The 72,089-nt window shown below is 40.5% G+C and overlaps 1 protein-coding gene across 3 annotated transcripts; it reads right to left on the reverse strand.

Annotated features, from left to right (window-relative positions):
- Positions 1 to 27,752: 27,752 nt before the first annotated feature.
- Positions 27,753 to 56,230, reverse strand: TFAP2B (transcription factor AP-2 beta). Of its 3 annotated transcripts, XR_001105563.3 has the most exons (8): positions 56,008 to 56,230; positions 51,209 to 51,667; positions 46,469 to 46,529; positions 38,907 to 39,126; positions 37,135 to 37,253; positions 34,909 to 35,050; positions 30,924 to 32,274; positions 27,753 to 29,688 (listed from the first exon to the last, which is right to left on the reverse strand). XR_001105563.3 is itself a non-coding variant. In XM_012441637.3 (7 exons), the coding sequence occupies exons 1-7, from the start codon at positions 56,086 to 56,088 to the stop codon at positions 31,974 to 31,976; spliced, it is 1,383 nt and encodes a 460-aa protein (XP_012297060.1). In that variant the 5' UTR covers positions 56,089 to 56,230; the 3' UTR covers positions 27,753 to 31,973. The 3 variants fall into 3 exon arrangements, 2 of the variants coding, with proteins under 2 accessions (XP_012297060.1, XP_012297061.1); XM_012441637.3 differs by having other exon boundaries at positions 27,753 to 32,274; XM_012441638.3 differs by lacking the exon at positions 56,008 to 56,230 and adding an exon at positions 52,897 to 53,263 and having other exon boundaries at positions 27,753 to 32,274.
- Positions 56,231 to 72,089: the final 15,859 nt, after the last annotated feature.

A 72,089-nucleotide genomic window follows, 5' to 3' on the forward strand; every position in this document is an offset into this window, starting at 1 on the left:
AGAGTACTTATGTATTAAATATTTCTTACAATTATGGGACATTTTGTTTTCTCTGGACATTTCCAAAGCATCCAGAAAGAGCTCTTTCCAACTGCACCAAATTCCATTTGTTTTCCACACCCTGTCCCCACAAGGGGTGCTGCAGAAGCACAAAGGCAGCTGGATGCATGAGCATACCTGGAAGTATAAGGCAAAACATTCCAGGAGCAATTCTGAACCAATACTGGAGCTTAGATGCTGAAGGATATACATTCCTTTCTTTGGTCTAAATTTTGCATAGTATTGATCAGTTCCATAATGCACATTTGGACTATTTTAAAATTATTCTTCGTTTCACTTTTTCTAGTTCTTCACCCCTGTTCTGTGGACTTTCTTCCCAAAATAACCACATCAAGCCCTTGTCTCAGACTCTTCTTTTAGGGGGACCTAGGCTAAGAAAATGTTAGCAAGTTACAGAGTACAACAAACCTACCCTAGGAGTAGGTTTATTATGAGTAATCAAATTATCGTTGTGGCCTCAGGCTGTCCCAGAGAGCTTGGCCTCTAGGCAACTGGATGAAGCCCTAAGGCTCATCACAAGTGGCCAGGTCTTCCAGGTCTGAGATGCTGAGGCTCACAAAGTGTCACTATCCCTTTAAAATATATAGCAAAAAGTCATCACAGTTATATTTCCAACACAGCATTGGTGCTAAAGTCAAACTGCTGCATTATCATATTATAATACAGTTACATCAGTCAAATTTGCATCAAAGGCCTTCAGTTTTCAGCTATTTTAGGTTGTTAACCAAAGTTAAAATAAAAAATAAGAGTTATATCATGAGTGACATTAGTTTGGAAGACCACTAGTCTCAGTAACATGGTATATCTCCCACCTATCACCAAATAAAATCCCTACCCATAAGCTATGTTTAAATGGAGGAAACAGGATGCATAACTATGAAAAACATTAGTATCAATGTAATTTCACAGAAATTAAAGTTTATATATAGTCTCATTTTTATAATTATTAAAATCAAAAGTATATAAATTGCAAACAAAATAAGTAAGTGATCTAAACAATAAAGAATATGACAGTAAAATTAAAGTTTAAGGGCAAAAAAGGTAGAAAAAGAGATAGAGAAAGGGTATAGTCTAAGAGTTCCAAGTTATCCTTGAAGCTCTAACTGAAGGCCACCTGGAAAGAATGGGTCACAGTTCTTTGTAAGCCACAACAAATGGAGTGAAAGTCGTTTACTACTACTCCTTAAGATAGAGATCTATTGTCTTGAGGCAAGAGAACTGAAAGAGGCATGTGCTGATTTAAAAAAAAAAAAAAAAATTGGAGATGTTAGGAGCCCTGCCCAACAACACGAGAGCACCACAGTTCAGCACCCAATACAGCTGCATTGCCAATATGCTGTCTGAGTCAAGGATAGCTGAGAAAAATAACTCCTACAATATATTTCCTTTCATGTGAGTTCGCTTCTTACTGGAGTTGGGGGCAATGAGAGCAGGCGGGATTTGCTAAACTAATATTGATTTGAACTATTTTGAATTATGTAGTTTGCCAGGTTTGTGCTAAGTGATTTACACTCCCTATTCACTTTATCATTTGGAACATTTCAATAAAGCAAATATTATAACTGCATTTTTCAGATGAGAGAACTGAAGCTTAGATTTTAAGCAACTTTCCCAAAACCAAACAAATTAATAAGTGATAGAGTTAGGCAGATTTTTCTGACTCTAAAGCTGTTGTTCTTTTTACAACAGTAGGTTGCTCATCATCCTTTTTGTATGAGTCAAGGCAAATAATTATCAAACTATTAATTTACATCACAGTTTTCATCCATGGAAAAGTAATGTGTTTTCTCTACAAGGATGCCAGAAGTGTCAGAAGCATCTCACTAGCTTAATAATAAGAGCAATTCTTTTTTGTTCCAATATTGATGCTTACATTTAGAAATGTAGAGCTTGTTTTGGAATGGAATGGATTACATAGAAATTGACTGAAATAGACTTAAGAACCATGGAATACAAATAATTTTGGTGGGTATTATATATTAAAACAACTCTGATAGGAATGAATAGCCGGGAATGATATTTTTCTTTTAAAAGAGAAAAAGCAAACACAGAAAAAATAAGTGACATTTCTACACAGACATTCAGCAGAAAGGAAATTTAAGCTCCAGGTCTTCAATGATTCCTTCTAATTCTTAAGACCATTCTCCAGAGAATGATCTGGAGGGCTCTCTGCTCTGAGCAAGTGTCTTTGGGGAAGGCTCTGCATCTTCCTTCCTACTCAGCTTCTTCCCTTTCTAAAAATGTCTCAGGCTTGTCTTTGAACTATTTGTGACATTAAAATGCAATTCTGTCTTTTCTGTTGCCTTTTCTGTGAACAGTAGTATATAATTACTCTTTCTACCACCACTTATAAACCCCTAGAATGTCTGCATGTATAATATATCATGCATGTGCTCAACATAATATGTTTTTTTCTACTTAGAGAAAGCCTTGGACATCTGACAAAGTCTTCAAGTTTCTATAGCTGAATTTTAAGCACAGTGTCTTCTTTTCTGCATTTAATATTGACCTCAGGCATCTGCTGTGGCTTTAAAGTCTACAAAATTATTATTCAACTTACATTCTTAGGGTTACATGAATGCCAGTTCCTTAGAGGCACTGTGGTTGGCTTGTCCTGGGATACTTGAGTTGCCTTATCCCCATTTCTCTTGCAAACTTAGTCAAGACTGAAAATTCATGATTTTTATTAGCCTTTGGATGTCATGTTACGTGAAGTGCCTCATCCATGGCCTGGAGTTCTAAAGAACTCCACAGCCACCTGCCTTGTTGACAGAAGCAGCTTTGCTTAGGGTGTTATGCCACTTGGGAAAGCTCCAGATAGAGAAGAATTTATCACAATAATAATATAGTATGAAGTTATTTGCAATGAAATATATTACCAAATAAATACCCATCATGGATATCAGGGAGGATTATCCCTGAATGCTATTTGGAGAAAGAAAACTACTTTGTAATAGGAAAATTATTTTTATATCTTTGATCTCACCTGCTGCATTTCCCTCCCATTCTGCTGATAATTTCATACACTTTTATGAAGAGCAATTCCAGACTCCATTATTGTCCCAAGCTCTGACATTCTCATAGAAAATGAAAAACTGCCATAACCTTCCCTCCTGCTCATAAAGTCCTAGAAGAGGTGGATCAGACCAGAGAATCTTCTGACTTAGGGTAAATTTTTTATTATTTTACATAAATCCCCCAGGAAGAAATAAGAAAAAAGTATTTCAAACACAATTCTAAATATTTCACTTGGAATTACTCCCTGAGAAGAATGGAGCAGCTGCCAATTAGCATATCTGTAGATTTTCTGAACAAACTCAGGAATATTTTCACTAATAAGTTGACTAAATAGAGTCCCCAGCTGTCACCTGGGTACATACTCCAATAGGAGATTTTCGTAAAAAATAAAGAAGGCTAATTGATTATTATTTCTCAAAATGCCTTCAAAAGGCAAGAAGTTAAAGAATTGATGGAGTCTATAAAGTTCAACTGTCTACCAAAGGCCCCTCATTTTATAAGCAAAGAAACCAAGTCTTAAGGAGGTTAAGAGAAGTAACTAATTACAAGGTCATGTGACTACTTAGTGGTAGAGCCAGCACTGGAACCCAAGTATCATGAACACAGATCTGGAATTCTTCTCACATTGATAAAAATAATCTCTAATATGCTATTTCATTGTTTTCATAGCTTAGAGATTTAATATAATGCTTTATTTTTCTCAAGAGCTTAATTATACCTACTAATCACATATCATTATTCTTTTAGATATCCACTGAAACAATTGTAATGTCATCAAAATATATGTGTTGTGACCCGTAATCCCAGCACTTTGGGAGGCCAAGGCTGGAGGATTGTGTGTGAGGCCAGGAGTTTGAGATGAGCCTAGGCAACACAGCAAGACCCTGTTTCTACAAATAAAATATAATAGAATAAAATAAAATAAAATGTTGTGGTCCCATTCTCCTGAGGAAAAGTTGACACCATAATCATAAGGCTTAGTATATACTCTCAAAAATCCTCACAATAAGGAAATGAAATTACATATCAGACCATAACAGTACCTAGTTTTCACTGTTTTCTATTTTTCTCTGATTTTCTCATGAGTTACAGCATGCCCCTCCTGCTTTGATCAGACCCTCACTTTTATGCTTAGTCCTTGACCTGTAACAGGCTTTTTTTTCTATTGAAATAAACTGAATTCTTATTCAAGACTTCCCCAGATGGCAACAAAAACAAAGCCTTATATTCAAGAACATTTGAGTGTTCTTGAATGTTTAAATATCGGGATAGACAGGAAGGGGCAAACAACAGAGCCATAAAAGTCTTTGGAGTACCCATGAGTTCAGCAGCCCCTACATTAAGCTTCAGAGCAGCCCAATTGGAGAGTTTTATTTCAGATAGACCAGAAATAAAACCAAAATGAAGATGGCTGAATGAAAGAAAAACTACGAGTTAACACAACCTACACTGCTTTGCACTACCATCAAAAGTCTTTGTAAAACAATAATAATAATAATAGTAAAAGGGCTGAAAGCCAAATCAATATAGGATGTACCCAAACTTAAGTAAAAAATAGCTTTTTACTCTAGAGAGTCATAAAATGGTTCTCTGTCCAGAGTTGTCCTGGACACAATGAGTGGCTATTGCTCCCCACGTCCAGAATACCTGTAACAAGAGGGAAAAGACAGCCCACCACAGTATCGAGCTGACTCTCCAGGTACCCTCAATATAGTTCCAGCTCTAATTTCCAGTATTCCTAGGACATCTGAATCTTCTACTGAAATCAAAATTGGTCAATACCACAGATGGTCTTTCTGAGTCCCTTAAAGGAACAGGGAGTTAGGTACAGGTACATAGGATACAATGTCCTGATTCATATTTGCACATACAAGAAAGAAACATCTATTTGGGTTCTGGGTTTAAAAGGATATGGAGTTATCTTGGGGAGTGTTCACACAATTATGACTATATAATATAAAGTATACAAATGCTACAAATGAACTTAACATTATGAGTTTCTTGATCTCTTGAGGGAAAATCTTAGGAATTAAATTATTACTCTTATGGAAGAGAATGTACCATTTAGTATCTCTTTGGATTTTATTAAATTTCTGTTTGTGCACCATACTTCAGTTTTAGAGCATGGCCAGATAGATACACTCTGGCCAGTGTTTGCACACTTCAATCTTCTGATACTTCATACATTGCTCATCAGCTGCACCAATTTGAAATGCCCTTATTTGTACCTATTAGTGTAGATAGAACTCTTTATTGAAAGAAGTTTTGTTTCTTTTCTAAATTCCTTATACCACTAGGATGGGAAGTCTAAAGTATCCTATGAATACCAAAGAAAAATAATGAAATCAAAATACAAAGTGGCAACTACCCTATTACCAAAATCTAGAGAACAGAAGTGTGTTGTATAAAACTCCAACCATTTTACCCTGATATATATTTTTAGATTAAAAAATCACATCTGCAAATTCTAATAGTTTCTGAATTAACCTTTGATGACAGACTTCAGAGACTGAATCAATTGAATTTTAGAAGCAGTAGGTACTGAGATGCTGTGTTAAAAGGAACAGTAAAGTGGTCCCTACTTTTAACAACATCCTCTCCTTTTAACTTAGTGCCAAATAAACACAACTCCTGGAATGAAGATTTAATAGGGGGCAAAAAAAAGGAAAATTTCCCAACAAATAATAGCGGCCGTGTGTAAAACCCATCAGGAATTAAGATACATCTCTGCCACCAGATTAATAATGAATAAATAGAGCTCAGTAATTTTTACTGTGGTTGCAGTAAAACAGACCACACAGGTCTTCTCCTCTGGAATCTGTAAGTAGTGCTTTAAAATCTATACATGGCTTTAGCACCTGTAATGACTTAGGATGTTCAGGGATGTCTAGAGGAAAAGATACTCAGCATTTTCTTACACACACAGTTAAAAATGATTTCCTGACTGTTAGCTACTACGACCCAGAGGACAGCTGCCGGCCCAAACACCAGGGGTACTATTCTCTACTCATCTATTATCTACATTAGCTTTTTTAAAATGTGGCTATCAATTAACCCTATATAAATTCATCCTCTAGCCCTAATGATTGATATAAATGTTCCCCATCTGTTAGAACATAATTTACGATACTAACTTTCTTTCATCTACAACTCTGCATAGGTTTTTGACTTGTATTAAGATCTCACATCACTTTAATTTTTCATATTGAATTCATTTCAAGAGCTGCACTCCAGGATCCTCTTCATGTGGTATTTCATTTCCAGGACAATCTGTAAACATGATGGCAATCTGTAAGCCAACCTGATAGGAAGCTATGTTTATGAAGACCCCAAGGAACTACTGCTGCTGAAGGGAGAATCTCTCTCACTGTGTTGCTGCCCCCACATTTGTGACAGTTCCTGCTAATGGCTATGTTCTGACTGATGCTGCTACAGCACTGACTCAGACACAGCAAGAATCACTCTTTGGTGGAGGCTTGGACAATTGTACAACCCTTAGTTGTCAGGGAAGAAGACAGGGATGAGAAAGTTTATATAGGCAGAAAAAAATATCATGTTCCTCCTTCTCAATCCTAAAGTTTCCACTGCCACCGTACTACCCATCTGTGTCCTATGTTATGATAAAATCTTGACAGTAAAGAATTTCAAGAGAGGCCCACGGGTTCTGTGCTTTTTCACATTTTTTCTTCTAGCTCAATTCTAAACCTGCTACTTTTTAAAACAGGGTGTGTCTTTGAAGATTTTAGTTTAGATCTAGGACCTTTTTCATGGGAAAACCCCATGAAATAACTTGGAGGCATGGGTATATGGCATATTTAAGTGAGCCTGAAACAGTTAAACAGCAAAAGCCTGTCAAGGAATCAGTGAACAGCTTTTAACCAAGGGCTGCTGGTGTCATGGGGGGTTGTTGATAGCAAAACACAGGAAGTAACAATAAAGTAAATTACTTCTGAGTAGTGGGGGAGACGCTTTTTTAACTAGTGCTCAGCCTGAAACTTGTTCTGTTTCCCACCCCTAAAATCCAGGAATATTTTCGGTCTCTCCATAGCTACAATAGCTACAGCAAAAATAAATAAACAAATAGATTTCTAGGCAGCTACAGAATAACCAAACACAGTGGCTGACACCCGTAATCCCAACACTTTGGGAGGCCTAGTCAGGGAGATCACCTGAGGTCAGGAGTTCAAGACCAGCTTGACCAACATGGAGAAACCCCGTCTCTGCTAAAAATATAAAATAAGCCAGGAGTGGGGCATATGCCTGTAATCCTAGCTACTCTGGAGGCCAAGGCAGGAAAATCCTTTGAACTCGGGAGGCGGAGGTTGTGGTGAGTTGAGATCGCGCCATTGCACTCCAGACTGGGCAACAAAAGTGAAACTGTTTCTCAAAAAAAAATAATAATAATAACCAAAAAAAGTACCCAAATGGGAGGCTAATCACATTTCCAGCATTAACATGAATTGACATAGTAGGAGATAGGAAGCAAATAGCTAAAGCCAGCAGATAAGGCTTTATTTACCAGTAAACAGATACCAGTAGATAAGGATTTTGCACTTCAAATGCTAAATTTTGTTGTCACAGGCAGAGAGACAAAGAATTCTACATAATTCATATGTAAGTATGACAGAAGTGTGACAAGGCCTCTATGGACCACTGTAAGATGCAACACATCAACATGGGCACAGACTGATATGGACTCCAGGCAGTAATAGAAAAAATGTGTATCTAGACCTGAACAACAGCAGAGACTTTTTTTTTTTTTTTTTTTTTTTTGTAGGCACATCTGCTGTTGTCTTTGGTGGGAAGAAATGAAGAAATAACCCAGAACTATAATATCACTATTTCCAAATTAGAGTTTGTTTTATCTACAGCTGTGTGTAATTTCATGATTTGTAAGTACATCTATTTCATTCTATTACAAGCATTTGTTCTTAATTTTTTGTATCTTTTTAAAGTGTCTTTATATATATCTTAACTCCATTTGATCATTTTTAAAGAGAGAAAATTCTACTAAAAGGTCACTAATTGTGTTTTCAATCAAGATTTTTGTGTTTGTTTGCATGTTAAACAAAATGATATCTGACCTAAGCCTAGCCCATTGTAGAGTATTTTGCATTATATGTTTATGTTGAGAACATAATATTACGCATTAGAAATGTGTGAGCCATGTTGTTTGACCAGTCTGAACCTTCAACACTGCTAGTTTTTTATATTTAATGCAAAGAAATATGACAGCATCTAAGCCTGTTACTCTCATTCACTAGTGGGAGCTGAAAAGTTACTAGTTGTAGAAACACAGTCCAAATGCACAATTCAATTTTTCTCTCTTTAGCAGCAGGAAATCCTCTCTGAAAAAAAAAAATGCTTTCTCCACTTTTTACAAAATTCTTATATAGAAATATTATCAAACTTACACAAGTGATTTCAGAAGAAACAATTCACATATTCACACAGATTCACCATTTTACTCATTTTGTTACTTTCCTTCCTCTTTCTCCTCTCATGTTCTCCTAAAATATTTAAAAATAAGCTCCACCCTGTGTGTGTATACACATATATATGCATTACATTTTATCCCATAAATACATATGATTATGATTTGTCAATCAAAAGTAATATTAATTTTTCCAGGTGCAGTGGCTCACACCTGTAACCCCAGCACTTTGAAAAGCCAAGGTGGGATAATTGCTTGAGCTCAGGAGTTCAAGACCAACCTGGGCAACATAGCGAGACCTTATCTCTACTAAAAACTTTTAAAATTAGCCAGTTGTGGTAGTACAGGCCTGTAGTCCCAGCTCTTGGCAGGCTGAGGTGGGAGGATGGTTGAGCCCTGGAGATTGAGACTGCAGTGAGCTATAATTGCACCACTGTACTCCAGCCTTGGCAACTAAAAGAAATCCAGTCTCAAAAAAAAGTAATAATTTTAAAAAAGAGTAAGTTGCATCTATCATGTCACCTTTTGATAAGGTATGATTATCAAAACTAGAAAAACATGAATGCAATATTATTTTCTAATATATTGAACATATTTAAATTTCATCAATTTCCCCAATAAATCCTTACAGCAATTTTTTCTTGGATCCAGCTTCTAGTCTGGGATTATAAATTGCATTTAGTTTCAAGTCTTTTTAAATCTGAAAGAAAGAGTTCCTTGGCCATTCTCTTTCACGAGACTGATATTTTTAAAGAGTGAAGGCTACTTGTTTTGTACATTGTCCCTAAATTTGGGTTTTCCTGATGTTTCCTTGTGATTAATTTCAAGTTAATGCATTTTTTGCCAAATCTCAAACAGCAGAGTGACAAGGTAAGTGGCTTCTTCGCAGGGTATCACATAAGGAAGCACACGGTACTTGTTGAGACAGTGGTAGCCAGTGTTTTCTACTAAGATTTTTTTCTCTTACAATTAACAAGTAATCAGTTGGGGACATGCCTTGAGATTATATAAATAATTTGTCATCCATTAAATTGTATTCATTAGTTTTAAGATCCATTGATGACTCTTGTCCAAATCAATTTTTACAATGATGATTTCTAAAACCTCTTATTTCTTTTCCATTTATTACTTGGGATCCTACTACCAGGAAGAGTTTTATTCTATTTTCCTTCTACTTATTTATGAATTAATTGATTGTTAGTATGGAGTTATCGATTTTTGTATTTTCCATGGGTTATAACCCATTACTATGCTTACTTATTTTGATGGGCAAATTGTCCCAGATTTGTCCAATGTGAGTCCCTCAAGCTGTCTCCTTTAACAGTCTTTTCTTAACCCAACAAAATTCTAATAATACATATTTTTTAAAAAACAGTTTTCTGGAGATCACTTATTTTGTGTATTATCCATTAATATTATATGAGAGAGGGAAAACAACCTTCTATTTTCAAATAAATTTCAGTAATTCTTATACAGGGATAAATAGTTTTTGTATTCCGAGACTCTTCAGAGCACTTACTATGCTAACATGCATTTTAAAGCTGTTAAGAGACAAAAAAAAAAAAAAAAAAAAAAAAAAAATGCTGTAAGAGCCGAATATCCTAATAATGGTTTCAAGTCACAGCAAACTTTTTCAAATGTAGCATTTGGCAGGACCATGCACTTCTGAACACAGCTTATTAATGACAAATTAGTTAAATCTGAAAAGAATGTTCTTCCAACAAGTTCTGGTTTCAAGAGTAATAGAAAAGTAACACATTTTGGTCCAAATCTAATATATTTTGTTAGATAGGCATTCTCAAATTAAACCAGAAACTACCCCTAGGATCTATTTATTACCCTATGAATGAAATTATCTGATTTCTAGACCTAATTTCCTTGAAAAGACATTGAAAGTTTTCTTAGCATCATCTGAAGCTAAGTTGGTATCAATCATGCCTAGAGGTAAGGTGAGAATTTTCTATAAAACAACTTGCCAGAAATTAAGTAGAAATAATGAGCTCTAGTTTGGTAAATTTGTTTCCCTCAATGCTCAAGTAGTAGGTCTGGAATTTAGTGCTCATTAGAATCTTTTGGGTGACTTTAAACAACAGAAATTTAGTCTCTTACCTTTCTGATATCTAGAAGCCCGAAAATAATAGGTTGGTAGAGTGATTCCTTTTGGAGGTTCTGAGAGAAAACCTATGCCTCTCTCCTAGCTTCTGGTGACTGTCATCCCTTGGCTTGAAGACACAGCAGTTTAATTTCTGCCTCTGTCTTCTCACAGCTTCTCTTTTTGTGTCTCTGTGTATCTTCTTTTCTGTTTAAGGATACACACCATTGAATTCAGGGCCCACCCAAATCCCAGATGATCTCATTTTAAGATCCTTACCTTAATTATTTCCACGAGACTCTTTTTAAGAGAAAGAAAAAAAAAAAAAAAAAAAAATCATGTCACCTTCACAGGTGCCAAAAGTTAAGATTTAAACATATATTTTGAAGGACAAAATTCAACCTGTTCCAGCTAAGTAAATAAAACATGTAAAGGTTATTTGCTTTCCTGTCTTTGGCTTTTTATGAAACTGTAATCAAAGCAATTTATGTCCCTCTTCTCTCACATACAAAATACAGAATAGGGTTCCTTTTTATTTTTCATTTCACGTGAGGTACTACGTTAATTAATGAAAAAATCCAGGCTCCTACTAAACTAACATTTGTAGCACTGAAACCAAACACTTTTTCATATATTAATTATATTAACCATCATAGCAACTCTAGGAGGCAAGTATAAAATGATACTTCCATTTTATAAATGAATAAACTAAGATACAGTCCCTTAAAGCCACAAGTAGTTAATAATTGAATTAAAGTAAACTCACCTGTCTCTAATTACCCAGTACTACTTACTCAAAGATTCATGCCTTTCCCTTCTTTTACTTGGATACATTGGCATGCATAAACCTGGAATGTTAGGCCTCTGTTTTCATGATTTCATTACAACAACAACAACAAAAATCAGCCTTTCTAGGAACTAAGGATTATCTCTGCCAAGTTGATGAATGCCAGACTTGCTTTGAGTAAAGACAAAGCTGGCACTCAAGGAAACAAATATGTAAGAAGAAATTAAAAAAGGATGAATGAAAGGATGGATGGTAGAGGGAAGAGAAGGAAGAGAGAAGGGAAGGGAAAGTAACTTAGCTTTAAATTACACATTATTTTTTATTTCTATTCAACTTATCCAACTTAAGAAACAGCATTGCCTTCTTTAGCTCAACTCTATGTTATTTTGGATCTACAAAGCTGTGTCTCTTCACCTTGTTATCCTCTACAGAAGCTAGTGCACTGCCCTCTATATAGTAGAGTTTAGTATGTTGAAATTAATTGAATCATTTGCTCAGCTTTATAAAAATATTTACCAGCAAGATATAAAATTTTATGAATCTTTCTCTAGGGTTTGGAATTTCTCTTTTGTTTAGAAAAACCATTGCTCTCTAAATCCATCATCTGACTATATATCTGAGATTTATACCTTTGAGAAAAGATCAGAAAGGCTACTTCAGAGTAGATTATCTTATTACATACATGACATTTACTAAGATACATCTATAAATAACCTGTTTGTTCATATGCAATTACATGAATATAACCAGGTGCAAATTGTAAAATACCTCTTTAGAGTCTTTGGTGACTCCATTCATTTTTGGTTTAGTGGTAACTCCACCACATTATCTAAAACACAAAGAATATTTTATTGTGAATACAGCCCCTATACCCTTTATATTTTTGACAGAAAATTCTTCATACTAAGGTACTGTTTTGCCTGTAGATTTGTGCTTTAAAAATATTTGTAATAGAGAACTGAAAAACTTTGCCTCACATTAAGAGAATTTCTGGCATCAAGAATCAGGTAGAAGAGATATTTAGAGTGAAGGAAACCTTTTCTTGTCTCAAACTCATGTTAAATATCGAATTGAGTCAATTTAAACATAATCTTTTAGGGTCCCAAAATTAGCCTTCAGTCAGAAAAAAGTGGTATTACCAGCTGTTTCACTTACTTTCCCACTTGTTAATCTATTCTTTCCTTTATTTCTCCAATCTGTCCTATCTGCTTTTTTCCCCATCCTCATATTCCCTTCCTACATTCCACATTTGGACAATTGTTTAACATATTATTCGTCTTTTTACGCTCTTAAATCCTGGTGATTAAATGCCAGAAAACAGAAATCTTTCTAAAACTCAATGCCCTCTCTTCATCTTGTAGTACCACCCTTTGCATATATGTGTGTGTGTGTATATATATATACACACAGGCATGCACGAACACACACACACACACACTCCATGCCCAGAAACCAGAGAGTTGGAAACAAACTTACCATTCATCAGAAGACACTGGGTCATCAGGAACACTATAGAAGTAGCATTAGAATTGGGCCCCTTATATATATACCCCTTTAAAAATATGCTATTCATATATACACACCTCTTTAAAATATGTTAATTCATTCTTTCATGATCCACCTAAATTGTTGTAGTCAAACTGATAAATGTGCATTTTCTATCATGATTTAGAGGACTCTGGTATGGCAGGATGTCCAATGGCAATTAGAAGACTTCCAGAGGGTCAGGTTAAATCTCTTTAGTTGCTTATTGCTGAACAAGACTATTAACTTTCCTTAACAGCCCTGTGCTTAACTGATTCTAAGTAGTTCATAATATATTAGATAAATTGTTGTGGGGAATTAAATAAAATATGTGAAGGCACACTATAAACTGTAAAAAAGCTAACAAATTTAAACTATTGTTTTAATTATATTTTTCAACAATAGATTTTTCTTCAAGTTCACTCAAGGACCCAATCAAATATGCAGTTCTGAAAAAATCAATTAGAAAAAAAGATACAGTCTCAAATTGAATGATAAAATTTCAAGATACTAAAAGTTCACTGGATATACTCTATGTATATCCTGGGACCCCTCATCTGAAAATGAAGATCTGGTTGGCTCAGTGATCTTTTTAAAAGGGAGGGAGAGGAAGAAGGAAATGGAGATCTATCTATATATTCAGAGAGAGAGAGAGAGAGAGAGAGAGAGAGAGAGAGAGAGAGAGAGAGAGAGAAAGAGAGACAGAGTGTGTGTCTTGGTTCCACTTACTAAATCTCTATCAAAAAGAAGAGGAGGGGGAGAAGGAAGAGAAGAAAGAAGACTATGAAACACAATACTCCTGCATCTGGCACTACTGACTAAACACTCTCAGGATTTCTCATAAAAGGGACCCAATTCTAATGCTACTTCTACAGTGTTCCTGATGACCCAGTGTCTTCTGATGAATGTTAACTGTTAAGTTGCTTGATTTTTTTTTTCTCCTAAACAAAGAGGCCAAATGCATTGCCAGTGCTTTGCTTTCTTTAATGCCACTATTGTGCAGGGATTCACTCAGCACTAGGGGAATAATGTGGGTGTTGAATACAAAGAGGCAGCAGGTTCCAAATGCAGCCTCCAAAAAAACGAGGCTGTCTCCACACTGCATGGCATGGAATGAAACTGTGTTTTGTCCAAAATTTAAAAGCCTGACCTGTGGGTCCTTAGAGAAGAAAAAGACTTCCTGCAAAGGTGACATCTGGATTCTCTCCTTGCTTCTGCTGCTACTGCTGTTTTTACCATTTTCTATATTCCCATTTATTTGCTGCAACTGTCAAATTTTAAGTTTAAAAATATTTTACTTTGCCCTCTTGCATGAAATAATTGGAGGAAGGAAAAGCTTATGATTTTCAAACAGATATAGTCATCTTATTGTAAAAGGCCCCACCATTTCTTCCAGAAATTTTAATAAGCATTTAGAAATAGCCAGCTGGCTAATCCTAGGAATATCCCTCCTCCCTGTTCATTTTATAGAAAGATCCTGTGGTCAGGAAATATAAAGCTTTCAACACATTGACCACAGCTAGGATTATAGTCTCATATGGTTGAGCTTTTTCCCACTGTCTTTTTTGGGGTGTTGTCAATATCCAGCCGTTCTCTTGGGGGTGTTGAAGTCACCTTCACCCTTCTCACCAGGGAGAACTTCAAGATTGACTGCACTAATGAGGGAGTCTGGAATTGAGACATTACATGTAAATCCATCACTGTGATTAAACTTAGCATGCACACTGTGTGTGCTTGGTAGTTTCAAAGAGCCTGGCTATTAAATGGCTTCATATTTTTATACCTTTTGGCACCCTCATAAAAGGACTTAAGGAAACAGAATTTTTCCTCCACTGCTACAGATGGACTAAGGCAAATCTATGTTAAGAAGCTATAAAATAATTTGAAATGTCTTAGGTTCACTGATAAATCAAGTCAGTAGCTCTGCAGAATACTGTTAAATGTATAAAAACATATATATTAATAAAGTTATACATGTATGTAAAGACAGATATATGGGGCAACACCTATTAAATTGCAAATAAAGTAAAACCTCATTAATTCAGACTCACTTAAATTGAAATTCCTGATCTACTGAAAGTCTGGCTAAGCAGAAGTTTGCCTTTACCATATCAATGGAAAAAAGACTTGCTGAACAAATCCGTAGTGTAAATAAAGTTTACAGGGAGAGTATATAGACTGTTTAAGAGAATACACTGTTGTTAGCATCCTCAAGCACTTGAGGAGCACCCATTTACACACAGATAATTGAGAGTATAATTACAAAGCATTCTTAAGTATTAACCAAAGTAGATACTCTAAGGACCTCTACAAGGAATCTTTAATTATTGCAGGTCCGCTTCTTTTATATACTTGAAAGAGGTAAAGCTTTCATTCTTTTAAAAATATTCAATAGTGCAAATTTCTCACAAATGTGAGCACATCTTTCTCTAGCTAATGCAAATTAATAAGCTGTTAAAACATATATTATTCTATAGTACATTAATGTACTAAATTTTTTGTTTTTCCTTTTCAAGTACTTTAGAAAAACTTGGTATTTGCGTATTTATGTGATGCCTATGGTTGCATACTTAAATTTGTGGCAGCATGGGATGACAGAAAGAGCACTGAACTCATCAGCTCTCCTATTATCTTGCAAGATGAGCTTGAATGTCAACTTAAGCTTAAGTTTTCTCACCTGTAAAATCAAGAGAAGTGCTTTGGTAACCATCCTACATCTCAGACTTGGTACAAGGATCAAATCAGATGATGTTATTTAAACTAATCAAAGTACTTCGTAAAGTGAAAGGCAAGTAAATTATAATTATTTTCTCTACATAATGGGCACTTATTTTTTGATTTAGAAGGAAATGAAGATGATGCATACCATACTGAAATAACCAGATATACATTTTATGTTCATTATTACCCGAAAAGTACACTGTGTTCTACTTGGGGTAAAACTAAAATTGAAGCAATCTACGAACATCTACTCATTCTATTTACCATTTAGAGTGCAGAGGTAGGCATTGAAACCATAAGAATTTTTTAGCAATTTGTAGAAATCTTTTTAGATTTTAAAAATCTTTGTAATTTAATGTGTCAAGAAAGTGGCATTTAAATGAAAATCTTACAAACATACAAGTTTCAGAAAACACAGAATGGGTCAGTCCTAAGGACAGATAAAACAGTATGCCCAAATGGAGACCTCTGCAGCTTGGTTCATCTGCCATCTTGTAGCCGATACGTAGCACAGTGGCTAGCACACAGGAAGCACTTAACAATTATTTGTTCTACTGTGATGCCTCTAGGTAAGCTATTAGTTAACCCTAGATAGATTTGCAAATGCAAGGACAATATACTTACCCTCAAGGACAAATTACTGTAAATTTCATAAGGTAAAGGACTAGGTCTGTCTTATTTTCTGATGTAGCCCCAGATTGTAGAACTTGGTGATTGTTCAGTAGAATGTGTTGGGGATTTTTAAAAATAACTCATTTAATGAGAAAGCAACTCCTACAGGTTATGTCTTATGTAAGTTGACTAAGACTTGGTCTTTATACTCAAAGTTTATCATAAGAAATAACCAGGCTGGGTGCGGTGGCTCACGCCTATAATCCTAGCACTTTGGGAGACTGAGGTGGGTGGATCACCTGAGGTCAGGAGTTTGAGACCAGCCTGGCCAAGATGGTGAAATCCCATCTCTACTAAAAATACAAAAATTAGCCAGGCATGTTGGTGGGCACCTGTAATCCCAGCTATTTGGGAGGCTGAGGTAGGAGAATCACTTGAACCTAGGAGGCAGAGGTTGCAGTGAGACGACATCGTGCCACTGCACCTCATTCTGGGCAACAGAATGAGACTCTATCTCAAGAGGAAAAAAAAAAAGAAAGAAATAACCAGGGAGACAGAATTTTATAGAACTATGGGACAACAGAGTAAGTGTCAAATTATGAAATCAAGTGCTCTGAAACATATAGCACTGTTTTGCAATGCTAGTTGCACATTAGAATCATCTGGGGATTTTTTGAAGCAATATTAGTGTCCCAGATCAAATAAAGCAGAGGATGGGGCTTGGGCATTAGTATTTTTTTTTTAAACTAGGTGATTTTTAATGTGCGACCAGCAATAGAATAGTTGACAGAGAAGTTAAAATGAAGTAATTATAACACGTAAAGGAGTTAGGAAAGGACATTTTCTCAGGTGAAGCCTGTTTGTCTCTATGATTCACGAAGTCCAGAAAAAATGCCAAATTTTTCCCCTTCCAAAATTTCAACAGATCTCTTCTAAATGGATTATAAAGACAAGTTCTTCCAATGTGCTGCTCTTCACAACCCTTTGAGGTTCTAAATCCCAAAGATTTAAAGTGGTATCAGAGAATCTTAAAAGTCCTAGATCACAACTTACTTGGGAACAAGATTCAATATCTGGATCAATTCAAGATATTGAATTGATCAAGATTCAATTCAACCTAGAGCAAGTTTAGAAAAAAAAAGAGAACAAGGACCTTGTGGTTCTCAAGTGGATGAATGTTTGATATATATCTAATTTTCTTCACTTCAAGAGTTCTTCACATGTGAGCAAACCCAAGGGTGTGGAGTTTCATGATTTAATCAGGGCTAGTATGACTTGAGAAATCAAAGCATTATCTTTATCTGTCATAAGTTTCAATTATATTCATACTTAGTTATGATAACTTACACTCACTTATTTATAACAATAGGCAAACAACTTGGTCACCATATTGAAAAGGGAAACAACAGGGTTCTTTAACTTATTACCCTGACTTTCCAATACCAACCAGGTTGGAGGAAAAATTTTTCCCTCTTCTTGCAAGTAATGCCAAAAATTGTGTACCAAAAGAGTATCCTTTGTAAAAGATATGTTTTAAAAATAATGTACTCAGGAGTAAAGAGACAATCGATAGAATGGGAGAAAATATTCACAAATATACATCCAAGAAAGATCCAATATTCAGAATCGATGAGGAACTTAATTTAATAAGCAAAAAATAAATAACCCCATTAAAACTTAGCAAAGGACATGAACAGATACTTCTCAAAGAAGACATACAAGCAGCCAATGAACATATGAAAAAATTCTCAATACCACTAATTATCAGGCACATGCAAATCAAAACCAAAATGAGATATCATCTAATATCAATCAGAATGGGTATTACGAAAAAGTAAAAAAATAACAGATGTTGATGAGGCTATGGAGAAAAGGGAACACTGACACATTGTTGGTGAGAATTTAAATTAGTTCAGCCTCCGTAGAAAGCAGTTTGGAGATTTCTCAAAGAACTAAAAATAGAACTACTATTTGGTCAAGCAATCTCATTACTGGATATGTACCCAAAGGAAAAATAAATCATTCTATGAAAAATACACATGTCCCTGTATGTTCATTACAGCGCATTAATCACAATAGCAAAGACATGGAGTCAACATAGATACCTATCAACAGTGATTGAATAAAGAAGATGTGGTGCATATACACCATGGAATACTATGCAGCAATAAAAAAGAACAAAATCATGTCCTTTGCAGCAACATGGATGCACCTAGAGGCCATTATTCTAACTGAATTAATATAGAAACAGAAAACCAAATACACTTCATATTCTCACAAGTGAGAGCAAAATATTGCGTATACATGTACATAAAGATGAGAACAATAAACATTGGGGACTATAAGAGTGGGGACGGAGGGAAGGCCAGGCATTGTGGCTCCTGGCTATCTATTACTTTTGATGAGTATAAGGTGGATCACTTGAGTTCAGGAGTTTGAGACCAGCCTAGCCAACATATGGAAGCCTGCCTCTACTAAAAATACAAAAATTACCCAGGTGTGGAGGAGGGTGCCTATAATCTTCGCTACTCAGAAGGCTCAAGCAGGAGAATCGTTCGAACTCAGGAAGCAGAAGTTGCAGTGAGCTGAGATTGCACCACTGCACTTTAGCCTAGGTGACAGAGCAACACTCTACCTCAAAAAAAAGGAGTAGGCAGATAAAGGTTGAAAAACTTCCTGCTTACTACCTGGGTGATGGGAATTATGCTTACTACCTGGGTGATGGATTCAGTCATACCCTAAACCTCAGCATTTTGCAATATACCTACATGACAAATCTGTACATTTAACTCATAATCTAAAATAAAAGTTGAAATTTTAAAAATAAAAAATTAAAAGTAAAAACTTCTAAGTTTAAAAATACTGTACTCTAGTCCAATGGGATCAGAATTTTTTTAAGTTCTCTTCCTTCAAAACTACAGATAGATACGTAGGAAAAAAATGACACTAATAACTAAAATAGAAACCTAAGCTCTAACATCTATTGTAGACGAAAGAGCACTTTGAAACTAAAGTTGTATTTGTAGTTCTGCCAAGAGTTACATGTATGAGGTTGGACAAGCCATTCTTTAACATCTTATAATGTTAAAAGAACCCTTTCCAAGGTAATGTTACATACCATTTTAAATTTGACTTATTAACAACATTTTCCAAATGCATCCAAGGCAAATGTATTAGTCTATTCTCACATTGCTAATAAAGATATACCCAAGACTGGGTAATTTATGAAGGAAAGAGGTATAATGGACTCAGTTCAGCATGGCTGAGGAGACCTCACAATCATGGCAGAAGGCAAAGGAGAAGCAAAGGTACATCTTACATTGCAAAGGCAAGAGAGCTTGTGCAGGAGGACTCCCCTTTATAAAACCATCAGATCTTGAGAGACTTATTCACTACCACCAGAACAGTATGGGGAAAACCACCCCCATGATTCAATTATCTCTACCTGGCCCTGCCCTTGACATGTGGGGATCATTACAAAATTCAAAGTGAGATTTGGTGGAAACATAGCCAAACTAAATCAGCAAGCAAGTGAATATCCTGAGGTAAAAAAGGTGAATATCCTGAGGTAAAAAAGGTTAACATCCCTCTAATGCTTTTGACATTTGTTTATAGATGCCAATATTAAAAATCACTTGAAATCTGGTTTCACTGTGACCACCTTTGAACAGGAGCTTTTACAAGTCATTCTAAGTATCTTAGCACCCAGGCCATTCTACCTGGCCAAGTTACAAAGAATCCTGGAAGATCATATGTATTACTTTTTTTTTTATTGAGACAGGGGTATTATTACATTGCCCAGGCTGGTCTTGAACTCTTGGGCTCAAGCAACCCTCCTGCCTCAGTCTCCAGCGTAGTTAGGATTATAGGGGTGTGTCAACATGCCCAGCTATATATTACTTTTGATGGGTATAGGTAACCTGTGTGGACTTTGTTGGTCATCAGAAACCTTTTCTTACACAGCTATTACTCACCTAAATAAAAGAGCCATAGCTCCTGCACTAAGTAAGGCTGTGTGTGGATAAAATGTTACTAGGCAGTGGAAGAAAACATTAAAAGGGTACTGTTATCATTACAGTTTTAAGTTCCATCATATTTATTCAAGAACTATAAAGCAATGGATTAAAAAGATGCATGAGTAGAATGAATGACAGGACAGATCAGTCCTAGAGATATCATACTTTCAGGGCTGCCACCAATAGATCCAACAAGTGTATTCAATTCAACTATACACTTACAGACCTAACCAGAGCCTGAGATCACTGTTGCCTGTGTACATTCAGAAAAGGTGCTTCTACTCCCTCCATCCATATATATTTCATAAGTTCTTCTTTCATATTAATAGGACCTTAACTATTACCTACAGGGCCCATAAACCCCTTGCTATATGTCCTTGTGAGGCATGTGGTGCTTATGGACCCAAAGACTTGTCAAGGAATCAGCTGGATAGAAAAGGAATATAACATGTGTTTGATTGGCATGATGAATTATATTATTAAAATAACCCAGGGTATGGATGATGGCAGGTCCAAAGCAGAATTAAAATCACCCAAATCTTCCCCATAGCTGAGAAGGGCCACAAAGGACTTAACTGATTGTAAGGTTAGAAATTACATTTTCAAGTTCCCATCTGGAGGCATGTTTGTTTCTTGCTGTGTTAAGTTTGCTCCTGAGTTCTTCAATGGCCTGTTTTGAAAGGGTGCGACTGAAACAAATGCCTCTGTCTTAAGGACTTGAAAAAAAAAATCATTGAAAACAATGTAGGGATATAAATGTCTGTGCCCACAGCCAAGATAAAAAATGCAAAGTCTGGGCCACCTTGCCTTTAATTTTCTAACTGCTGTTTTGTAAGGCTGTGTCATGCTTCTCAGTTCAAACACGCTTTGGCTCTTTATTATTCATGGACCTTTTTCTCAGTCAGTGGTGTTGAATAATAAAACAGCCCAGGATCAAATGGGCCAATTCTCCATGCCTGACACCAACTGCTACTGTTCGCTGGGCTCTGCCAAGCGTTGCCTCTGATAATGAGTGGGATTTGGTTAAACAGTAAATTAATGAATAATGAAATATCCAGGTTGATCAGTTAGAGAGCACGCTTGCTTTGCCCTGGGCTAAACGCTTGGGGCAGAAATTACTCTCAAACGGCACTTGCCTGGCTGCTGGTCTGGATAACTATTTTACAGCCTATTGCTTGACAGAATGCTGGGGAGGGGGAGTCAGCGAGGGAGAGAAAAGGAAGGACAATGTTATTAACAGCAAAAAAAAAAAAAAAAAAAAAAAGAAAAAGAAAAAGAGAAAGAAGAAAAGGAGAAAAATGGGAGAGGAAGAATAACCTAGTTATCACCTTGTAGGTTTCCAAACTGCATGTGTAAGAACAAAGTCGCAAATATGATCTGGAGAAGTCAGAGTTCCAAAATTCCCAACACATGTTTAACATCAAGGAGAAATGATGAGTGGAAACAGTCTTCTATGTGTGCACATATGTGATTAAATGTAGAATGATTCAACTGCAAACTCATGTGTCTGTGTCCACCTTAGAGTGATGACATGCAGGGAAGCTATCCAGTATCCAGTTGACAGGAAAACTCTACCCTCATTTTAAGGTTTCACACTCTGGTTACTAGACACATCCCCTTCTACAAATTTTAAACATTAAAAATAGAATGGCTTTTCTAAATGACCTCCATTAGGAAAAAAGTTTCACTGCAATTGTGATTCCAGGAGATACATGTAGAAAGATATAGAGAGATATTTTGTCACTTTTCCACCTAAACTTGGCCCAAAAGTTTCAAATTGTTATGCAGTTTTCTGCATGCATATGTAATAGGTTTGCTTTGGATTATCAAAAATTCACAGCAGAGTGCCATAAGGACAACATGTACTGAGGAAATGTGCTATTTCACTCTTGACATTTATTTTGGAGATAAATTTCTCTAATTGGTTATCTCTGGAATATCTTATTCTTTCAGATCTTTGACCCTTTCAAATGGGCTTGAGATTAGTTGGCTCTACAGTTTTACACACTAAAGATTGAAACACTTTTCAAAAAATTGACAAACGTAAAGTGTTTTGTCAAGGTTGGGGTTTGGTTTGATTTTAGTTTGTTTTTAGGTGGATGAAAGAGGGAAGTGCCTTCACAAAATTGATGAGAGAGTGAGAACGTATTCAGGAACCTAATTTAATAGTCTTCACATCTGAAAGTAACTTCCAAACAAAATTGAAGAGAGGCAGACTTTGTCTTCTGTTCCTGGTGTATAGGTGGCATACGATAGGATTGTTTTTTAAATGCCCACAGATAATAAAGATGGGGAAGAAACATATGAATTACCTAGAGCTTCAGAGTACATCATTAGTACACTCCATTCCTCAGGGCCTGAGAAGCAGCAAGGCTTAGTGGATGTTATTCCACTAGTTTCATCCTGAAAAACAGTGTTATAGACAAGGATTTAACCTCTGCACACTGGCACCCAACTGCCCCTCCCCAAGAAAAAATAAAATGCTCTAATTGTCTTTATTACTTTCAGACATTGGCTCCAAACACAGATGTTCATTACTGAGAATTAAGGAAGGGTAAAAGGTCACAGGGACCAAATCAGCTTGATCCTTCTTTAGATTATTTGGCCCCATTGTCTTGAATGGTCTTCATCTTTGAGGAAGAAAAGAATATTTAGACTGAACATAAAGGTGAGCACATCATTCAGGGGGCTCATTTCATCGGGAGGGCTCATGCCTGTGGCCCCCTCTCCTGCCTCCCTAAACATAGCAAAAGGAAAAGCCCCTGAAACAACCTATTTTTTAAAAGCCTTACTTTTGCCTGAGCCTTGATAGTTCCCCAACTTTAGGATTCCCTGGACAAAAGAATTCTATTGAAACAAGAGAAGCAAGAACCTTAAAACCTAAGCAATGAAAAAAAAAAACCAAACAAAATAATTTCTTCTGTTTGATACATGGGACTCTCATGGTAAAGAAATTTCACATTGGTAAACACTACTTTGTTGTGGTTGAGTTTTATTTAGTCTGGATATTGGGGAGTTCCCATGTTTTGATATTGTGTGTATGAGTGTAAGTAGCCCTAACTACAATCCCCCAAAAGGGCCTTTCACCTAGTCACTTTGCAAATCATGTATCAGAAAGGATAACATTTACATAAAATTCTTCCTGGTCCAAGATTGATGCTTTAATCGCAAAAGTTAGCACTGGCATTTTTTTGTATGTGTGTGTTTTTTATTTGTTTGGCAAGGACTAACTAGTGGAGCACTGAGGTTTGATTTGGCTTTATACTTGTTTTCCTTGCTTTGACTGGTACTTTCTCAGCCATTTCGTACAACACCTACCTGACCCTTTTCAAACTTAGAACAAGCGGCTGACCATTGAAGTAAAATCCAACGCTGTGTAGAAACTGTCTTAAAGATCGGATTTTCTAAATCCGAGAAACTCGAGTTTCAAGTTGCACTCTCTTTGCCCAAGTAACCGCCACCAGCTTTCCTCGTAATCAGATGCTTCTGAGCTGCTGGGCATCTGAGAGTCCGGACGCTGAATTTCCAGTGTTCAGGACCATATGGTTCATATAGCAAGTGCTAGGGCTCAGTGGCTGGACTCGATCCGCCAACCTATTCTACGCAGTAGACCTGTCTGGTTTGGGGAGTTTCCACCCTAGAGAAGACTTGCATGACTTGCATGTTCAGTCCTAGTCCCAGAGAAGCTCCGCTTTCCACATCTCTGTACCCCACTGTTCAGGTGCCAGCTTTTCTCCAGCCATTTGATAAATGTCTGCACAGTTCGGGACATGTGGCTGTTACAGAGAACAAACTGTGACACCTCTCTTTCCCCCAAATTCTACGCCTATACGCTGTGGCCATGCCCTCCTCTCAGTTAGGCAAATGGCTGGGTGAGCAGGCGTTGGCTAATGACATCTGACAGCCACATCCTTAAAACGTTTGCTAATATCTCCGCGAACAGGCACGTTCGGGACGTTAACTGGTCGAGTTACAGATGACTGCCAGAGCTGCCCTCCGTGCAGCCTGGGCAAGTCACGCTTTGTTAAGTTCATTGGCCATTATGCTGATTTAAAAAAAAAAAGTTAAAGAGCATTTTTATGCAGAAGACTCTCTTGGTAGCAGGTGTGACCCCTATTTGGGCCCTGGACGCCTCTTGCCTGAGTCAGCTCCAGAAGGCTGTAGCCCTTCGGAGGGAACAGAAAAAGCGAAGAGCAGGGTGGACAGGAACCAATATGTTTTCGAACAAGTGGGCGAAAAATCACTGACCTTGCTAGCTTGTGACCAGCGTTAAAAGTGTTGAACCTGTATGGTAAAACTGCTTCCTCAATCTGAGTATACGCAGTTTACAAAAAAAATTAAAGGCTTCCCACGCTGCAGCCCCTTCAAACTCCGGTGCCCTGATCCCGAGGGCGCGCACCACAAACTCTAGCGGGCGAGCTGCGCGCCCTGGGCGGTACTGGCGGCTGGGGTTACGCCTGGGGGCGCCACGGCGCGTGCGCCTGCGTGGGCATCCGCGCGTGCGCTCTTGTTGACACCCTGCCTGGCAACCTAGAGAGCGCGCCTAGACGCGGGCAGCCGGCGCAATGTGCGACGTCTCGGCGCAGGCTGGGGCGGCGCACGCGCGATTCGTTACCCCGCGGTTCTTGTGCCCAGAGCGGGTGTATTACCGAGTCTCCCAACTGGTGTCGGCTATTGAGCTCTGGAAACCTGAGGGAAAGACAGTGGGAGTGCGCCAACATGTGACCCAGGGGAGGGGCATGACGGGACCCAAGCGGAGAAAGTGGACCCGGGGAGACGTTTGACTGACCTCATTCTGAGGAAGCCCATAGGGTTATTTATGAGGCCTGATTTAAAGTAGTGGCTGCCAGGAAAGTGAAAAAGGAGCTCACCTCAAGCTATGAGAGGAGCTACAGTCGCAAGAATGCTGTTTATGACGATATAAATCACCGTGGAGCGTGTGATGGGAAATATGGAGACTGCGAGTTTGGGATAGAAACAAGGAAACAAAGTCAAGAAGGAAAAATGAGTTTTCGCCCTCTCTTTTCTATCCACCCCCTCCGCCCGCGCGCAGTTCCTCCCTCCCCTAGGAGGCCGCGATCCCAGCGGGGAGGAACCGGAGGAGACGGCATCCCCCGCCCCCACAGCCCCCCTTCGCGGGTCGGGTCTGCCCGAGTGTTCCCCAAGTTTACACGAAGATCGTTAGAGAGCCAGGGAATACATGTAAATAAACAACTTGGAAGATTTATGGGAAGGAGTTCAATTTTATAGGACTGTATTTATAGAGCAAGCGCTGGCTCACTTATAAATAGATTAATGGGAAGCTAAAATTAATGGACTTGTGAACTGCAGGTTTATTTTCTGAGGCTTCGACATGACAGACAACCGCCCTCGAAGTCCACGCGTGGAAGGCAGCTTGCCTCGAGAAGCAGTGAGCACCCTCAGAAAGGGACACGTCCTACCGGGCGAACAACTCTCAGGTGGCCCCTAACTCCGGGGTCCCTGGGGAGAGACCCTACGGAACTGTTACTTGCAAATGAAGAAAATGAATGTGGCTTCATAAAAGAAAAAAAAAATCGGGTCTTCCTTCCAGCACTATTTTTAATCAAGTCCTTAACCCGCTGACTCGGGCCGGCGGGTGCGTTCTGGGCCACCGTAAGCCGCCTACCGGATCTGGTGGTCTCTTGGCAGTCAGGGGCGGCAGCGACCCCTCCTCGAGGGTCACCCAGGGTCCCCGCACTGGGCCGGTCAATGACCTAGAGGTTCTAACTACTGCTCTTTCCTTACTCCCTCCACAGCCTCTTAACACGGTAACAAAGGGGCCGGGAGCTGTGACACTCAGTCCAGGGCTGTCTTATGAGGCAAGGCTGTCTCCAGCTTCCAATCCCTTTTCTGGTTCTTCTTGCCAGTTCTTTTCATGCTCCTTAAAATCTTGAGTTTTACTTGCTATAGATGATTGTCTCAGACCCTTTCCTTGCCAAATGGTGCTGGTGGGTTTGGGTAGCCTGGAGCTTACCTGTGGGATAATAGATTGCATGTCGGTTTATCAAGGGCTGGTGCAAACCTTGGGCGGGAAAAAAATTGCCATAGGATATGGCAATTACCCACCACCTGCTTTGATAATCCCAGTGGTAACCAGCCCCCACCCTCTGTAAAGCAAATGAAAAGGACACTCAATGTAACGACTGAACCAGAGACTAAGACATATTTATTTTTTTCTAGGTAGATGTATGTTCTCATAATCACACATCCCTTGGTTTTCTCTGTTTCCTTTTATTCCCCCCGCCACACACACTTGTTTTTGGTTGGTTTGTTTTGCTTTTCTTTGAGTCCACTGTTTATAGTTCTAACCATGATCTCCCAGCTTTTAATTAATAGGACAGGAAAGTGAAATCTCACATACAGTGGATTCCACTGTTCCTTCTGCCTTTCCCTATAGGGAAGTCCAATTGAAAAAGATTCACCTTTAAAAACAAAATTGGTATGAGAGGCATATTAACTGAAAACAAACTATATGCTAAGCACTCATATAATCTGGGATCATCAAGATTTAACATTTCCAATTCTCCTTAAATTCACATACAAGTTACTATTTCTGCTTTTTATAATTAAACTAGGCAATATTAATGAAGTATAGGAACTTAGGAAGTCCATATTTATTTTCACAGATAAAGACCTTGAGGCACAAAAAGGAACAGTGATTCATCCAAACTGTATAACATCGTGGATGATTTTGCTTTCCTGGCCTCAGGGAAGACACCTAAGCCTTGGAATAAAATACAGATTGAGACGATGTTTGATCACTGCAGCCCATTAGGGCCAGGCTGAAGCCTATTAACCCAGGTGTGAAAAGCTCTGACTTCTCTAGGCAGCCTCTGAGCCTAAGAGTCATCTTCCTAAGACATGTACACCTTTTCCTCTTTTTGGTTGAGGAAGGTTTTTCCTCCTTTGTTTATGTAGGGCCTTGCACTGCTAATGAGAGCAGGGTCGGGTTCAATCCTGAAATGGGTGTTAACTCCTTCAGATCCCAAGTTGAGGGGTGCAAGAGCCCACACCCAGCCCTGAAGCCTTCTCCTGTACCATGCACCATCTCCTTCTTAGAACACCATGCCACCCTTCCCACTGTATGAGCAGTGGGAAGGGAGCATCATCTTTGACAGGGACCCAGAGTCCTTTAGTTACCTGGGAAGTAAATTCAACTCCTCAATTTGTAAAGGGCAAAATAAACCAAAAGATTCAGTTAACATTAGCTTTTATTGCAAATCTGGTTAGAAATAGGAGAGAAGAATGTCAATTTGGAATTTAAAAAAATTGAAAACACTTCCTAGTGAAAAAAAGTGTTCATTTTTCTGAGAAGCAAAATTTATTCTATTTCTGTTGTAATGAAAACGCTGTGGGTGCTTTGATGAGAGGGGACAAAAAGAAAAAAGCTTCTTGCTATAGTTTTCCTCTGTCTCTAGAGTTAAACATTGTCTACATTTAAGAAACTGAAGATGAAAACACAACAAAAACACAACAATCTTTTTATTTATGTAAATCAGATTAACACTGGACAATAAACCAATTTCTACCCATTACCATAACAGCTTGTTTATAAAGAACAGAAAAATTCAGATAGGATTCTACCTAGGGTCAAGCGGTTTTTTTTTTTTAACCACCCATTCACAGAGGTATAGATTCACAGATAAATAATCCCAAACTACTTGCTCGCCATATTTACACATTCCCATTAAATTAAGCATAAATAAATATATACAAACTTAACATGAATACCCTCCAGAGCTCTTCTTGTGAAGAGTCAATAGATTGATATTTCTTGATTGTGTGGCAAAAACAATGTTAGAGAATTAGAGACCAACTGAAAAGAGGAGTCGATTTTGGCATTTAAAGAAGGATAGTGTTCATTCCGTTAAAAAAAATTTTTTTTTGATACTTTTTTTTTTAAGCCAGTAATTTCACATACATCGGCAAAGAAGGGGAAACGCTGTTTGGGCTCTTGAGGCAACATTAGATGGTTTAAGGTTATTTCCTTTCCACATAATGTATTACAAGTACAGGATATCAGTTGTGATGACAAATTATCTATAAACACTCTTAACTAGGAACGCCTTGTAGCAGAGGAACAGTGTGTAGATAAGTTCGGGGTTTCGAGTTTTCCATTTGACCAAAGTTTTCATAGGATATAAAATAATTGCTTGAGAGAAAGTGGCTTCCTTGGCCAAAGAAAACAATGCAACCAGGTCTTTGAAAGCCTCTTCCCTTCCTTAAGTGGGGGCGTGGAGAAAGCTATGGGTGTGGAGGCCAGAAAGAAGGAAAGAAAACGCCGGGTAATTGGGGATGTGGGAGTGAAGGTGGCGGGAAGAGGAGGGAGAAAGTTACCTTCCCACTTTGGGGGAGAAGGTAAAGATCTTTTTAGATGATGGAATCCTCACCCAAAGGGCACACTTCTTGCTCCCCAGAGACCCACAATAAGTGTAGGAGGCGGCAGAGTTGGGCAGAGAATGGTCTGGAGATCTTTGGAACCTTTAAAAGAACTTGCGAAGTGGAAAGTGTGAAGGCAGCACTGCCACATCCTAACTCTTCCTGTCTTTCGCTATTTTGTTTTGGGAATGAGCATTTAGGAGTTGGCACTGGCAGGGGCCAAATGTCTGAAGAGTGCAGGGGTCAGGGAGAGAGCTGCAACTCACCTGTTTGGTTTGAAAACAAAGCTCAAAGGGACTTGCCTTAAACGTTTCCCTCGACTTAAAAGGCAAACTATTGCGTTAATCCTACTGTTTATTGATTTATAGGCCCAAGGAAACCAAATCTTTTAATAACTCAATTATCAGATAAATGTAGCTGCCCTGACTAACTAAAGCAAGGGGGCGGGGGACCTACATGAAAGGAGAAGTGAGGGAAGGAAAAAGGGTAGTGGGCTTACTCCAGCAACCGGGAGACTGGGGGTGGGGCGCAAAATGTTCTGTCTTGCTGGAGCAGGGAGTAACACACAAATGAGGGCGTAGGCCAATGAAGGTAGCCTGCCTTGCCAAGTAAGACAATTTCCATCCCATTTCCCCGCTTTAGGATTGTGATGGTGGGGTATTTCCGTACTGGCAGAGGTGGAGGAGGGGTAAGCTTCGGATTCCTTGGATATTTCTAGACCACTTTCCCTCCAGGAGCAGGCACCCAGAGTGGCCGCTGGCAGCGCTGGGAGCCCTCCCCACTTGCAGCCCACAGGACGCCGCCCCATTACCTACTGGAGAGTGGGGCTTTCTCGGTCGTCTTAGCCCTTAGGGTGAGACCGAGAGCGGGAAGGGCCCGCGCAGCCTGCAGCCCCTCCAGCGGCTGATTCTACGTCCTCAACACGACTGGGCGCCTGTGGCCCACACGCTCTCAGGACCTGCACAGTTAGAGCAAGGCGCGTCCATCGCGTCTCTCGCACGTCACACGCGTGGGGCGCGTTGCCCTGCAAGGAAAGGAGACGATCGTTTTCAGTGTGGTCTCTCCTGGCCTTGTGCAATTAGAACACATCTAATGCGAGCGGCCAGGCCCTCGGACGAAGGCGCAGGCCTCTGAGCTGGGAAAAGAGAGTGGTTACACTCTCCATAACGTCTAGTTCTTGGCCATTGTATTCCTCTCAACAGGTCTAGGGCTGGGCCCTGAAGATCAGAGTTGCCAAATGAAGCTAGGGGTTGGAGATGGGCTGCAGTGTGGCCCCAACAGTTGCTTGGGCCCTTTTGGTGACGTAAGAGCAGCTTCTTAACTTCCCCATCCTCTCTTAATAAAAACTGGCAAAGCACCCAGCAGGTTCCTAAAACCCCAACCTCCCAATCCTCCCCAGTCCCCACCCCCACGAAGGAAAACCAGGAGGGGTGCAAAACTGAAAATCCGGGAGAACTGATTGGGTCCTAACTATAAATCCTGTAGAACAACATCTATATCGTTATTTTCAAAGGGTAAAGATCCTGTCTACTTTGTTAAATAGGTGAGTGTATCTACACTGTATTTAGAGACTTCTCTCATTCGCCCCCATCCCAGGATAATTTCTCACAGCTTTTGGAAAGGTGCAGACAATGGATTCCACATCTTATTTCATGATAATGCTAAGATAGAGCCCAAGAATGAAGCTGGGCTGCCAGAAGTGAGAAATATTAAATGCATGAAACTTTATCCACTGGGAATAGTCCCAGTGTATCCAGACGGTAAAAATCAAAGCTGAAATACATCTCCTTTCACTTTGCATTATTTTGCCATTATATGCCGAAACAAGTGCACGTCTGGGAGGGAAAAAATGCCTCATTCATAAAGTATCTTGTAAGAAAGCAATTGTTACAGAAATGTGAGAGCTTGTGCCACCCTCCTCCCCACGTTCACTCGCAAAGCTGCTTCTTTCCTCGTTTAAACAGCAATCACCAAAGAACCCAGGGAAATCAAATCAATTTTAAATGCAGGGCAATACTATTAGAATATAGGCCTTAAGAATCCTTACTCTTTTCCCTTAAAATTCATTTTGCAGCACCCCCCGCCACCCCCACCGGAATTCGAGTGTTGAGGAATGTTAGCATGTAGATTCAAAGCTGCTTCCATCATATTGGCCACTTTCTAAATTATTCCCTTTGAGCTTCTTTAAAGAAGTGCACCTGCAGAATTCTGACACACAGGCTTTGATTAAAAAGGGATCGGATTTTTTTTTCTCTGTACCTTATAGATTGTGTAGGAAGCCCAAGTCCTCTTTGAAGAAGCTCATAAACCATGCGGGCAAAGCTTTGGAAAACAGAAGAGAATGAAATGGTACATACCCCTCCGAAGGAATTACATACTAATCAACGTATTCATATTGTGTAGTTATTTTTTTTACTATAGTTCATAAAATTGGTAGATGACACAAATATAACAAATGTGAGATTCTCTGTATGCAGATGCTGGCAAGGCTGGGAGATAGTAACATTTCTGAAAGGAACTGATGATGAGTCTGAATCAACTTATTGGTCTGGATTTTCCTCAGCCGCCGGAACCTGCTCGGCCGGCCGGCACCAAAAACTGCAGCCTCCGCCTAGTATCCGCAGGCCTCCCTCCCCGCCCTCGCCCTCCCTAATTATGCAAGCAGCCGGGGAGCCGGGCCCGGTGAGTTAAGATCGCAGGGCGGGGCGAGGGGTAAAGAGAGGACTGAAACCAAGCAAAAGGGCCAACCACACTCATTTTCCTCCCAGAAGATTCCCGTAACAATGTGAGGAAGGGAGGGTGACCAGGAAAAGGGTGGCTGGAAGAAGGGTGAGGTGAGATGGAGGGCGGGGACTGCGAGAGAGTTTCCTAAAAAAATATTTAAGATTAAAAAGTTCGTGCGTCTCAACCAGCTCTCAAAGCACTGACACCAGCGTTTCTCCGATTTTCTTCCAATAAGTTAGCGTTTTTCTCATGTTTAGTCTTATGTTTATTTTCCAAAGGGAAGGGGAAATCATGGTTTTCTTTTATTATCAGTATTACTAAGCTCGAAAGAACCGAAGTGGAAAATCCGGACGGTTGTCTCCAAGTGTATCTTGAAATAGACACTGAGAACCGATATTGTTGCTCCGTTGTACGCCTCAGTTTTTTTTTTAAAGTTATTTAGCTTTTTTAAAATTTTGATTGTATGTGTATTCTACCTAATATAATTCTTCCAAAGCCAATCCAATATTTTAAAGCTAAAATTAAATTTTTTGTCTGTTTTTCCTTTTGTATTTAAAACATTTTTCCTTCTTTTTTTTAAATTTTTCATTTCCTGTGTTTCTCCTCCTTGTCGCCAGTTTTACTACCTGGGCCTTCCCCAGACGTGTGCCTGTTAGTGGTGGTGTTGTTCAAGAACATCTTGTCCATGCCTTTGAGCGCTTCGGTGAGATAGTTCTGCAGGGCCGTGAGCGCGGCGCAAATGGCCGGGGCGCCGAAGCCGTGCGTGATGAGGCTGAAGTGTGTGAGGCAGCTCTGGATTCCCGGCTCCAGGATGGGGCTGGGTCGGCTGTTCCCGATCGGTGTCCGGTCCTGAGCCAGCAGATCCGTAAATTCTTTACAAAGTTGCCTGCAAAGGGGTGGGCGAGGCACAGAAAATCACCCTCAGTGTCGTTGTCATTGGCATTAGAAAGGAGACGCTCAGACACGCCCTGAGGCGTGGGGTCACCGGAGAGCGAGGCTAATGTGGGCGATTCCGCTCTGTTTCCTTTCCCAGCGCTCTCCCTTCTCGAGCAGCTGGGACTGAAAGGAAAGCGGGGGTGGGGAGCTAATGCACCCCTTCTACCCCAAAGCCTTGCCTTCTCCTCCCCTTTGGTGTTTTCCCCTCCATCCTCGGACCGCGTGGACCCTGCTTTGGGAAATTCGCGAGGCTTTAGCAGTTGATTTAGAATATTTCATAATGTTGAGCTGTTGAGCTCTTACCTGGCATTTCTTTTGAGCTGTTCCCCCCACGTCCCTCCCACCTCTCCAGCCTCTTGGTGATCAGGCGCAAAAAGCCCTGAAAGATTTAGGCCCCTCGGCCACAAGCCTGTCCCTGGCACTGAAGCAGATTGCTGGAGCCTTCCATGGCCCAAGGCAAGAAACTGTTTATTCTAGAGAATGCTGATTCCATTCAAAGCAAAAAACCTGTTTACCTGCAGTATTGGGGGAGGGAGATAGTTTCTGCCTTTCCTCCATTTCTTTCTTGTAAGTGTAAGCTACTGAAAATCTTTGTATAACCAGATTGTTGTCAATATAAAAGGATTCCCATATAGTTTAAATAAAACCTAAAGGTAGACTGTTAAGACACTGGGGAGGATAGATTTTTATTTGTTGAAGGGTTTTATTTCCTCAAGGCACCTACAATTTAGAGGAATCTCCCAGCCTTAGAAATCCTGCGTGCCTAACTATGGATTGAGCTTATTTGAGAAATTTTAATATAGGAGTTGGATGGGATGGTTTTAGCCCTGAAGGTCAAATGGCTAGCAGGCAGACACACAGCATCCCAAAGGCCACAGCTTTTCACAGATGGGCAGATTTCTCCTGTCCACCTACCTCTACCCAGCCTGTGGGTCTGTGGCATTTAGAAAAAAGCGAACCCCAATGGGATGGCTTGACTGACACATATCTAGCCACACCTGGCCTAGCAAACAGGTAAACAGGACAGCCGACTGGACTCAAAGAACTCCGAGGCATCCTTTCCCAGGGTTCTGGATTCTTCCTTTGAAATACATACATAAATCTCACAACCAGGAAGAAATAGGTAAGGGTTCTCCCCAAGTGGTACAGTTTTTAAGCTGTTAAAAGGTACACCTTAGAAACACCTGTGAGGTTCAAATACACACTTTGAGGCCCCCACCTCCACTAAATCCAATTTAGAAGATTTGGGGATAGCCCCATATGGAAATATCTTGAAAAAGCTCACCAGCTGATTCTGATACTCCAGGTTAAAAAGTGCTGGCCTAAGGGAAGCCACGGTGGTTGGACAGGGGGCAGTTAATGCATACCTTAGGGAAATGAGAGTCATTTATGATCCTATCTGATTTATACAGTTTGGTTTTATTTTTTTCTTTAAAGTACCTTTCTTCTTTTATAAAGCACAACTTGTCCCCACCACCAGCCACCAGCGCAAGGGGTAGGAGAACAATCTACTGTCTATTATATTGCTTGACGAAAACCCTCTAAAAAGAGGGTGGATGCCAGGTTTTGATCATTGGAAGAGATGGGTAAAGTCTTTCCTTAAGTTTGCACTCATTATCAAAGTGCAAAAAAGGATATTCTGAACTGGGGAGAACAAATGCTTAGAGTCAAACATTTTAAATCTTCAAAGCCCAAACCAGGGTCTGTAAGCAATTAAAGTTCTGGGACATTAATATTTTTTGACCCTGCGGAAAGGGGCAATCAAATTCCAATCACGTCTCAAAAACATCTGGACAAATTTGAGCAAATGATTTTTCAGCCTTCCATATATTTCTTTAAATTACGCTGTCAAAGGGACAAACCGCGTCCTCGAGCACTAAATAAATGAGCGCCGCTGTTTGGGCCGCGCCTGCAAGAGAAACGTGCTGGCGCACGCAGCGCCGCCCACTGCAGGCCTGAGCCGGCCATAAAACATCAACAATATGACACCAAAGCCAAAGACAGGAGTAAATCAAATAAATAGAAAACCCACTGTAAAAGTTCAAATGAGCTCTAGACCTAAATTTAGCCAGAGATTTACTATTTTCCCCTCTGGAGTTGTAGTAAATTTTACAAGTCTGTGGAAGATGACAAACAGCAACGTTGGAAACGGAGTAATTAGAGCTGTGGGTAGAGATGGGTACACGTGAGTTTTATAGACACCCTGAATGAGCACACATGGCTGTGTGGCTACGACAGGGAGATAGATGTGAAACCCAGGCAGAAATATGCACCTCCAGATCCAGGGAAGAGCTGGAACAAGAGCTCTCCCAGAAAAGATCTGCCTGACATCCCCAGAGTGATAGAAAAGAACTGTAAGAAGCCTGGATTCGGATTAACAAAGCCATTTTCCGCAGAGAAAAGAGACCTGAGACCAACCGGTAGCCGGTTAACTCTGCCTACCTTGCTTGCCACACCACAAATGCTACTTCTAGACAACCCTCTGAGTTCTTTCTCTGCCCCTCCCCATACCTTCCTCCCAAGCCAAACCAGGCAGCCTAGCCAGCTGGGAGTGAGTTGAGAGCCCAGGGTCTAAGACACTCACTTGGTAGCCAACAGCATATTCTTTCGGGAGTGCAGGTCACTCGGGTCTGTGTGCTGCCGGTTCAAATACTCAGAGACAGCTTTGGCGGGAAACTCCGTTTCGCAAATGTACCCAAAATCCCGAGCTAAGTGAACAGCTTCTCCTGAAAAAGACGACAGTGAAGGTAATAATCAGCACCCAGTCCCTGAATATCTCAGGGCATGAGACATTTCCTCATCAACTTTGTTAGTATTTCCAGAGAAGGCCAGTTGTTGGAGCAGAAAGCAAAGGTGAGACAGATGCCTAAAGTAAAAATGATTCTCAAGCTGTAATTAAAATTGATGAGACCAACTTTGCTCCTGCCTCTTTTTCCCCTGTCTCTCCCTGAGCCAAGTCCTAGCTAGACATCCCCTGAATAGTTACGGGGTCTCCTACACCCCACTCTTTTTGTCTTAAGGGAAAGACGTGCCAATAAATTCAAGATTCGCCTTACAATTGGATCTAGATATTTGGCTGGATATTTAAGCCAGATTCCTCCTTCTTTTTAAAGCATCTGTCACACTTGCTTTAAATAAAATTTAAAAGTCACCATCATCTTGCTACAGTTGTATGACAACAAACATATAAAAACAAGCCCATGTGTATACATGTCCACATATATTAAAGAACATATGTAAAATGTATATGGAAAGAGTATTTCTATCTGCAATGAAATAATAATTCTTCTTATCACTTTTCCTGCTAGTCAAGTTTCAGGTTTTTTCCCCCTTCAGAGGTTCCTGTCATCATTCTCCTACTTCAGGACTTTTCACTGCACAAAGATTACACAGCAGCTATAGAAAACTGGGGTATCTAAGGTATTACTCAGCTTATATAAAAGCCTCTTTTAAGTGAAGCCTTATTACCTTTTAAAACACAGGCTTTGGGGTTCAAGGAAAGATCCCACACATGAAAAACAGGTATGTTGAAATACCCCATGGCTGCATTATTTTTAAGGAGCATGACTTACTTTTAATCATTATTATCATAATAACAAAAGACTTCAGGCATGCTGCTTACAAGGATTCACAAAACCAAATCTGCCAAACAAATATTGGAATTTTAGTGGGGTTTCCAGTCTCTTCTCCACTAAAATCCCTCTCTTGAGCTAAGGTTACCTTGATTGCTTTTCGAAATGAGGACTATGATATTAGCAATCCCCTGAAGGGTAAAATGTGAAACTTCCAGGCTGAGAGTCAACCACTAATAAGTGTGATCTGGAAATTCAGTGACTCTGGAGGGTGTTTGGGCCAAGCAACTTTGCCTTTAAAATGTCCAAGTATAAGGCCTATAACTATGATGATTAATGGTTGCTGCTTAAATATTTTAAGATTCCATCTTCTAAAAACCAACTCTCTACGGGAGTGTCATAATGTCATACCCATACAAATGGAATTTAAAAACAAGACCTACAAGCTAGGTGCTAGAGAAAATTCTGCATCTTCCTCCATTGGGGCCATCTAACTGTATTTCATATTACTTCCCACAAATTCAACTGCAGATCCTCTTGTTCTAGACTGTGTAGATGATTTTGTTTATAACATACTATAAATACCATCCCCAAACCCAAACTGATGAGCAAATTACAAGGTGCTTATTGCAATTATCACCCTTTAATTCACAATTGCTGAATCTACATTGAAGATAATAGCGGACTCCCTTACATATTTCCTCAGCCCCCCTCTCCAATCTTCTTCCAGCCATCATTGGCCTTTTTAAACTATCAATATTTCAGTAACAATTTGTCCCAGGTAATCTGCAGATTTGGCCCTAGGAGTGACAAAAGTTTTTAAATAACCGTAAGGGGTCATGAATGCAATGTGTTTTCTAATACTGACAATTCAAATCTGGGAAGGTGAAGGGGTATAGAATGAATTATTGCTTAAAGAGTTACTCTTGCAAGAGTTCACACAGAGGATGTCCTGCACGTGGCAGCAGGGGTGGCCCCTGCTTTGGCTTGGAGGCTGTACCTTGAGCACTTTTCAGAGCACAGGAACTCTCATATACTTCCTTTGGCCTCTCTACAACTGCTGGCTTCCTCTAAGTAAAAGGACCTTTGAACCTCTCTCAAGCAGTCGCTTGACATCCAACTCATAAGGGCACAATAATCACAATGATTTCCAGTTAATCATGAAATGTGTAAAATGTCAGCTTCCAGCCGACAGTTAAGCTCACCCACTTCGTGAAATGGCCACACGTCTTGCTTACCTTCCACCAGGGAGGTGAGTAACGTGACATTTGCTGCTTTGCGCCTGCCCGCGGGTAAATTCAAACCGATTTTTTCTAGCCTTTCTCGCAAAGATCTCCCCCCATTTTTCGATTTGGCTCTGAAATTGCAAGAATTAACATTCTGATTAACCTTAGAGTGTTCCTGAAACAAAGTTTAGACTTAGCAATCTAAAGCCCAGTGGAGCTTGAAGAGGTTTTAACTTGAGGTTAGCACATTTTTTCCCCTTCCTTTTGGTTATTTGCTGATAGTTTGCTGAGGTTTGCTTAATTTCTGCAATACAGAGAATTTTTTTAAACTGAGTTTTCTTTTTTTATCTTGTGAGAAAAAAAAAAGATACCAGATGGGAATAATTAGGTGTAGGTTATGGGTCTATAGAAGGTAGAAGTTGCACACGCACATGCGTGTTCCTTCCTTGTCATGAAGCCAGTGAGGTGAGCAGAAACTGGGCAAGCACAACCTTGCTGAAGAGGGAAAGAGCCCGGTGGCTGAGCGAGGAGAGGGCACTTGCTGAAACAGGTGGGCTTTGTGAGGAAGGGGTCAAGAGTTGCTATAAATGGTGTTATGTTAAAAGGAGACAGCAATGTGAAATATGAAATGGTGATGATCATAGTAACAGACTAACACCTTTGGAAGTGTAGCTATGTGATAGCACTTTATATTGATTATTTTACTTAATCTCAGCAAGTTTATATACACATGCTTAATGTTCAGGGGGTTACTGAAAACTTCACACTTGGAGGCTCAAAGCACTCACTTGAAAACAGAATCAAAGGAGGGCAGAGCAAGAGGATTCAAAATGAGAAAGTTCCTGGGTCACACCTTTAATTTTTCTCAAGATTCTCTTTGTATGTGCTAAGGTCTGGACAAAAATACAAGTAAAAATCCGCAGTTACTGTAATCTCTTTTGCTGTACTCTTGATATAATCACTTTTAGGAAAGAAAAGGACTGTCAACTCCCACAACGGGTTATCTTGAAGAATTTTGTCTCATACAAAGTCACTTTCAGGTCAGGGACACTACCAAAGTGTTCAGGCATTGGCAAGGACTTTGGGGGAGGCTTTAAATCTTCTTAAGATAAAAGCCACATTCTCTCCCATTTCCATGAGGAGAGGTCAGCCTCTAGGCTGGAATACTGTGAAGCACCTGAACGGCTCCAAGGAATACCTATAAATACTTCTAAAATGGTATTATTGCTATTATTGGTGGTGGTGTTATTGAAGGAGGGATGTCACAAATTTAGAAAAGAGTTGATCAAACTGGGTTACGGTGCATCAGCAGGTTGAGACACCAATTTAACTGGGTGCCAACTGCATTTTAAAACACACAATAAAAGAAAGTACACTGACGGTATGAAGAGAGTTGCTTCATGAAACTTATGTTTTAGGGGTGTGTGTGTTCTACGTTATACTCCGGCTAGAGAATGAACCCCCCGCCCCCGCCCGCTCCCCCAGATGTCCTAGGGGTAGGAGGGAGAGAGGCTCCAGGCGCAGGGCCAGGAAAGTGAAACGTTTCCAGGGTGGCAAAATCTGCGGTAAAACCTACGGGGCTCAGGCAAGCCTGGGTTCAAAGGCGCCAGGGTTTGCGGGTGAGCACGTGGCGGCCGCAGCTCCTCTTAAACGCTACGCAGAAGCACTGCTCGGGCCTCCCAGTTGCCAGGCAACGGCGTTAGACTGCAGATTGGGATTTGCTGGAGCCTTCTCCTCCCCGTCCAATAAAAATTGGTGTTTTTTTTGGGGGGGGGAGGTGTTACCTTCTGAGAACTCCACCGAGGAGAGATGCATTGAGGCATTCAGGGGGCGACAGCCGTCTCTGAACTTCTCCCACAGTTACTTTGTACTTTGAAGTTGAACTGAGCAGAGACAAACGGCCTGGGACCGAGCAAAACACCTCGCCGGTGTTGACGGACATGCCTCCCAGGAAGCCATCTTTATTCATCATTAGAGAAGTCACCGATTTGGGAGGAACCGGAACTAGAAAGAGAGAAAAACATGCCATAAAGGTGACCAAGTTTCGATCCTGGTGACCTGCTGATAGAATGTGTCACTGTGTTAGGCCACAGGACAGACGCCAAGTGGAAAGCTGAGGGAGGGAGTGTTTGTTCCGCAGGGACTGCAGTGCGTTCAGGGCACCGTAAACAAACAGATGGAAAAGCCATCACTCCTCTGGAAACTTACTTCTTGTGTAGACATATGTATGTCACTTGCTACAGTCCTGCTCACTACACAAATCAAGAAATCAAACAACCCAGAGCCTGGACTATGCTGTGAACCAGGCAAATCCTATTCCATCATGTTGCAGCTCTGTGACCTTAGACACCTGATTGACTCTCTGAATCTCCTCAGTTCCCTTATCTGTCTCCTGAGGATAATAATGCCTATCTCATTTGGTGCTGAAGCCTGAAGGTGATTATCACCATGCAGTGATATAAAATGGTAATACCAGTGGAAACCCCTTCCTCCTTTCCTATTGGACCCAAATCTATGATCAGCCCTAGAAAGGATCATCAGGGTAGGCCCCATCAGATGCCATGGCCAAGAACAAATAATACCATTGAGCCAAGGAGCTGGACCCAAAAGAGCTGCTCTTTAAAGTGGGTCCCATTCTTTCCTACATAATAACAACAGATTCATTTAGAAGTGAACCTAAATGCTCATCTCCAGTGAAAGCAATTCTTCAGTGACATGAATTTTGTTTGCATATTAAAGCACTGGCTGGCGATTGTTTGGAGCAGTTATGATTTACAACAGGTGCCCTGATCAATCAACCAATCACTCTAATTCATATGAGCGTCGGTCTTGCCTTGCCCCAGTTGTTTCATTTCGGCAAGTAATTGATAACAAACCACACTCAAGGTATGTTTTATGCAGAAGTTAATAAGAGTTGACAGCTGGTTGCCACTGCTACCCCTACCCTGGTGCATTCAGCCTCTCCAGGCAGTATTTCTGCTTAATTGTGTGTCAGTGTCACCTGCATGTGAGAAAGAAGCTAAGCTCAGTGGAACCAGAAGGCTGGGAATGAGGAACAGTCAACCTCCCAGTTCCCTGGCAGTATTGTCCCTTGGACTTCACTGCTACAGCCCATTTTCTTTCTGTAGGTTTTACAGGCCCCTGAACATGTGACTATACCTCCTGACTTTCCCTGTACCTTTGCTCCTTCCACTGGGATATGAAGCCTCCCAATCTTCATGGTATTTGTTGATAACCAATCCAAAAGATCCATGGAAACGTGCATCTGGTGTGAAAAAATAGGCTTCCACCCCTATCTATTTGATAAAGACTATCTCACGCTGTAATTGTGATGGGGGAAAGATATGCTGTTTCTATCATCTGGGGTCTAGAACGCTACATATCAAACAAGATGCATAACCTCCCTTGTATGGAACAGACTAACCAATATTGAGTATTTCTGGAAAAGTTTATTCTCTCTACTATAGATTCCAGTATTCAAATCTCCATAGTTGTTTAGAGATTCCTAAAATCCAGGTTGGTCCCCAATCTTTTACTTACTATGAATTCCATAAGATCCTTTACAAACATCTTGGAAAAGAGCTTTCTTACAGGAGTGGATGAGGGGAATAAAGCATACCCTTCTACTACTACTTGGTAGGCATTTTAGGATCTATGGATCTGTCCACAGAGCCCAAGACCTTGTCCCAGATGGATAAATGATGTTGGTAACAGGGTAGATACTCTGCACCGTTATGGGGTGGAGACAGGGGATGTAAAAAGGAGTTCCTTCTTATTTCCCTCATTTTCTCACCAGTGAATCTGCTTCCCATTTAAGAATGAACCAATGAAAAAGTTGAAGTGTGAATGTTAATCAAATTTGAGTAAAATGTGGAGTTAAAGTCACTTAATAGGTGATTTGATGGCACATCTATTTTACTCTTCACAAAAGTGATGATTTCCATAATTCAGACTCATATTGAAGGCATTATAAATAAATAATTAACAATCATGAGGGCTTGCATTATGAAAACTTGGAAAAACTTTTTCCCAAAATATAGATGGCCCTTTGTAATTTTAACATTATATGAATTATAGAAATAAATTATATAAAAATCTCACGTCTATACTCAGCAACATATTTATCTCTAAATACTATTTGGAATTTTTTAAATAACAACAACCAACTCCACTAAGCTGAAAATACTAAATTCAGTTCCTGCTTCCTACAGTGCATAACCAAATACCCACTGAGGATTGGAATCTTACCTACTTCTCCCCGTCCCAGAAGCTAAACCTCTGGAAAAGCCAGTCCTTTAAAGAAACATTATAAACTACCTCCTAATTTCACTATTGTTAATTGCCTGATTCACCTGACAAGAGCTATTTCCTTTGGGGAATGTATATTGCTCCCTGCCAAGGGTAGAGTACCTTTCTGCATATACATTATCACCTGCATACCCCCAATTCAATCAGCTTCTGTCAGTACACTGCCATCTCTGGGAAGTGGGAAGTGATTTTTTTCCCCCTGTAGTTCAAATCACGGACAATGTGAGAAGATATGCTTTGGAATGAATTTCCATTTTCTAATTTAAGTATCACAATTGTGTTCCCAGCCTCCTATCCTCATTTTCTAAACCTCTCTCCTTAGTATTGGTTCCCTAGACTAGATCTGACACATTTCTCGTCCCAACTTTCCTTTAGGTCCATAACTCCATCATCATCTACTTTCCCTTCCGCTTTCACATCTGCTTAGCTCACCTGATTAACCCATATTTTATTCTCTTTGTCTTTTCTCTTCTGCTTTCTTCCAGCTTATCAATAAACCCAAAGCGCAACAGGGCCTGGTTGATTTGTTAGTAATTATGAGCACACTGTTCGTGCTCATGGAACCCAGAGATGACTGAGATAGGTTTAAAGCGACAGCAGGAAATAGTAAGGAAATGGGGCATAGCAAAACTCAGCGTGAAGCTTTCAGTTCTTTACATGTTTACAATTTTCTGTGCATACATTAAAAGTGTTTTTTTCCTCTTCAGTTCCCAGTTGGGTGTCAAGGCCAACTTCTGAATGTAACACCCACAAAACTCATTCCCTTCCCTTTTTTGCTGCATTATGTTGGGGAGAAGCAAAAAAGGCTAAAAACAGATCAATATTTTGTTACCATGGCTGGAGTTTTATTTAAGAGAGAGGAAAGAAAAATGATTAGAGAAATATTATTCATTAGTAGACCATAGAAGAGCTAAAGTGTTAATAGGCTTGCTTTTAATCTCTACTCTTTAAACTTAAGTGTGAAATTACAGTTTTGAGAACTTTGTGTTTGATTGGATCTGCTGATGAGGAGAAGGGAAGAAATGAACCTATCTTACAGATTCATGGTAAGTCTCTGTGAAAGGCACTTTTGACCTAAAGATGTAAATGACATTAGGAAACAACCAAGAGGCTTAGCATTGATTCAAAGTGACCCCTAAAAGTTAGCACTCTTCTTCTCACCAGCAGAGCACCCTTGCCTCACATTTGAACACCTTCTCAGGTACCTGAGCATTAAATTGTATTCTACTACTATAACACATATAAATCTGGGGACTGAAATTGTGGAAATAATGTCCAAAAAGAAAGAAGGGATATAAAAACAACTCAAACATCCAGTATTGGCATCTTGTAGGGACAGAATCTAAAAGGCTGGAAATTGAGTTGGGTGTCATCACTTACATGGTGTGTAGGACCTTGAGGAAGTAATTTATTGTCTGTCTCAGTTTCAGCACTTGGGGTGTTGAAGAAGAATGTTTAACTTGCCTGACTTTGAAAGAGTGGCCGCAATGTTACTCAGGGTCTCTAGCTGATGAATAACTATTGGGATCCAAGTCCACCTTGGAAATTCGAACTTCTTTTGAGAGGGAAACTCATACAGTTCAGAGACTCTGACAGACTCTCAGAGCATTGTACCCTCTAGGTCAGAAGAATCCCAACAGAACCAGTTGTAACAGAAATGTGACAATGTCTTTATTTCCCATGAAAGAAAATCCACACCAATCAAAGTGTTTATGTGGGGAAGGGGCCAGAACTAACGGGAAAGAAAATGGGAGAGAATGGGGGTTGAACTGAAACTAACCAAACAGGATATCCCTAAGACCAATGAAAATGCCCCACAGTCACAACATTTGAACCTTGGATTCTAGCCACACTAGCCTTTCCAAGAAATCCCAGCGTATTTTCTGCTGTCTAACATGTTAAACAAATTGCACATTGGCCTCTGATTACACCAGAAACTTTCTTCTTAAAGTTTAGGTGAGCCTTTTGTTTTAGTTAAGCCATATGATGGTGGCAGTGATCATTTTATTAGCTGGGTACACCCTTTTTCTCCTCCCAACCCCCTAGATTCCTAATCTTAATGGAACTGAGAGTTAAGAATGATTTTTTAATGTCTCGTTGGATTTTTAGACTGTTAATGTACCGAATCCTTCTCATTATTACTTTATTGATTGCTCATTGACCAGCCCCCTTCAAATCGTATTAACCACCCTCCGCCGGTTTAGATTAGGAGAGTTTAAAAAGCACCTTTCATTACTCCTCCCCGCCCCCCCACTTCTGCCACGAAGTTGAGACTAGGCAGCTTAATGGGAGCTCTAATGGGGCAGCTAAGAGGAGAGGGGCCACGGTCCCTGCCGATTGCATTAATAGCTCAAAGGGGGCCAATACAGAAAATTAGCCGTAAACGAGCTCTGGAGATCTTCAAATGAAAGAGCCATTTATCACGCTGGCTACCTTCACTCCACTCGTTTGCTCTCTCTACTGGGAACAACTCATTTCCTCTTAACTAAATTACTTCAGAAATGTCAGCTAAGCCCAGATAGCAAACATAACAAGAGAGGGAGCCCATAATCTATGGGTGATACAAACACAGGTGAAAAATTAGACAGGTTACATTTTAGAAAGGGCCTTGCCATAACTGGAGAAAGAGGCATAAAGACATGTATCATTTATGCCTAAGTCTTCTAGCTTCATAAACACAGGGGCAGAGACCCCCAAGCCTAGACCACTTGACAGTTTTTCACTAATGAGGTAGGTTTTTTGTTTTGTTTTGTTTTGTTTAATCTGCCTAAAAGCCCTTTAGAAAATCTATTAAGAAACTGAGCCTTCTGCCAGGTGTTGAAATTTATAATATTAAGTTCACAAGACTTTCTCACCTCTTTTACAAAATTAATCTCTTGAAAACATCTCTCATAATTGGGGGGATGGCGAGCAAATATGGGAGACTAGGGTGCAGGGAAGGGGCCAATGAACCCACCACAACTTTAAATGGCTTACAGTAAGATAGAAAAGTAAATCAGCCTCATACTCTTATTTTGCCTATGGCTCTCTAAAGAAAAAAGAAAACATGACATTAGGATCTTTTCTTAATGTAATAAAGCAAACATGTCAAATATTAAATAATGGAATTGACCTACCATTGTATCATATTCATACCACACCCCCTGAATCAATTAAAGTGACTGGAATGCTACTTAAATATTTTAAGCTGCACATTTTTAAAAAAGCTGTACATTTTAGGGGACATAAAATGGTGTTTCCAAAAACAGATTCATCAACTTTTAGTCATTATTCTCCTTTTTTAATTCCTGGAGACAACCTTGCACATAAATATTCACATTTCACTGACAAACATGTACAAGCTCTGAAACCAAAGCATCCCACATCTAAGAAAACCTTCAGCTCCGTTTTGCTAGGCAAGCTAAGTTACAAATATTTTTATTGGACTGGCTATTAATAACATTTCTGATTGGTCATCTGTTGGGCATGTTCCACTGCCAGCCCCAGTGATGTTGCTAGGATACAGAACCCTGAGCTAAGTGGTTCTAGCTTTCCATGAAAAGGGAGGAGGAATTAAAACAAACCGAAAAAGCCAATGAAGAAGCTCCTCCCACACCCCACCCTAATCAACCAGCAATTAGCTGAAAAAGAAGACCCTAGAGAAAATGGGAAAAGTGAGCTGTCAGTCAGCACAGTTGCAAATCTAAGCACCAAGCCTGGGTATCCTAGCAAACTCAGAAGCAAGCATTAAAAGCCGAAACAATATTGTTTAAAGAAGAGAGGGAGAGAGAGGTTTGAAGCAACAATAAAAATAAATAGTTTTACCCCAAACCTTACTATACTTCAGGATATTCATTCCAAAGCCAAGTGATATCAAGTATAGCTTCCCCCACCCACCTTTCAAAGCTACTCTGCCTGCCTTTGTAAAAGAAGACAATTTAGAATACCTCACCCTGCTTGGAATCCTTATTCCACAACCTTTTTACTATCCCATTTGAGTCTGGATGAATTACTTCCCAAAGCATTTTTTCTTTTAATTGTTTTTGTGAATCTCAAGTGGCTCAAGTGAATCATAAATGATTGAAAACTGGGGATTGTTGACACTAAACATAGGGACAGGCCTCTCCAGCATCCAAAAGGAAGGGTTACAGTATTAAAATTGTATCTTCAAATGCCAGTTCCTGTGATAATTAAAGATTGTACTGTTTACACATTTAAGCTTCTAAATTTGTGGCATGTGAGTGACACTTAGGCCTTTCAGCAGCCACACTAATCGCCAGCATTCTCTCAGTGACTGTCAGAGAAGAGGAGAAAAAATTAAGCAGCTGCAATACGCCCAAAATGAGTTATTGTAATTACATTTAATTAGTTTAATTAGTTAATTATTTTGCTTACAGCTGTACAAGAGACTGCAAACATTTGTTAATATCACATGCCCTTTAACAGTATGGGGTGATTCCACAGTCACACTAAATCATGAATACATATGTAGGAAGATTTAGAAATGTGCATAGGCTGTCTCAGCTTCTCAGGATGCGCATATTTAGTAACACATTTGGCTCAATGAAAAAAATAATAAAAGAAACAACTCATAAAACACAGAGAACTGGGAACAAAATCATCACCAAAAAATCAAATACAAAAAGAAGAAAGAGCTATCTCAATAACATAGGATTTAGCTCAGCAAACTACAGTTACCAATGAAATTATTACAGCACCTTCTTGAAACCAGTGTTTACCAGCCACTTCCATACATGATGATAGCTCAATCATTTAAGATGTATCGAGAATGGCTACCAAATATGCCATAAGAAAAATGTCAATAGTCTCTGTCCCTCTGTCTCACTCATCTGAGTTTGTGTCCGAGGTTTTCACTGTCCCTTGCCCAGTTTCCTTTTTCCCAACATGCCCTTTCCCCTAGTCTGACAGCCATTGTCCCATGATTGTGAGCAGACATTTATGTTTTGTCAAATAATGAATTCCCCCAAAGTGAAAACTCATCATAAAGACGTTAATGCATGAGAAAACTTTGCTTACTTTTGGAGGGAATAATCCATACCTTTTTTAATGACAGACTGGTCCAATAGATTCATGCCGCTGTTATTGGCATCTTCAACTGACTGTGAATATAAAAAATCACTATTCAAATTGACTGGATATTAAAGAATTGCACAAATAAATCGTGTTATTCCAAACTGGAGTTTCTGTTATTTACATTTATAATAATTCATAAAGGGCAGTTTTATTATTATTACTTCCAAATAGACATAGAAATGAAATGTACTCAAATTATAAATTCTTCCAATGGAAGAAGAGGAGAAAGGAAACTTTGAGAGACATCTAGGATGCAACATTGGTTTAGTTATTATATAAAGCATAGCTATTATATAGACAGATAAACCTTTATATTATTTGCTCTTATGAATTGTAAAAATTTGGCAACAGCTGACGGATTTTCACCAATATTAGTAAGAGCAATTTCTGTTTTCCATTCTATCCCAGTGCATTTAACCCCAGAGCCATTTTACAAATATATAATAGTTTACATTATAGGATTTTAATTAAAGTCTGAGCAATTTGGAATGGAATGCAAACAGTAACACATACGAACATGTTTGCAAGCTTCTAGGACTGTACATCCATTACAGTCCATACACGTTCCTGTAAGCTATGAGCTTCTTGCTGCACAACGATAATCTCTTGGAGGAACCTGCACAATTTACCCTTCCTCCCAGCCCTGCTGATGCTGCTTCCCAGCAAGGAGCACACCTGTTAGGAAGGTAGTAACTACAGACAAGCAGACACACACAAAGGCCTGGATCCTCCCAGTCAGCACCTAGGTAATCGCAAGGAATGTTCATCTTCCGTGCCACAGTTTCATTCCAGAGAAGGAAACTTTCAACTCTGAGCACTGGCAGCACTTCTGAGAGGAAATAGCTGTTGGAGCAAGTTTCTTACTGTCAGAATACACATGAACAGAGTTCTGGCTGTGCATCCCAGGGCGTCCAAAAGCAGTGGATTCCCTTTCTCTCCCCACCAAGAAAATAAATGCTAGGTCTTGGTCTTTCTAAAATCAACTACTTTCTTGACCCTTCGAAACCTAAGCTGGGACCAAACTGTCACCCACTCTATAGAGAAGTAAAAAGCAAAGGGCTTGAGAGTGAGGAGGTGTTTTCACAAAACTCACACCCACTCATGCTGCATCCTCAGAGTGTGAGTTCATCACAAGAAAAAGACTGTCTACCCCAAACAACCAACACTTTAGAAACGAGATGATCTAATCATAGAGGGGGCATGTTAATTTATTTCTTTTCATTTTTAATAGTCACTCTTCTCAGAAAGGTGAGCAAAATTGTTATTATCCATAGGAACTATTTTCCTTGCTGCAACATGCCATACTTATCTTCAGAAATAGTAAAAAGGTGTTTTAAAAATATTTCATGTAACTTGTTCATAACTCCTCAGGGGACCCTGCCACACACAAACACACACAATTCACACCTTCCTATGATCATGTGCCCACAGTGGCAATGTGTCTAGGCAGGACAGAAATATTCGCCTGTGCCTGTGGGCGGTCAGACCCTGACTTACTCCGGGCCTGGACCGGGGGGCTCCCACACCTTACCCTCACGTTTGTACGTAAATATGTATAAACGCCTCATCAGCGACGTGGGGTAGTTGTGGTAGTTAATGAGAAGGCTCTTGTCTGATTTTCTATCTAATTACGGCCGCCTGCTGGGTTTTTGTACAGGATATTCACGCAGCATGCTGGCGCTTAATCGTCACAGGGAGGATCGTAAAGATTTAATTAGGACTGCATGCGGAAGCGCAGAAAAACAACTCAGACTCGTAATTACTATACTTCTTTAGTTAAAAGTGATACCAGGGGTTGCTTTAAGACACTTGGGTGTGTTTGAGTGTGTGTATGTGTTTGGGGGGGAGTTGATTTAACATCCTTATATGTTTATATTCATGGGTGGTAGAGAGATGGGAGGTAAAAGAGCAAAGGTGGGAAGAAGAAAAGAGGTGTACATGGCAACTAAACAAATCTCAAACAAATTTCATTTCTCTCCCTCTGTCTCTCTCTGTGTGTTTTCTTGAATTTTTAACACTTGTAGCCCCCTCCCCAACCACAAACACACACACACACATACACACATGCATGCACAATGGGTGAAATGTAGCATACCCAGAACCCAAACAGCGATTTGCTAGTTTAATAGCCCCTGTGAGTAAATTGAAATAGAAATTGACAGGGTTTTATAGTTTCATTTAAAAAAAATATTAGAAGCATTTGGTTAATTAGCTCTCCTCCTTCTCTTCTCTCACGATGGGGGCTGTGGCCCTGAGTGTGTGCGTCTGTGTTGCACAACAAAACCCTCGACCCATAGGCCAGGCAGCACCCTCAGGATCTGCCTGCTCCCTGTCTCGGGGGGATCTGGAACACACACGAGGTCCTCGAGATTGGAACAAGTGACTTTAAGGTCCAGGTCTAGGCACTCTCTCATCCTTTTAAAGACTGGACCAGTGCAGTCCACCCATTTGGTAGCTGCAGGGAGTGTTGAAATCCCGACCTGCTTGTGTAACTTTAACTCCCGCACTCCACATCCCTAACTCGGAAGCGGATCCTTCTGTATTGAGCAAAGGAGTTGAAGCCTCTGGATTTGAGGCTCTGGTTCTGGAAGCACAAACCCCAGTCTTTGTCACCTGCCGTGTATCAGTCAACTTCACCCTGGCCTCAGGAGGTCTGTCATCACCGTGGAGACAGACTGTCCGCATCTTTGCTGTTTCCCCTTAGGGACAGGAGCAGGGTGTGTACTCTGAGATCCCTAGCACTATAGGGGTCGTCCCAAGAAGGTCCTTCGGGCCTTCCCACAGGTGACGGGATGGGATGAAACAGGGGAGGAACAGGGCGGGGGTCGGGTGAGTGAGGAGCTTGCGAGTGCCACCCCCCACCCGGTCTGCTGCCTGCTGTATTTCTCCTTTTGGCTTTCCACCTCTGCGGTTTATATTCCCGACAGCAGCAACTTGGCCCTGCGGTGCTCTGTTCACACAAACACTCTAAATCCTTTCCGACGCTTTGACAAGAGTATTCTCCCAAATGTGCACTGACCTGGTCCTGTTTTTCTCTCAGACTTTGCATTTCACCAAACATAAAAGCTCTCTCAATTCTGTCTTTAAAAACATTTAACTAAAGAAATCTGCTCCTTCTTTTGGGGGAAAAATTCCTGAGTTCCTTCAATAGAGTCACTGGGCCTATAGGATGGTGGTGACAGCGCCGGCATTAGCATCACCGACAGTAATGGGGATGAGTTGATCCACTTTCCTTATCCAGCACTTTGAACCATACTCAGAAAGGTTAATTTAAAAACTGCCCCCCACCTACACATTACCGCAGTGCATTAAAAAAAAAAAACTATTAAATACTTCCTTTCTCATATGATATTCCAAAATGAGCAATATCTCTAGACAGGGACAGTCAAGCTCAGTTAAGTCAACAAAACCATCATCACTCATTACTATTGGTAAATCTAGCCACAAATCTGGTAACTCTGTCTTTTTTAAAAAATAACTGAATTTCTTTTAAAACAATAAACAATCATAGACCACACACAGACAGAATTTGATGCTGTCACATTTTAACTGATTAAAAATACTTTTTTTCAGCAAGGTACAGAAGAATACTCGTGCACCCTTTTCCCTTTCCATTTTATTTTCCTTTGCTTCAGAGTTATGTCAAAGGATGCATAATATATACAACTATGCCAATGAAACTGAAGTGTCAATTACATACCTGTAAACTACACCTTTTCTGCAGACTAACTAACTTAGGGTGAAAAAGGAGACCTGCTCGGAATCACCCAAACAGTTTTTAGGAATCATTTCTTTGATGTTTCTTTGTTTAGTTTAACCAAGTATTCTCAACCAAATCAGGCTCCATTGTGTAGACTGCAGATGGGATAGTGGGTGGGTAGGGAGAGTGTTTTGAGCCTTTTGTTTTAAGAAATAAACACGTGATGCCTCTCTACTGGGATGATCGCAGTGGGGAAAGAAGTGTGTTAAAAGAGGGGGAGGCCAGGAGAGGGAGGTGGAGAATATTGCACTACAGTCATTTAATGAACCAAAAAGTGAAAAGAATTTCCAAAATGGTATCTACTATCACGGACTCCCAAATTATGGCTTTCTGAGTTTCTCCTTCACAAACATTCTATTTCTCAGATGAGGACTGCAATTTTATCTTGGAAAAAACTCTGTAAGACTTGACTTAGACGAACACAGCTCATTGTCATGCTTAGCAAAATCTTTGCAAATCCAGCAGGAACCTCTGGAGCATACAGAGGTCCCTGCACCTTCATGCTGGAGCTGTAGCCTCTAGGCACCCAGGTCTTCACCTGGCAAGTCAGCAGGACAGCCCCGCTATGGGGTGTGTATGTTGGTAAAGGTGGGGGTACCAAGCTTGCTTCCGCAAAGCACTAGAGAATATGCAGGAGATGATAGCTGAGGCAGGACAAAAGCATTCGTCTTTATTCTAATAATCTTAAAGTATCAAAACACATACATATTTTTCTTCCTCAAGATTTAATTTCTCATGGTTCGAATTATCATGATTAGACCTCTGGAAATCGCCAATATAGAACCATACATACAGACACACATAAACAGTTCTATATGACTGTCTAGTCCTGTTCTAAACATGGGAACAAACTCCCCAAAAGGAGACCGAGCTGCCGTCTCCCGCCCCTCCCCTTCCCAAACATTCCTTATTCGTTGTCTTGTTTGTTTGTTTGTTTGTGGTTACCTGGACATCTTCCATTCCGGGATGGCCAAGGCCGTGCAGCGAGAGGCTGTCACCCATGCCCGCGTCCAGGCCGTGGTGCGCCGAATGCAGCAGCACGTCCGGCCGGCGGACCGAGTGGTAGTCCCTCCGGGGGTCAAGGCCCGAGAGCTGAGGCAAGGCGGCCCGAGGCTGGGGCAGGAGAGAGCCGGCTTCCGAACCCACTTCTTGCCGCTGCCGTTGTCCCCAGGGGTGCTGCTGGGGCTGGTGCAATGGGTTCAGGGAGTAGGGGTCGTTGACATGGGAGTAGGGGTCCTGGCTCTGGTGGTAGGGGAGCGGCTGGTAGGGGGGTGGGAAGTAGGGCGGCTGGAAGTCCGACGACGGGGTGTGGGACAGCGGCGGGGCGCTCGAGTAGGGTCCTTGGGACACCGAGCCCAGCTGAGAAAGCCGCGAGCTGTGGCTCGGGACGCCATCGTGCCGGTCCTGGGAGCGGAGAAAGGAAGAGACAGAGAGAGAGAGAAAGAGAGAGACAGAGATAGAGGCAGAGAGAGACAGAGAGTGACAGAGAGGAAGAAAAAAAATACAAGTGACAAATGGAGAAGCCCGGCTTTTGTACGCTCTTCCCGGGACAAGGGAAGCAAGGATCTGAAACTTAAACCCTCAAGTTGATTCAGAGGGCCACATGATTTCAGCAATTTCAAACCGAGGCTTGGAGAGAAAATGGGAAAGGGATCACCCACTTAACTATAACATTTTAGCTGCCTTTTGGGGAGTGCAAAGCAGGCAAAAGGCAGGGGTAGGAACAGTGCGTATCGAGGGAGATTCTAAATGCCTTAATTAAAATTATGGGAATCTTACATATGGTGTTTGCTCCTCTGGGTGTTTTTAACTATTTTTTTCTAACTCTTCTAGAGGTCCAAATCACACTAAATAAAACTTCATAGTATTTGCTGTCCTGCTCTCCTGATTAAAAACCAACTTCTGCCTTCACTGGCAATGCAGCTACCTGATCAGGAGCTTTTCACACAACCCGATCATTCCAAGAGCTCCAAGGAATCCGCCGGTCTGAGTTCCCAGTCACTCCTCCCTCCCCAGGAGGAATTAAATAACTTAAATAGTGTTTGATTGAAATGGATCTCATTCCAAATCATATCCTAAGCCCAGGCTGAATTAAGTTGAGTTGTGTTTCACAGGAGTTACTTCTAAGATTGTTTTTCTATATCTAACGCTGTTATACTCCAGGGTGTGAAAATGAAGGACCTAAAGTTGTTGTAGGGGGAAATAAAAGCCCAGACAACTTATTTCTGGTTCTATATGGAGTGTGAACTAAGTGAAAGAAGAAGAGGGAGGTGTATATATGAGGGAGGTGGACTTTGTTTCTCCCTCACCTCTGTGGAAACACCATGGTAAACTCCCCATGGTTCTTTTTGCAGAAATAGTCACCTAAATTTCCAAACTGCAATGGCAAATAAAGTTTTTCTTTTCGGCCTCTTCCCTCCCAGCTGACTCATAGAGCTCAGACGAGAACACACAATGAGGAGAGAAGCAGCTGCAGCCTCGTCCAATTATGGTGCTAAATTACCAAGCCAAAGGCGCTCAAAGGAAGACAGAGAGAGACAGAGTGTGAGACACACACACGCAGAGACGCAGAGACAGAGAGACAGTGAGAGGAGGGAGCATGCAATTCTGGTAACACGTGAATCCAAACTCACCATGGATGAATAGGTGTGGACTAACATCTGGAAAAAAAAGCCTGGTTACTGCTCAAAATCAAACAATGATTAAAAAAAAAATCAAGGAGTCCAGCAGAGAAGCGAGCTGGACACAGGAGCTGAGCTTGAGGTGCTTCCAGGACAAGCCATCAAAAAAAAAAAAAAATTTTTACCCCCCCCCACCCCAACAAGATTGGCGATGACTGTCACACACAGACAGAACTGTTCATCTGTCTCTTTGCTGTCTTTTTGGCCTCTTTTCTTCTGCCGTTCTTCGGGGCTCCAGATGCAGTCCTCTTCCACCCGAAGCTGGGCTCAGACTGCTCGGGCGCCCCTTCCTCCCTCCGCTTGCCTACACCGCCTCATAATAATTGATATTCATGACTATTAATATTACACGAGTACTTTAAAGGGAGAATGGAGGACAAATGGAGCGTGAAGCAGCAGCGAGCGCAGAGCTCCCCTACTATTGTAAATGACGTTCATTCAGTGGAGAATTACTAGATGTAATCAGACGAGGGGGCTGGCAAAGGCAGACTGGGGAAAAAGTTTAGCAGGAAAGAGGCAGAACTTCAATTAACTGTGCCGGAGACACGAGTAAAGCAGCCCCTGCTCCTCTGGACAAGGCAGCGAGGGAGAGTAGAGCTGGGGGCTTGTATAGAATGGAGGTATCCTCCTACCTGGAGAGAGATTTTCCTAATCGGAAGAATTGATCTCCCTGGGTGCTTTGTGTGCGGATTAAAAAAACGAAATAAAAAATAATTGCTTCATCATTTGGAGGAGAGAGAAAAGAAATTGGTGGGCCTGGTTATTTACAGTGACTTTTGCAGACTTTTAAGAAATGTGGAAGATTATGCTCATTTATTAAAAGACAGAAGCGAGATGGGGGCTTTTCATCCCTTCTGCAGCCTTTTCCTGTTTAGTGCTCACACAGTCTGCGATTTTTACCTCAATTTAAAACATACGCCATCAATCTTCAAATACACTAAACTTATCCTTTCCAGGCAAAGCCAGGGGCAACAGAAAACCTTTTTGGATGTTTCAGGAACCCGTTCAACTGGCCTGACTGCCATTTCTGTTAAAGTTCAACCTTAGTCCAGACTTAAATAGGCTCCTTACACCGAGCTGCGGATTCTGTTTTTTTGAGCAGAAAATTTAGGCGGACAGGAGTACCTGTAATGTTCCCTCTCTCCCTGTCTCTCTTTCTCTCTCTTTCTCCCTCCCCCCTTTTCTCTTCTCTCTTCCCTCCTTCCACTCCACCCCTCCCTCTTTCTCTCTCCCTCCCTCCTTTCTCCTCTCCCTCCCTCCTTTTCCATTTAGCTACCTTACTTTCGGTAAAGAACGAGTGTTACCCTGGTTACTTTTTAGAACCCACTGAAATGCCGATACATATACCTTAAACTGTTTCCACCATGGCCCCATCCCTGCTAATGTCACACCCATTTTGGGCGCTAATATTCTCTAGGACAGTTCTAGCGCCTTCGACTTTACCATTATCCCGCCTGGTAAGGAAAGAAAAGGAGGGCGAACCGAAACAATCCCCACCAGGCGCGTAGGCGCGGCTCTTCGTTACAGTCGATACACAACCACAAAGAGGAAAGGAAAACCCCGAGCATCATTCAGCAACAAGACGAATCTCTCTCCTCTCTTCCCTCTCTTGCTTTTCTCCCTCTCATCTCTTCTCTCCCCTCCACACCCCCGCACATACACACACACACCCCAGCTTTAGGATTCCGGACGGGCAGGAGCTGGGGGCGCCGAGCGCTGCTTGTGGACGCTCGTCGGAGCCCGAGTCCCGCAGCTTGCCGGTTGCTCCTGAGTCGCCCACTATCTTAGAATCCTCGAGGGGGCTCCCCGCAAGACTTTCAGGAGTTGTCTGGATCCGGAGGGGTAGCGTGTCTTTCTCGGCTCTTTGGGGAGCCTCTGCGTCCCTCCACCTTTCGTCCTACCGAGCGGCCCGCGCCCGCCGCCCGAGAGTGTGCTGCTCTTCCTCCCTTTTCTCTCCAACTTTTCCTCTTAGCAATATCCATGGCCCGCTTCGCCCGCTTCCACTTCCCCCTTTTTCTAACTCCGCTTCGCCTTTCCTTTCGCCTTTCCGAAGCTTTTCTTTCCTCCCTCGACGTGTCCGCAGAGCCTTCGCTTCCTCCCTTCCGCTGGCAACCACCTGGGGCTGTCCCTGCCCATTCCGCTTTAGAGCATGGCTCCGCGGGCTCTCCTGTCCCCAGCCCGGCCCTCCGTGTGCACCGCGCCCCTCCCGGACGCCCACCTCGCCCGCCTGGCCCGAGAGTGGCGGAGCCACCCGGCCTCTGCGTCAGCCCTCGCCCGAGCAGGAAAAGGGCACTGGCGAGCGCGGCCCGGGCCCCAGAGGCGGCCGGCGTCCTCCCGGCTGGGCGCAACTTCTCCTGCCCTGGTAGAGTTGAGCTAGCCTCAGTGCTAGAGACTCGTGCGCACTGAACGTGGGCAGACATTTCCGTGAAAGATGCCCAAACAGGGGGCGGCCGCGATCTCTGTCGGACGCGCTGACCCTCAAGGAAGCAAAACACAAGAAAACAGAAAATAATAAACTGCTACGGCTCCTTCGATTTTGCTCTATCCTTCCATATCTCCATCCGTCTACCTCTTTCCCGCTAATTCTCTGTCCTTTACTTGGATCCATTTGTATCAATTTTAGAAATTTTATTGAAAATAAAAATTAAAAGCCCGAGTCTGTTACAAACGAGGCTTGAAAACTCAATTCTCTTCCACACTCAAAACGAGGAAAGCCCCTGCCTTTATCAGAATCTCGATTTTCTCTGACAGCGTGCCCACATTCAGTAGCACCACATTCCCCATCAGACCTTAAAAAGGTGAGGTGGGGTGGGGGGAGGCGAGGAAAAGAGAAAGAAAAATAAAATTTAAAACTCGTAAATTAGAGTTGCCAGATTTCAACCTTGAAGTCCCTTTTCAGAATAGCGAAGTCTCCCCAAGCCAGCTTTTCTAAAAGTTAAAGCGGAGAAAACCGACTGGAAATCTACAAGTAAATAGCTTAAAAATATATATCAGTTGGGGTCTCAAGAAGCTCAAATTCTCTATCTGCAAAGCTCTAAGATGCATCTGGGGGTGTCGGCTCACCTCATAGATATCTTCGTACTTGACATTCTCCACGAGCTTCCAGAGCATGATGGCAGCCTGGTCTCTAGGAGGTGAGTGCATTCATGTGAGGAGCAGATGTCTGGCTTCTCAGGACTCCGCTGTCTGTAATGATCCATCTATAATTGGAAATGGGGGATACACACCAAATCCGACGCTCCTCTCCCATCGCAACTTATATCTGTTGTCTCAAACAATAGGCTGGACAAGTAAGCCTCAGCAAAGAGAAAAAACATTATTGCACACACAGGAGTTAGATGCAACCCACAGACATATATATTATAAAAATTATACACCCGTATTTACACCCAGACACCCACATATAGTTATATAAGCACCTCTGGGTCACATAGTCTGCAGACTCCAAATGTGCATTTGAGTTGTTCAGGGTGATTAATATAATACATACATTTAAAAACCTCTATATTGAAAATGACAAATCATTGTAGCCACTAACTGAAGTCTTTGCAATTCATAATGAGAAACCAGGGGCCATCAGTTCCCTATTTTCGATGTAGATTTTAAAGAGGGACCATCACTAAGATTTTTAAACACAAAAGCCCCTTCCTATTCATGTATGTTCCGGAGGAGAGTATTTTGAAAGGCTGGATGTGGGAGATTTTAAGGACTATCTCTCTGTGTTGATAGCTACATAACTTTTTGTTTTTTTAACTTTATCTCTGTCACCGTAGAACAAAAAAGCTAGCCACCATTGGTGACCATTTCTAATATTTTCTAGTCATTTTGCCTAAAACCTTCGGAAACTTAACTACACCTCAGTTTGTGCTGCTTGTTATTTTGATGTTGTTTGTGTGCATTTTCAACGGATTCCATGCACCATTGCTCTTGGCTGGAGTCTCCATTTTATCAAGTTTTTCCAATGTTGAAAGCAACATAGGCACACATTCACACAAGGTGAATTTTGAAACTTCTTTGCAGAGGCAAAGGACGTTCTATATTTGCATCTGTTGTGTATGACTTGTAAGTGGTTTTAATCATGGAGAGTCAAGAAATGGCCACCTGAATCTTTGAGAAGGTTTAAGCAGATTGTCTTCAAAAAGACAGAAATATTTTAGGGCATGTGGAGTTTGGTTGGTTGGTTGGTTGGTTTTTTTTTTTTTTCTTTTTTGGTATATTTTTCTTAATAAGGTGATTCATATAGTTTTCTAAAAACATCATCAGTAACAAGCACAATATTAAACAGACTTCGAAAATGAATACCTTTTAAGGCACAGGGCTTCTGAATTTTATCATAAAATGAATACTCATTTGTTCCCCCTTTTCCCATCCCCTCTGTTTTTCTACTCCCTTTCAGGGTGCGGAAGGCTCCTCATAGCCGGAACAGACGCCCAGAAGAGGATCTCTGCCCCTGGGACAGAAGAGAAATAAATGCCAGGAGGGACCGAGGAGGGATGGGGCAATTTGGGGTGGAAGTCATTAAACCTGGTAAGAGTGAATCTGCAAAGGGTGATTGTCTTTAAATCCAAGACTGCTGTGTGCTGTTCTGTGCGAGCAAGAATGGACGCTCTTTGAGCAGAGGGCTCCGGACAACCGCTTTGGACGTCGATTAGATCAAAACCAAGGAGACCCTTCGTGAAGTGCAGAATGAACAATTCTGCAGATTTTTAATTTAATTTTTAAAGATAAGTCCAATGAAAAGAACACAAAGAAGGTGCTTCAGAAGGAATTTCAGAAATAAACCCTTTATTTCCGGTTCTAATTTATTTTTTGTTTTGCCTTTCCTTTTCTCTTCTTCCTCCTTCTTGTTTTCCTTTTTTCTTTCCTTAATTTCCCTTTTCCTTTCTTCCTTTTTCTCTCCATTCCTTTCCTCTCCTTTAAATACTAACCTTAAATCATACAGAATCTATACAGGTTTTTCCCTAGGAGCATCAGCAAAGATTTTCTTCTGTGCCCCCAGAGCTAGTTAGGAGATAGGAAAGCATTCTTCCTAATCTTATTGTGTGATGGGACTTGAAACGGGTTCCACACCCCCTGACTTCTAGAACTAAAATCAGTGCCAGATCAATACTCTGAAAGATAAATATTATAGACTTGGAAATTCAGATTCTCCAGATGCAAGACATTTAATTAATGGAAATAATTGTTTTCTCCCTTTCAAATCAATAACTCTCTCATCTTTATTGCCTAAAGATCATTATAACACAAATAAAATGCATTTGGAAAAACCTTACTTTTTTATCTAAATGCTTTTAACATCTTTTAATCTCTTTTTGGTATATTACTGCCTAGTCTAAAATAAATAAACTCTAAGGTTTAGCCAAATAAAACCTACAAGAGATTTTTATATACAAATTTAATATATATACAATATATTATGTTAGTATAACTATTTTGTAGCCTTATGTATGAATAATTTCACACTTTTCATATGTAATTTTATTATACGCTCGTAATAGGTATTTTTTAAAGTGGAAATATCTTGAGATTTGGTTAAAATTTAAGTTCTTTAGGAAACCTGAAAAATAAATCTGGTATCATTAAGAATTAGGAATAAACCTAAAAATATACATATAGAGAAATACCTTCAAAATACATGGCGATAATTAAAACCCTAGTTAATTTTTTAACGTGGGCGTTATTCGAAAAATCCTAGAAATTGCAAGGTAAACCGTTCACATGAAGCGTTCCCTGTCATTGAACGGGCAACAGCGCCCTCTGTCGGAATTTTATAGAAGCAAACCCTGCAAGGCCCCTTGATTTCTTTTTCAGCAAAGGTTTCTTTCCGTTCTTGAAAACCTGTTATTGAGAGGAACACTTTGAAAGTTCACTTTTTATGATATTTACTAATTTTAGAAACAATTTTCCCAGCATATGAAAAGTTCAAACGCCTCCAGAAAGGCACAATAAGAACTCATCCACTACGGAGAAATTTTTTCTCAACTTGAACCTGCCTCTCTTGCTTTTTCTTTCTATTGCATTTCGCGTTAGGAAAAGATTCCCGTAAGAACTCAATAAATGGAAACACAAAGACAAAACAAACTCTGGATTCGAAAGGGAATAAACGAGTAAAATATGCGTTTTCATAGTTATTTTGTCTTGCCTTATGCCCATACTTCTTTTTCAGGATACGCACATGCTCGCCTAGGTGGAACCGCACTTGAGACATCCCAGATAGTTAACACTCGTGCTTTCCTCTATCATGTATGTTTATTTCAGTTTAAAACAGCAGAGAAAAGAGTTATTCATACCCTCATATAGAGGAAATATTATTCAGTAAGTGTCGGGGTCTATAATTAAAAGCAAATGCACCCAGCGTGAAGCCCTCTGCTGGTGATTTTCGAAGTAGGTTTAGGATTTTTTTTTTAATGTAACAGAAAAATATCATTATTAAATCAAAGTCAACTAGGAGTATTTTCATGTCTTCTTTCATCGTTCTTCTAAAAATCTAATTATGAAGTTTATAAATGTATTTGATTTTCTTTCTTCCACTAACCTTCACCTTTGCACCTGTGGGTTAAGACTTCATAAGTTACTTTCCTATGCAGATGCCCACTGTACCCCTTTTTCTTTTTCCATTACACAATCTCCCTGGGTTTCCCTTTTCCATCACCTAACACAAAAAAAAATAAGAAAGTTAGAAAAGTCAAGAATTAGAATTATTGTGTCAAGTTTGCACCCTGGCCTTTCTCATTCTAAGTGGTGGGGCAAGCTACTTAATAGCCTGAGGTTCAGTGCACTAAACTACGAAATGGAAATGATTGTGAAAATTTATTAAAATAATATCTGTGGGAAAATATATGTGGTACTGTTGCTTCAAAAACAATTTAACTTCTTATCACTGTTTCAAAACACTTAGCTGGGGGGGCCAGAAAGTGGAGGCTTCTAACAGCTAGGGATTTGCAATAAGCTCCTGGTTAGAAAGTGGAGGTGGGAAACCCAACATAGGTCTTCAGACTATGTATTCAGCACTTTGCCTACAGTCTCATGATGCTGTCTTCCTTCTTTCCCTCTGAAGTTAAGAAGACAGTATTTTTGGATCATTGAGTATTTTCAGGTTTATTTGTATAGTCCTGGATTTATAAATAGGCAAAGGAAAGAAGAAATGAAGGAAACACTGTCTTAATTCAGCATCCTCAGATATTGCCCCACCTCTTACCCATCAGAAGCATTATTGTCCGCTGAGTTAAATAATAAGACATGACATCCATATAACAGATCTTGATAAGTTAAAAAATGATAAAACATGACAGCTCCATTTTTTATTGTTGCAGTCTGGCTACTTATTTTCCAACCATGTTTCTGTCTTGAAACTTTCTCGAGATTATGTTTTTTGGAAAGATTCAATATGTGTTTTTATTATCAATTTGGAAAATAAATACTGTTAAATGTCTAAAACTACAATTTAAGCACCTGCTTTCAGATTTCTAGGACTTTGGTACCATATAGGTTTCAGTGACTTGCTATGAGGAAGCAAAATAGGAGGGACTAATGTTTGCACAAGAGTGTTTTTAAAAAATGAAATGTAGGTGGGGTTATCTTTAGATTGACTCTTCATAATTATCCAGACTGAGGCAAGCTCTAAAAAATTTTTTCTTACTTTAATAGTAATATTTAATTGATGGTACATTTGTAAACTTGTAAAAGATACTGAGTTGAAATCACTTGTGAGAATAAAAATAGCTGTAACTGTTAAAACTCCTTTTTTCTCTGGGACTTTTGAGAAACAATAGTAATTTTATTATATGTTTTAGATGTCCTGAAGCTCTTAATCTTTTCTGTTTAACTGTGGGGGCATGAAGTGGCCAACGGGACAGTTTTGAAATTTCTATCTCTTGGAGATAAAGAGGTTAAAGAACAGAAGAAGAGGGGCTGAAGTAAATGATGCAAACAGCCATGCAACAATTGTTTTCAACACCAATGGGTATTTCACTTACAAAATGTGAGAGGTGTGTGCCTCCTCTGCCATGACTAATGCAGAAGGACAGGTATTTTCATCATTGTGGATGTTTTCCATATTATTGCTTTAAGAAGGAGCAATCTTGAAGGGTAAGAATGCTAAACAATTTGGTTTCAAAATGCAACCAGTAGACCAGTACACATCTGTGAGAAAAAAAAAATTTGCAAATAAAGACTTTGAAAGATGTAGAGCAGAAACATAACCTTTAAAGCATGAATAAACACATACAATGTATAGCATCAGAGCTGAAGTGTCTCATAAGTGCAAGGGACATTTGGGAGAAATTAGCATTATATTGGAACTACGTCCTAAAATTCACAATTTGCATTTTGATAAAAATAGGGAAGGATCTTCATTTTATGCCTCTTTTTTATTTCTTTAACATAAGATGATTTTTTCACTTACCAGTTATGTTCTCTTGGGCAAGTGATTTGACCTTTCCAGTCTCAATTTTCTCATCAATAAAATGAAGAGAATTTGGCCAGACAGGGTGGCTCACGCCTGCAATCCCAGCACTTTGGGAGGCAGAGGCAGGTGGATCACCTGAGGTCAGGAATTCAAGACTAGCCTGGCCAACATGGTGAAACCCCATCTCTACTAAAAATACAAAATTACCCAGGCATGGTAGCACACGCTTGCAATCCCAGTTACTTGGGAGGCTGAGGCAGGAGAATCACTTGAACCCAGGAGGTGGAGTTGCAATGAGCTGAGACCACTGCACTCCAGCCTAGGTGACAAGAATGAAACTCCATCTCAAAAAAATTTTTTAAAAATTTAGAAAAGGAGAATTTACTAGATGGTATTCAAGCCTCTTCCTTAAAAATGTACATTATGAAACTTAAAAGCATCAAGTAGTAATTAATGAACATTTTTATTTTAAATATTACTTTTTGAGACAGGATCTCACTCTGTTGTCCAGGCTGGAGTGCAGTAGCATGATTATATGAACACTGCAGCATCACCCTCTTGGGTTCAAGCAACCTTCCTACCTCAGCTTCCCCAGTAGCTGGGCTACAGGTGCATGCCACCACATCTAGCTAGTTTTTATTTTTGTAGAAACAGGGTCTTGCTATGTTGCCCGGGCCAGTCTTGAACTCTTGGCCTTAAGCAGTCCTACCTCAGTCTCCCAAAGCAATGAGATTACAGATGCGAGCCACTGGGACCAGCAAAAAAAAAATTTAAATAAAAGTGTTCTTTCTGAGCATGTTGCAGCAAATCTCATTTTTCTGAAACCCTCTGTGAGAGAGTTTAGATAAACTAGCCCCAATCTTTTGATAAATGCTAATCACAAACATTTTTTAGGAATATGATTTAGAAGAAAGCAAACAACGAAAGGATAAGAAAATAGTGTCTTAATTTGTTCAGGCTGCTAGTAAAAAACACCTTCCAGCTGTGGCAGGAAGCAAGATAACCATTTGTTCCTATTAATTATGCTGCCATTAGGACAGAATATAAGACAGTTTTAAATTCTTAATCTTATGTGTTGTGTTTCTGATCATTTTCTCTCTTTGTCTCCTTTTTTTGTTTGTTTGCAATTAAAATAAGTTCTTATGTATGGCCAAAAAGAATACCTTAGAATGGGTAATTTATAAACAGCATCATTTTGTTGCTCAGTTCTGGAGGTTGGGAAGACCAAGATCAGTGAACCAGTAGATTCAGTGTTTGATGAGGACCTGCTTCAGTAGATAGTGACTTCTATGTGTCCTCACATGATGGAAAGGCAAAAGGAGCAAACAAGCTCTCTCAGCCTTTTTCTTCTTTTTTTTGTTTTTTAGACAGAATCTCACGCTGTCACCCAGGCTGGAGTGCAGTGGCGTGATCTCACCTCACTGCAACCTCCACCTCCCCAGGTTCAAGTGATTCTCCTGCCTCAGCCACCCTGAGTAGCTGGGACTACAGGTGGCTGCCTCTATGACTAGCTATTTTTTTGTATTTTTTTAGTAGAGTCGGGGTTTCTCCATGTTAGCCAGGCTGGTCTCGAACTCCCGACCTTAGGTGATCTGCCTGCCTTGGTGTCCCAAAGTGCTGGAATTGCAGGCATGAGCCACTGTGCCCGGCCCTCAGGCTTCTTTTATAAGGGCACTAATCTCATTCATCAGGACTCTGCCCTCCTGACCTTGTCACCTCCCAAAGGCCTCATATCTTAATGCTAACACATTATGAGTTGGATTTCAACATATGAATTCTGGACGGACACAAACATTCAGACTGTAGATATAGCATGAGGGAAAAGAATTTTATTTTAATAGCTAGTACTTAATAGCACTTTGAAAAAGTCAAGGATGTATGTCTACAAGAATTACATCTTAACGCACTAAAAGAATTTGCAGTTACAATCTTGAAATTATGGTTAGTAATCTTTGATAAAGTATGCAGAGTGGAACAAATGTCCAATAGCAAAGGCTGGAAAGCACTTCATTCTTCAGAAAGTGCAATACTAAGGCTGGACTCAGTGTCTCACACCTATAATTACAGCACTATGGGAGGCTGGGGCAAGCAAATCACCTAAGGTCAGGCATTCGAGACCAGCTAGGCCAACATGGTGAAACCCTGTCTCTTCTAAAAATACAAAAATTAGCCAAGTGAGGTGGTGTATGCCTGTAATTCCAGCCACTTGGGAGCCTGAGGCATGAGGGTAGCTCAAACCCAACAGGTGGAGGTTGCAGTGAGCCAAGATTATGCCACTGAACTCCAGCCTGGGTGACAAAGTGAGTCTCAATCTAAAAAAAAAAAAAAAGGTGATAAAAGGATAATACTAGATGGATACTAGAAAGTGCAGATGGGGGTAACTTTCTACTGCCCACCCCAAACCTATAAAACCAACTCCTATCCCACTGCCCTTTGCTAACACCCTTTTCAGCCTTAGCCCACCTGCACCCAGGTGAATAAACAGCCATTGTTGCTCACACAAAGCCTGTTTGGGGGGGGTCTCTTCATTCAAAGCGCACGTTCTTAATATTTGGTGCTGGAAGCCTGGGACAGGGGAACTCCTACGGGAGACCAAACCCCCGTCCCTGTTCTTGTGCTCCCTCCATGAAGAGATCTACCTACTGACCTGGGGTCATGAGACCAGCCCACAGACGCACACCACCGGCTATTTTGTCTCGAGGGAGAAGATCCAAGATGGCCGGTTAGGAGGAACTCGGGATTGCAGCTCTGAGAGAAAGCGCAGAGGGTGAGTGGATGCCGCATTTCCAGATGAATTTTTACTGCCCACAGACCAGGAGATTCACGGACGGAGGAGCCCCACGGGTCGCCAGTGCTGCTGGTTTGAACGACACGGCCACTCGGCCTGCGCCCTGGGGCAGCGGCTTCCTATACAGAGTGAGAGAGACTGAGTCCCCTCTAAGCCAGCAAGGGGAGCTGAAATGGGGAGCCAGGCAAGCGCCAGGAATCTCAGAGCCGCGGCTTCAGCTGAAGCAGTGGCTCCGGAGGCAGAGCAGTTGAGACGGTGTCCCCTCTTAGCCAGCAAGGGGAGCTGAAACAGGGAGTCAAGCCAGGAGATTCCCAGGCAAAAAAAGCACCACTGAAAACACAACTGAACCCGGGATGGTCCAGCTCTGTGGAGGAGGGGCGTCCTCCATTACAGAGGCACCCTGCAGTTCCCAGGGCAATCTACCAAGGCAACCCACCACTACAGAGACTACATCACTACAGGGGCGGGCCAACATAGCGGAAGCAGCTCTAACTACACCTATATAAACAGGACTGCAGGGAAGTTCACACAGAAGCTGGGCAGAGCCCACAGCAGCTCAGCGAAGCCTCTGCAGGCTGAGCATGACTAGGCTGCCACCTTGTGAGCAGGGAAAACAGCAACCACATAGTGGAAAATCATAAAGCCCTAACTCCCTGGGACAGAACACCTAGGGGGAACAAAAGGGGGTTTATGAGTTCTGCTGCTGCAGACTTAAAATTACCAAAATCAGAAAGACAGCAACTACAAAGTCAACAGGTGGATAAATCCACAAAGATGGGAAGAAACCAGCGCAAAAAGCATGAAAACACCCGAAACCAGAACACTTCTCCTCCTACATGGGATCACAACTCCTCACCAGAAAGGGAACAAGACTGGATGGAGAATGAGTGTGATGAAATGACAGAACCAGCTTTCAGAAAGTGGATAATAAGAAACTTCCATGAGCTAAAAGAACATGTTCTAACTCAATGCAAAGAAACTAAGAACCTTGAAAAAAGACTTGACGAAATGCTAACGAGAATGGACAACTTAGAGAGGAATATGAGTGAATTGATGGAGCTGAAAAACACAACACGAGAACTTCGCAAAGCATGCACAAGTTTCAACAGCCAAATTGACCAAGCAGAAGAAAGGATATCAGAGGTCGAAGATCAACTCAATGAAATAAAACAAGAAGGCAAGATTAGAGAAAACAGGGTAAAAAGGAATGAGCAAAGTCAACAAGAAATATGGGACTATGTGAAAAGCCCTAATCTACGTTTGATAGGTGTACCTGAATGTGACGAAGAGAATGCATCCAAGCTGGAAAATATTCTTTAGGATATTATCCAGGAAAACTTTCCCAACCTAGCAAGGCAGGCCAATATTCAAGTCCAGGAAATACAGAGAACACCACAAAGATATTCCTCTAGAAGAGCAACCCCAAGGCACATAATCATCAGATTCACCAGGGTTGAAATGAAGGAGAAAATACTAAGGGCAGCCAGAGAGAAAGGTCGGGTTACCCACAAAGGGAAGCATATCAGACTCACAGAAGATCTCTCAGCAGAAACCCTACAAGCCAGAAGAGAGTGGGGGCCGATATTCAACATCCTTAAGGAAAAGAACTTTCAACCCAGAATTTCATATCCAGCCAAACTAAGCTTCATAAGTGAAGGAAAAATAAAATCCTTTGTGAACAAGCAAGAACTCAGAGATTTCATCACCACCAGACCAGCTTTACAAGAGCTTCTGAAGGAGGCACTACACATAGAAAAGAACAACCAGTACCAGCCACTCCAAAAACACACGAGATGGTAAAGAGCATCAACAAAATGAAGAATCTGCATCAACCAAAGGGCAAAACAGCCAGCTAGCATCAAAATGACAGGATCAAATTCACACATAACAGTATTAACCCTAAATGTAAATGGACTAAATGCCCCAATCAAAAGACACAGACTGGCAAATTGGATAAAAAGCCAAAACCCATCAGTGTGCTGTATCCAGGAAACCCATCTCACTTGCAAGGATACACAAAGGCTCAAAATAAAGGGATGGAGGAAGATTTACCAAGCAAATGGAGAGCAAAAAAAAAAGCAGGAGTTGCAATTCTCATCTCTGATAAAATAGACTTTAAAGCAACAAAGTTCAAAAGAGACAAAGAAGGACATTACATAATGGTAAAAGGATCAATGCAACAAGAAGAGCTAACGATCCTAAATATATATGCACCTAATACAGGAGCACCCAGATACATAAGGCGAGTTCTTAAAGACTTACAAAGAGACTTAGACTCCCACACAATAATAGTGGGAGACTTCAACACACCATTGTCAATATTAGACAGATCAATGAGACAGAAAATTAACAAGGATATCCAGGACTTGAACTCAGACCTGGAACAAGGAAACCTAATAGACATTTACAGGACTCTCCACCCCAGATCCACAGAATATACATTCTTCTCAGCACCACATCACATCTACTCTAAAATTGACCACATAATTGGAAGTAAATCACTCTTCAGCAAATGCAAAAGAATGGAAACCATAACAAACAGTCTCTCAGACCACAGTGCAATCAAGTTAGAACTCAGAATTCAGAAACCAACCCAGAACTGCACAGCCTCATGGAAAATGAATAACTTTCTCCTGAATGTTGACTGGATAAACAATGAAATGAAGGCAGAAATTAAGATGTTCTTCGAAACCAACGGGAACGAAGACACCACATACCAGAATCTCTGGGACACATTTAAAGCAGTCTCTAGAGGAAAATATATAGCAATAAGTGCCCACATGAGAAGAAAGGAGAGATCTAAAATTGACACCCATCATCAAAATTGAAAGAGCTAGAGGAGAAAGATCAAAAAAACTCAAAACCTAGCAGAAGACAAGAAATAACTAAGATCAAAGCAGAAATGAAGGAGATAGAGACACAAAAAACCCTTCAAAAAAATCAATAAATCCAGGAGCTGGTTTTTTGAAAAGATCAACAAAATAGACAGACCACTAGCCAGATTAATAAAAAAGAAAAGAGAGAATAACCAAATAGATGCAATAAAAAATGACAAAGGGGATATCACCACAGATTCCACAGAAATTCAATCCATCATCAGAGATTATTACAAACAACTCTATGCACATAAATTAGAAAACCTGGAAGAAATGGATAAATTCCTGGACAATTGCATCCTCCCAAGCCTAAACCAGGAAGAAGTTGAAACCCTGAATAGACCAATAACAAGGTCTGAAGTCGAGGCAGCAATTAAGAGCCTACCACCCAAAACAAGCCCAGGTCCAGATGGGTTCACAGCCGAATTCTACCAGACATACAAAGAGGAACTGGTACCATTCCTACTGAAACTATTCCAAATAATCCAAAAAGAGGGAGTCCTTCCCAAATCATTTTATGAGACCAACATCATCCTGATACCAAAACCCAGCAGAGACTCAACAAGAAAAGAAAACTACAGGCCAATATCCATGGTGAACATAGATGCAAAAATCTTCAATAAAATACTGGCAAGCCGATTACAACAGCACATCAAAAAGCTTATCCACCATGATCAAGTAGGATTCATCCCGGGGATGCAAGGCTGGTTCAATATACGCAAGTCTATAAATGTAATTCACCACATAAACAGAATCAAAGACAAAAACCACATGATTATCTCAATTGATGCAGAGAAGGTCTTCGACAAAATTCAACAGCCCTTTATGCTAAAAACTCTCAATAAACGATATCAACGGAACATATCTCAAAATAATAAAAGCTATTTACGACAAACCAACAGCCAATATCATACTGAACGGGCAAAAACTGGAAGCATTCCCTTTGAAATCTGGCACTAGGCAAGGATGCCCTCTCTCACCACTCCTATTCAATATAGTACTGGAAGTTCTAGCCAGAGCAATCAGGCAAGAAAAAGAAATAAAGGGTATTCAATTAGGAAAGGAGGAAGTCAAATTGTCTCTATTTGCAGACGACATGATTGTATATCTAGAAGACCCCATCATCTCAGCCCAAAATCTCCTGAAACTGATAAGCAACTTCAGCAAAGTCTCAGGATACAAAATCAATGTGCAGAAATCACAAGCATTACTATACACCAATAACAGACTTAAAGAGAGCCAAATCAAGAATGAACTGCCATTCACAATTGCTACAAAGAGAATAAAATACCTAGGAATACAACTAACAAGGAATGTAAAGGACCTCTTCAAGGAGAACTACAAACCACTGCTCAACGAAATAAGAGAGGACACAAACAGATGGAGAAACATTCCATGTTCATGGTTAGGAAGAATTAATATCGTGAAAATGGCCATACTGCCCAAAGTAATTCAATGCTATCCCCATCAAGCTACCAATGACCTTCTTCACAGAACTGGAAAAAACCACCTTAAACTTCATATGGAACCAAAAGAGAGCCTGCATAGCCAAGTCAATTCTAAGCAAAAAGAACAAAGTGGGAGGCATCACACTACTGGACATCAAACTCTACTACAAGGCTACAGTAATCAAAACAGCATGGTACTGGTACCAAAACAGAGATATAGACCAATGGAACAGAACAGAGGCGTCGGAGGCAACACAACATAACTACAACCATCCGATCTTTGACAAACCTGATAAAAACAAGCAATGGGGAAAGGATTCCCTGTTTAATAAGTGGTGTTGGGAAAACTGGCTAGCCATATGCAGAAAGCAGAAACTGGACCCCTTCCTGACACCTTACACTAAAATTAACTCCAGATGGATTAAAGACTTAAACATAAGACCTAACACCATAAAAACCCTAGAAGGAAACCTAGGCAAAACCATTCAGGACATAGGCGTAGGCAAAGACTTTATGACCAAAACACCAAAAGCATTGGCAACAAAAGCCAAAATAGACAAATGGGACCTAATCAAACTCCACAGCTTCTGCACAGCGAAAGAAACAGTCAACAGAGTGAATCGACAACCAACAGAATGGGAAAAAATTTTTACAGCCTACCCATCTGACAAAGGGCTGATATCCAGAATTTACAACGAACTAAAACAGATTTACAAGAAAAAAACAAACAAGCCCATTCAAAAATGGGCAAAGGATATTAACAGATACTTTACAAAAGAAGACATACATGAGGCCAACAAGCATATGAAAAAATGCTCATCATCACTGGTCATTAGAGAAATGCAAATCAAAACTACATTGAGATTCCATCTCACACCACTTAGAATGACGATCATTAAAAAATCTGGAGACAACAGATGCTGGCGAGGTTGTGGAGAAATAGGAACACTTTTACACTGTTGGTGGGAGTGTAAACTAGTTCAACCATTGTGGAAGACAGTGTGGCAATTCCTCAAGGACCTAGAAATAGAAATTCCATTTGACCCAGCAGTCCCCTTACTGGGTATATATCCAAAGGATTATAAATCGTTCTACTATAAGGACACATGCACACGAATGTTCATTGCAGCACAGTTTACAATAGCAAAGACCTGGAACCAACCCAAATGCCCATCGATGATAGACTGGACAGGACAAATGTGGCACATATACACCATGGAATATTATGCAGCCATCAAAAACGATGAGTTTGCATCCTTTGTAGGGACATGGATGAACCTGGAAATCATCATTCTCAGCAAACTGACACAAGAACACAAAGTCAAACATCACATGTTCTCACTTATAGACGGGTATTGAACAATGGGAACACATAGACACAGGGAGGGGAGCACTATACACTGGGGTCTGTTGGAGGGGAGTGGGGGGGACAGTGTCGTGGGGAGTTGGGGAGAGACAGCATGGGGAGAAATGCCAAATATATGTGAAGGGGAGGAAGGCAGCAAATCATACTGCCATGTATGCACCTATGCAACAACCTTGCATGTTTTTCACATATACCCCAAAACCTAAAATGCAATAAAAAAAAAATTAAAAAAAAAAAAAAAAGAAAGTGCAGATGGGGAATCATGCTATTGTTTCCCAAAAACATGATAGTTTAGTTTGTCAAAGTGCAGTTAGTCAGTTCTGGAAGGGAATGAAGAGATCTCTTAGAACTAGCATGGATTCAAGAAGAATAGATCATTCCATATGTTCTCATTTCCTTTTGCTAAAAATTTACTAGACTGAATATTGAAGATACAGTGTATCTGGAGCTCATGAAGATATTCCAAAGGTTTTGCATTGGCTCCCTTATTTAAGCTGACTGATGCTATGGTATTTGGAGACTGTCTTGCCTTCTGATGAAGGATATGAGCTGCAGAGATGGACAGATATGTGTGAATTCCAGCTCTGCTACTTACTTTCTTGGACATTAAGAAAATTATCTAACCCCCTGAGCCTCAATTGCTTTGTATGATACATATTTCCTTATTAAACATATTTCCTACATGAAATAGGTGCATGGCAATACCATTGTGTGGGAATGGTCATGATTATTAATTATGATAATATATACAAAATGCTTATCATGACCTCTAGTATAAGAAAACCACTCAATATGCTGTACCTACTGTTTCCATCTCAGATTTGCAGTTATTTGAATAATTATCTCCCAAAGAGATAATTGATTAATAAAAGCCAATTTGAGACCGTAGCTTTAATAGTTTGTCACAGGACTTTGTCCTTAGTCTTATTCTTTCTCATTAAAAAAAAGATAGACTCGGAAGAATAATTATAAAACATGTTAGTTACTTTTTAGGTGCTAAACATCAGGGAAAATAGTACACTGGAATACAGAATGAGGATTCACAAATATTTTAACAGGCCAATACTCTGGAACAAATCCTAAAAGCTGTAATTTAGCAAAGATAAAAGTAACAGAAATATGAGCAAGAAGTGGGGGCCTCAGAGACTGACAGAGGAAGACATGAAAATATCCACAGTTTTTTTTTTTTTTACCAATCAGGGTCCTTATGGTTTCTGGACTGTAGTAAACACATCAGCATCACTCCCAACAACTTACTGAGACTGACAAATCTATAGAGTAACTGAAATTCCAGGTTGCATTACTAAACCTGGTTTAAGTGCAGAGAAGTTGCAATCCTACAGTTTTTCATGTGGGTAAAACTGCATTTCAGAACTTGTGTCCAATTGGGATGGCTTGCTCTATGACTATCATTGATAAACTAAAATGTCTCAGAAAGCAATCAGTCTAGGTACAGTGGCTGTAATCTCAGCATTTTGGGAGGTTGAGGCAGGAGGATTGCTTGAGCCCAGGAGTTCAAGGCCAGCCTAGGCAACATAGTGACACTTTGTTTCTACAAAAAATAAAGAAAACTTAGCTGGTGTGGTGGCCTGTGCCTGTAGTCCCAACTACTCAGGAGGCTGAGCCTGAAGGATCACTTGAGCTCAAGAAGTGGAGGTTGCAGTGAGTCAAAATTGCACTGTTACACTCCAGGCTGGGTGACAGAATAAGACCCTGTATCTAAACAAAAACAAGAAAGCAATCAGATTAAAGAAAGTCCTGAAAGTCATGCTAAGGGAGAAAGAGTTGAGAAAACTTAATTTTTATACTAACACAGAGAAAACTGGGAATGTGAATGTTGTCTTTCAATATTTGATGTTGGTCTTGGGGAAGGAGAATTAGACTGAGGGAAAAGCTGGCATTTGTCTCGTTCCCTGCTATATTGCCAATGTATAGCAAAGTGGCTGGCTTAAATGTGCTGAACACATTTTAGGCAAAATAATTCTCTTTTGCTCTATAGATTCAGGATAAGATCAATAGAGAGATGCTACTAGGAGGCAAATCTAACTCAGTATGAGAAAAAAATTCTAAAAATTTCAAGCACCAAAAAAGGCAATTTTGATTATGGTGAACTGTCAGTCACCGTAGGATGCAGACAGAGCCTGTACAACCTCAGTCTAGAATGGAGTAATGCTAGGGCAGGAGATCTATCTATGAAACACTGGGAAGGAGGTCCTTTGCAACACCAAGATGTTGGGATTCTACTACAGGTACTCAGCTT

This window comes from Aotus nancymaae, unplaced genomic scaffold (assembly GCF_030222135.1).
Source record: "Aotus nancymaae isolate 86718 unplaced genomic scaffold, 86718_ANA_hifiasm-v0.15.2.pri h1tg000040l, whole genome shotgun sequence".
In the NCBI taxonomy this organism is placed as follows: domain Eukaryota; kingdom Metazoa; phylum Chordata; class Mammalia; order Primates; family Aotidae; genus Aotus; species Aotus nancymaae.

Bases quoted from the DNA above. Each gene is read 5' to 3' on its own strand.
- TFAP2B (XM_012441637.3), bottom strand. From the start codon at position 56,088: ATGCACTCACCTCCTAGAGACCAGGCTGCCATCATGCTCTGGAAGCTC. The intron at 46,530-51,208 runs GTAACCACAAAC...TTATATTCACAG, and splicing joins CCGGAATGGAAGATGTCCAG to TCAGTTGAAGATGCCAATAA. The intron at 39,127-46,468 runs GTATGGATTATT...CTCTCTTTCTAG, and splicing joins CCAGTCTGTCATTAAAAAAG to TTCCGGTTCCTCCCAAATCG.